The sequence below is a fragment of the Urocitellus parryii genome, unplaced genomic scaffold, assembly GCF_045843805.1.
Source record: "Urocitellus parryii isolate mUroPar1 unplaced genomic scaffold, mUroPar1.hap1 Scaffold_105, whole genome shotgun sequence".
NCBI classification, from domain to species: Eukaryota; Metazoa; Chordata; class Mammalia; order Rodentia; family Sciuridae; genus Urocitellus; species Urocitellus parryii.
In genome coordinates, this window is record NW_027551821.1 from 619,499 (window position 1) to 691,587 (window position 72,089).

The 72,089-nt window shown below is 37.0% G+C and overlaps 1 protein-coding gene across 1 annotated transcript; it reads left to right on the top strand.

Moving 5' to 3' along the window:
- Nucleotides 1-210: 210 nt before the first annotated feature.
- LOC144251547 (leucine-rich repeat protein SHOC-2-like) lies at nt 211-24,611 on the top strand. The gene is given in 9 exon segments (XM_077794402.1): nt 211-427; nt 430-912; nt 4,233-4,370; nt 11,849-11,979; nt 17,942-18,130; nt 21,077-21,199; nt 22,571-22,708; nt 23,020-23,137; nt 24,403-24,611. Coding segments are annotated over 9 exon segments (1,746 nt in total).
- The last annotated feature ends 47,478 nt before the right edge of the window (nt 24,612-72,089 follow it).

Sequence of the window (72,089 nt, forward strand, 5' to 3'; positions counted from 1 at the left end):
CAGCACCATTTTACCAGTTTGAACGAGTTTTCAGAAATGGACAGAGTACTTTTGGATCCAACATGTGACAGATGGGTGTAACTCCATGCTAATTACCTTTTCAAGCCAACACTTGTTTGATTGTGTAAGATGTTTTGAGGTTCAATGTTGAATTTTATTGCTAGAAAATAAAATAAAAGTTAATGTATTTTTTTTCAAGCTTGAGTCACAATGAGTGGTAATTTAGGGAAAGAAAAAGACTCTAAAGAGAAAGATCTGAATGTGCCATCAGTCAAAGAAAGAGAAAAGACGTCAAAGGCCTCTGGAGATTTGGGGACAGAAAGCCATGAAAAAGAACCTAAAACCAAAGGGAAGGATGCCAAAGATGGAAAAAGGGTCTCCAGTGCTGCCCAGCCAGGGGTGGCTTTTTTAGTTGACAATACGATCAAGCGCCAAGTCCTGCAGTTGGGACTGGGAAAAAATCCAGTAATGCAGAAGTAATTAAAGAGCTCAACAAATGCCTGGAAGAGAATGCAGTGCGTTTGGACCTATCCAAGAGGTCTATGCACACATTGCCATCATCAATCCAACACTTGACTCAATTAACCGAACTGTATTTATACAGTAACAAACTGCAGTCCCTCCCAGCAGAGGTGGGCTGTCTAGTAAATCTCATGATACTGGCTCTAAGTGAAAATTCACTTACCAGTTTGCCTGACTCTCTTGATAACATGAAGAAGCTGCAGTTGCTTGATTTACGGCATAATAAACTGAAAGACATTCCTTCAGTGGTGTATAGGTTAGATTCTCTCACCACTCTCTACCTTTGCTTTAATCGCATAACTACTGTGGAAAAGGACATAAAAAACCTGTCAAAACTCAGAACGCTTAGCATTCGGGAGAACAAAATCAAACAACTACCTGCTGAAATTGGTAAGAACATTTGGGTTATTACTATTGATTTTACTATTTGTTATGATTAATAATTCTGTTGAGTGCTTTTCCATATCAGAAAATTCCTAATATTTGTTTCTAAGCAATTAGACCTTTATTACAAACACAGTCAACTCTGATTTTGATTGGAAAAAATTTGAATTTGAAAGATGTTTGCTTAATTGTTAAGTTGTCATCTGTTTTCAAAGCATAGATATATTAAGGCTCTGCGTGCCCATTCCTAACTTTCCTTTTTTATCTGAAGGCTTTAAATTCACATCACTTTCTACTTAGTGTATTTCTAAAGATCTTCATATTATACGTTTGTGAAGCTGAAGTGCCATAGGAAAATAGAAAAACTTTTTTTTAAAATTTTGGTAGTACCTACATTTTTATTTAAAACTCTAATATTACTATACTAGAGTGAATCTCATCATCATGTATGTCCACAAGACATTAATTGAAAAAAAAAAACAACTAATGTACTTAAATAGCAGAAAGATCAATAAAGGAAAGGGAAGAGGATCTGAGGGGGGTGGATAAAGGCCATTATTTTATACTGAATTTGAGCAAATCATACTCTATGCATTTATAATTGCATCAAAACAGATCCTAATCTATCACTAATATGATGCAATTAAAAAATAGAAAAAAAATCGAACATAGTAGCTGTGCAGGGTGCCACATACCTATAATCCCAGCTACTTGGGTGGCTGTGGCATGGAAGGTGGCTTGAGCCCAAGATTTCCAGATATGCCTGGGCAACATATTGTATCAAAAATGAAATCAAAACACCAAACAAAAAAAAATCCAGGGCAGAAAAGTAGAAGAAGAGAGATCTGTTGTAAACCAACACTTAGCATTTCTATACCACTCATTCTTGTCTTTTATAGTAAACTGAATAGTAAGAAAATAAAGGAAATGTTTTAAGAGAATGGTAGTAGGAAAAAAGTAATGAATATATATGTGTAATGTCAGTAAAAAAAGAAATGAATTATCTTTATTTTTAATTATGGGAAAACTTCTGAACTATTTTGAATATAGAAATTTATTGGCATCAATTTTGTGAAATTAAAGTTACAGTTTTGTGGGTTTTTGTAAGAGTTTTAAAAAATCAAAATACAAAGTATATTTTTATTTTTAAAGGGAAGCTTTTATTTTGTAAAAGGTTTATTCAAAATACACAAAGATGAATTAAATATATTCTTGATTCAGTATAGATCTTGTTAGTGATAAAGAAAATTTTCTGATTTTAGGCTCTGGAGCTTTTCAGGGAGAAGATGTCCTGTGTTTTAAAATGCAGTTAAACTTTTAGATAACATGTTTTGTTAGATTTAAGACTAGACACTTAAATATTAATTTGAACTTCAGATTACTCAAGACTATCTGTTATAGACTTTCTCAAGTAATACATGGTATGTATGAAGTAAGTATAGTTTGCTCAAGAGGTATTAAAATATTCCCAGGAATTTCTATGTGGAAATGATTTATTATATATGGTCCCATAGAATTGAGATTGTAGAATGACTGCTGTTAGTATCATATTGTCAAAATTTGACCTGCATTTATGGCTTATTGTTGGATACAAGTATAGACTTGGAAAAACAAACACTGAATATTTTGTTATTGTACCGAGGAATTGAACTCAGGGACACATGACCAGTGAGATACACCCACCCCACATTTTGAATTTAATTTAGACACAGGTTCTCACTGAATTGCATTATGCCACACCCTTGCTGATGCTGGCTTTGAACTCATTGTTCTCTGGTCTCAGCCTCCTTGATACTGGTATTACAGGCATGTGCCATCATGCTCAGCCAACTGCTGAATTTTTGTATGGAAATGTGAGATATTATTGCTTTTCTTTGTTATTGTTGTTTTGTGTTTGTGATATACTCGGTCCTAAAAAAATTGACTTAAATTCACAAGTCACTCTGTAAGGGTTTCTTTCTATAGCATTGCTATCAAATTACCTAGACATTAATATACTATTGTTGAATGAGGAATTATTTAACAGGATTTTAAATTTAACTTCAGTTTGTTCTTGAGAGTATACATGCAGCAATTTTACTGAAAATTGAACATACTTTAAAATTTTTTTAAAATATTTCTTTTTTAAATGTGGATGGACACAACACAATACCTTTATTTTTATGTGGTGCTGAGGATAGAACCTGGACCTAGCCCGTGCTAGGCGAGAGCTCTACTGCTGAGCCACAATCCCAGCCCCTGAACCTAACTTTTTAAATTGGCATATTTTATGTCATTAAATGATTCATATTTGCAGCTACCTAACTTTTGTCTTTTATTCCTAAATTTCTAATTCTAAAAAAAATCATGGAATTGAAACAACTTAAGGTATTATGTCTTTGAAAAGATGATGACAGATCTTAAGTTTTATTCTGAAGTGAAGAGTAGAAGTATCCAAAATTTCCTTAATTATCTTTATTCTTTCAATTAATATAATGCTTTTTACTAAGCACCAAACAGACACAGTGAAGATGAGGAAGTACTTATGCTCTAAGGATTGTTATGTCTTAGGATTATTCTGTTCATTTATTATTATGTAATGTTTTTTTATATTCCAGATGATTTTCCTTGCTTTGAAGTTTGCTTTGTCTGAAATTATAGCCATACCAGCTTTGTCTTCATTGTCTATTGTTTTAAATTTCTATTAAATTGAGAAGTTATTTTTATTTATTAAAAAATGTATTTATGTAACATCAGATTATATGCCTGTATTAAGCATGTATAATAAGCATGTATATTTTGAGGTGTAAGGCATGTCTCCATCTGAACTCAACATGTATTTGATATAATTGTGCTAAATTTGTCAGCTTTTTAAATCTGGACTATGTCATCCAGCATTTGTGGTTAAATTTGCTACTTGAATATATGACATGGAGCCCTGGATGTAGCTAGTGGTAAAATATGTTCTTAGTAGGTGTGAGACCCTGAGTTCAATCATTAGGACAAAAGAAGAAAACCCCACATGACACAGATTAGTAAAGTAATCTTTTATAAGCAATATTTTCATGTTATTAGATGTCATTTTGAAATAATAGATTCAAATTTTGAGTTCAATTTTAATATTTTTCAGAAAGAATGTAAATATGTTGGGGAAAACCAGGTTTTTAACTTACAATTCAAGTATATTCTTTGATTTTTTTCCCATTTTCAAAAAAAAGTTGTCTATGTAATAATATTATATTTCTAGTTATGTTTCAAAATCATAAAAATTACTCCCTTGCATCCTAGTATCACCTGAGATATTATTTAATAATGCTTATTAAATCACTATGTTGGTCAATTTACAGGTGAATTATGTAACCTCATTATGCTGGATGTAGCTCATAATCAACTTGAACACCTTCCAAAGGAGATTGGAAACTGCATACAAATAACCAACCTTGACTTGCAACACAATGAACTGCTAGACCTCCCAGATACTATAGGTATGAAAGGAGAAAGAAGAGATTGATGATTATTTATAGCAACCTAGATATTTAAAGGGTTATTTTTGATCCATTTTGGTAACACAAATTAAAGAAATTATCAAAGTACTATATAAGTAATCAGAATTTTAAGACAGTGTTTGAAAACTTTTCCTATTTCAGGAAAATAAAATTAAATTTTAGGAAATTAACCCAGTTGGTTTAAAAGAATGTTAAGTTTCATGTATATACTCTATTATTTATAGCTGATTATAAAATGATGGATTTTTGGTATTGTTATTTCAGCATATTACATGGAGGAGGTCCATTTTTGCTAAAGTAGGCAATATTAAAAAATAAAGCCTTTGCTGTTTAGTTTTCTGAACATGGCCAGTATAGTTTAAAAGTTGCTCATTTGTAATGTTGAGGGAGTAGTAAGAAAAGACATGTGTTAAAGACTTCATACATCACACTGCAAAAAGTTTGAGCTTACCAAGATAATGTTCTATATTTATGTAGATTTTTTTCCCAAAGCCCAAACATTTCTACAAACACAAAAGGTAATTTTAAAAACATAATGCTTTTTAGTTATTAGTGCAATATAAGAATACTATAGTGCTTATTTGGCAAAATATTCATATAATTTCATTAAAAATATTTCAGAAATGCTGTTGTATTTTTTGAGATGTAGGTTTGTCTTATCTTTCTCTAGAAAGATTTTTGATTGCCTGTGGCAGGTACCTAATGGAATCACTATAATCAATCCATATTCATAGCTGGATATTTTTGTGGTCCATTAGGTAATACAAAGTTTGTTACAGATTATTTAGAGGACTGTTTTATCTCTAATTCACCTATATTATTGGTTGTAGTCATGATTGATCCCACTCTGCTCAGGCCCTAGATTTGACTCTTGCCAGAATGACAGTCTTGGAGCTGCAGGTTAGGAAAGTGCTCTCAAACTCTTCAGCCTTTTGTTTATTTATGGTCTATTATTTAGTTCTTTTTTTTATTTTGGAAGATGGTTTTTAGAGTTTTTTAAGGGTATGGTTTGAATTAACTCCCAAGGAAATTGTTAAAGAATTTTAAAATCCAGTTATTTGGCTCAACTCTATACAGAAAAGCTTACTGAGACTTAGTTATAGTTACTGTCCATTGAACACATGCTTTCCTGAATTCTTGTCATGGGTCTTTATATCATATTCTTATTTGAAGTGGTAATGGGTTAAAAGTATTTTCTAAATGTTTTTTTTTTCCTGAAAGGCAAAATCATCTGTAACACACAATGAATTGTTCTTATAGCCATAGTGAATATTTTATATAAATTTTCTATATGAGATTTATATTCATGGTTCAATATAGTAGGAAACAAGAACAACTATTTCCTAATTTTTCTTTCTTTAAAATCTATTGAAGGGGCTGGAGTTTGGGCTTAGTAGTAGAATGCTCATCTAGCATGTGTGAGGCACTGGGTTTGATCCTCAGCACCACATAAAACTAAATAAATAAAATAAAGGTATTGTGTCCAACTACAACTTAAAATTAAAAAAATAAAATCAACTGAAATGGCAATGATGATCAAAGAGAAATGATCCTGGAAGAAAAAAGCATAGAAAATATGTATTGTATAGAAAGCATAATCAGACTAACTAAAAAAGGAAACATGAATAAAATATGTCTTCCCAAATCAAACTCAGTAGAAAATGCTATATACTATAGTGAACACAAACACCAAAAATAGTGATCTATAGGATAATGTATAATTTCCTTCCATATCTAGAACAAAAAGAAGGGAATGTATGTAAATCCTGTGAAAAATTATATTATGAGAAATAAAGCTAGAAGTACTAGATAGAGCTGTAACCCAATCTCTTTTTTATTTTGAGGTGGGGTTTGAATAAATCAGTGAGGCTCACCAAGAACTTGTGAATTTCTTGTCTCAGCCTCTGGAGTCAGTTGGGTTACAAGCATTCTATTCTGTACCTGCCCATGACTGCCATGAGATCAAGTCTCAGTGTAGTTTTGTATTGCATTCCCTAGTTTTAAAAGGTGTTCAACATTTTTTGTTCATGCATGCACTTTGTTAGCCATTTGTACTTCTTCTTTTGAGAAGTATCTATTTACCTACTTATTAGTGGGGTTATTTGGGGTTATTTTGTTAAGTTTTTGGAGTTCTTATCTATTAACACTATTTCAGGAAAAGAGCAGTGATTCTCTCTCAGGTGTGTTCTTTCTCTCATTACATTCCTAATTGTTGCCTTTGCTGATCAGAAGCTTTTTAATTTGATGTTGTCCCATTTATTAACTCTTTGCACTATTTCCTAAGGCTGTTGGGTTCTATTGAGAAAGTTATTGACTATTCTAAAAGCTGGAGTGTTGACCCTGTATTTTCTTCCAGGAGTTGCAGTTTCTGGTCTAATTCTTAGGATTTTGATTCATTTTGAGTTTCTTTTTGGCAGGATGAGACATAAGAGTCTAGTTTCATTCTTCCCACCACCAAGTGTTAAAAAGGTTATTTTTTTTCTCTACTATATGTTTTAGCACCTTATTGAAGTATCAGATGACTGTGGGTTTGTCTCTGTGTCTTCTATTCTGTACCATTGATCTATGTTTCTTTTTATGCCACTACTATGTAGTTTTATTTATTTATTTATTGTTGGTTGTTCAAAACATTACATAGTTCTTGACATATCATATTTCACACTTTGATTCAAGTGGGTTATGAACTCCCATTTTTACCCCGTATACAGATTGCAGAATCACATCAGTTACACCTCCATTGATTTACATATTGCCATACTAGTGTCTGTTGTATTCTGTTGCCTTTCCTATCCTCTACTATCCCCCCTCCCCCCATCCCCTCTTCTCTCTCTACCCCCTCTGCTGTAATTCATTTCTCCCCCTTGAATTATTTTTCCCTTTCCCGTCACTTCCTCTTGTATGTAATTTTGTATAACCATGCGGGTCTCCTTCCATTTCCATGCAATTTCCCTTCTCTCTCGCTTTCCCTCCCACCTCTTATCCCTGTTTAATGTTACTCTTCTTCTCATGCTCTTCGTCCCTACTCTGTTCTTAGTTACTCTCCTTATATCAAAGAAGACATTTGGCATTTGTTTTTTAGGGATTGGCTGGCTTCACTTAGCATAATCTGCTCTAATGCCATCCATTTCCCTCCAAATTCTATGATTTTGTCATTTTTTAATGCAGAGTAATACTCCATTGTGTATAAATGCCACATTTTTTAATCCATTCATCTATTGAAGGGCATCTAGGTTGGTTCCACAGTCTTGCTATTGTGAATTGTGCTGCTATGAACATCAATGTGGCAGCATCCCTGTACCATGCTCTTTTTAGGTCTTTAGGGAATAGACCGAGAAGGGGGATATCTGGGTCAAATGGTGGTTCCATTCCCAGCTTTTCAAGAAATCTCCATACTGCTTTCCAAATTGGTTGCACCAATTTGCAGTCCCTCCAACAATGAACAAGTGTACCCTTTTCCCCACATCCTCACCAGCACTTGTTGTTGTTTGACTTCCTAATGGCTGCCAATCTTACTGGAGTGAGATGGTATCTTAGGGTGGTTTTGATTTGCATTTCTCTGACTGCTAGCAATGTTGAGCATTTTTTCATGTACTTGTTGATTGATTGTATGTCCTCCTCTGAGAAGTGTCTGTTCAGGTCCTTGGCCCATTTGTTGATTGGGTTATTTGTTGTCTTATTGTCTAATTTTTTGAGTTCTTTGTATACTCTGGATATTAGGGCTCTATCTGAAGTGTGAGGAGTAAAGATTTGTTCCCAGGATGTAGGCTCCCTATCTACCTCTCTTATTGTTTCTTTTGCTGAGAAAAAACTTTTTAGTTTGAGTAAGTCCCATTTGTTGATTCTAGTTATTAACTCTTGTGCTATGGGTGTCCTATTGTGGAATTTGGAGCCCGACCCCACAGTATGTAGATCGTAGCCAACTTTTTCTTCTATCAGACGCTGTGTCTCTGATTTGATATTAAGCTCCTTGATCCATTTTGAGTTAACTTTTGTGCATGGTGAGAGAAAGGGATTCAGTTTCATTTTGATGCATATGGATTTCTAGTTTTCCCAGCACTATTTGTTGAAGATGCTATCCTTCCTCCATTGCATGCTTTTAGCCCCTTTATCAAATATAAGATAGTTGTAGTTTTGTGGATTGGTTTCTGTGTCCTCTATTCTGTACCATTGGTCCACCCGCCTGTTTTGGTACCAGTACCATGCTGTTTTTGTTACTATTGCTCTATAGTATAGTTTGAAGTCTGGTATCGCTATACCGCCTGATTCACACTTCCTGCTTAGCATTGTTTTTGCTATTCTGGGTCTTTTATTTTTCCATATGAATTTCATGATTGCTTTATCTATTTCTACAAGAAATGCCGTTGGAATTTTGATTGGCATTGCATTAAACCTATAGAGAACTTTTGGTATTATCACCATTTTGATGATGTTAGTTCTGCCTATCCATGAACAGAGTATATTTTTCCATCTTCTAAGATCTTCTATTTCTCTCATTAGGGTTCTGTAGTTTTTTTGATACTGTCGTTCTGTAGTACAATTTGAAGTCATTTATTGCGATGCCTAAAGCATTGCTTTGTTGGCTAAGCATTGCTTTACCTATTCTTGGTCTTCTATTCTTCCAAATGAATTTTAGGAATTTTTTTTCTAGTTCTATGAGTAATGTTATTGGTATTTTGTTGGGCGTTGTATTGAACCTATATTCTGCTTGTTGGAGTAGGATCATTTTAATAATATTTTGTCTATCCATGAACATAGGAGGTCTTTCCATCTTCTGGGGTCTTCAATTTCTTCAATATTCTAAAATTTTCATTGTAGAGGTTAGATTTATTCCTAGGTTGGTCAGTTGGTGGTTTTTTGTTGTTTTTTGTTTTAAAGTCTATTGTGAGTGAGATTGTTTTTTTTCTCTGTGGATTCATTGTTGGTATATAGGAAAGACATTGATTTTTGTATGTTGGATTTGTATCCTACTAATTCGTCAAATTTGTTTGTTAGCTCTAGCAATCTTTTGGTGGAATTTTAGGATTTTCTAATTATTGACACTGTATAATTCTTGGAATATTGTGGATGCTATACACCATTGGTACTTGAGCTTATCAAACAAATTCTAGCCTCAGGGTCTTTATATTTATTGTATCTCTGCTTAGGCCTCCTTTCTCCTAAACATTGATATTATTTTCTTATTCATACAGTTCATCAAATGGATACATGGGGCTTGGTCAGCAATCGACCCTATCCATTCTAACATTTTAACTATATTTTCTTGTTTTGTATTTTTGAGCATGTATTTGTATACTTATTGACTAGTAATCCGTGGGTGATGCAATCAGAGCACTAAAAGAAAGGTTTTGGCCCACAGAGAGAGTGTAGATGGGGCTAGATGGTAAAATCTCCCAGAAAGTAGGACGAGGGTCCTTTGGGTTCACTTCCTTTGACACAAAGTAACTTCCTTATGTATCCTTCTGTGTCTTGGTTTCCTTAATCATTCTATGTTTCATTTTTTATTAGAAGTGATTCTTCTGATTTTAATTTATATTATGAATATGAAAACATTTATCTTCATTATAAATATCTTGTAATTCAGATGACATATCAAAAACACATGGTTTCATGTATAACATTTTCTTCAAGGTCAGGTAATATTTTAAAGATCAATAAAATCTAAGAATAATGTTGCCATTATTTTATATGATTTGCTAGTGGTCAGCAAATATAGTACCATTCCTATTTTGAGTAAAGGTAGTTAATAAGTACTATGTTTTCAAAATTTTATGAATCACAGTTATTTCTCATTTGCAGTAAAATAATTTTTCTCTTTTTTTTCATCATTCATATCTCCTGTATCATGTAGCAGAAGCCTGAGTTTTGGTGAAAATTTGAACATTTGAATCATGATCTGTTATACATATCAGCAGTCTTAATTGACTTTTGAGATTCTCCCTGTCATCTCTTGGAGAAGAATGATATACCTGTAACAGTATTCACAAACTTAACAGAAATGTATCTTTTGATTCTGTTCCTTTCCCCTTTCTGCTAGCTTAGCACTTCAAAAGTGTAACTTATTATGAAAATAATAAATACCCAACTGCTGTCTTGAAGTAAATATTTTGCTTGTATTACTAACCACTAAGTTCCCTGGAGCTTTGAAAAGTCACCCAAGCCCTCCATTCCCTTCTCCCCTTCAAAATGGATGCAGTTTACCAGAGTGTCATCAAAAGGATTCTAGTGGATTTCCTTAGTTAATTAAGAAGATACATTAAAGACAAAACACACTTAATATTTCCTAAATGGTAATTTTTAATCTTGATTTTTGTATACTATTTTATTCCTGTTGGAATATTACTTAATTGGAACCAGAATACTTTTGGGCTCAGTTTACCAACTCTGTTGAAGGAAAGTGATGTGCATGAGCCTAACAATAGTTATACTAGGAAGAACTGAGATGATTGCTGCTTTTCTGCATTACAGTTGACTAGATTTATAGTATAGACTCATGAGATTTTTTTATTACTGCCAGTGACTAATTTTTATAAATGTAGAAAGTAAAACTGTACCAATTAATCATTTTCATGTAACTTCCTTCAGCAAGAGGGAAAGAAACCAATGAATCAGTGAAAGAAGGTTATGAAGCATAATGACTGTCCTCTTAAGTTCCAACGCTTAATTTATGCCATCAACTTAATGTATGCTATCATCCATTTATGCAAGCATTATAAACATCAAAAAGAAGGTTTATCATACAACAATTTTTAAAAATGATCAAACCAAAAAGAAAGAAATGGACAGATACTAGAAGGTTCTGAAAATTGAAAGCCCACAAGTATTTGTCACTAAAGACATAAGTGTAACCTAGAGACCAGACAATCATTTCTATGTCTTCTAACATTGAAAAGGAAAATTTAAAAGTAAAGGCAACATCTGACATTTTAACCTACACTATGTAATAATGTCACAGCAACAGTTATATCAAAGAAACTTTTTTTCTTATATATGTTATTTGGTAAGTTTAATTTGATTTGAATCTTTTATGATAGTAGATGTCATTATATCCCTCTTTGTAGCTCATGTGTATTCTCATACTGACAATAAAACTAGAAAATGCCTGGAAAATAAAATGCTATTTTTAATGTACTCATTAGTGGCTAATATGTTCTTAAGCAGGATTTGCTTAGATTTCATTAATGTAGATGTATTTTTGTGTGGTGCTCAGAAAGTTATTGATCTTGGAGCACTTTAGATTTTCACACTAGAGATGCCCAGTCTGTGTAACTTCTTGTCACAAGTTGGTTCTAAAGATTAAGTTGTTAAAAGATGACAATAATTTTCAGTAGGACACTTAACAAAGTATAGCTGCATATTTGATTATTTTTCTTATACAAGTTCCTTGGTTCTAGAAGATAAGAATCTTGTAATCCAGTGGATAGCCTGTGACAGTAAAGAGGTTCATTTTATATTTCCAGGCAACCTGTCGCATTTATATCGTCTTGGTCTGAGATACAATAGACTGTCAGCAATACCCAGATCACTAGCAAACTGCAGTGCACTTGAAGACTTAAATTTGGAGAACAATAACATTTCTGCTTTACCAGAGGTAAGAATTGTATGAGAGAAAACATGACTGGATTGAAATAAGCCTTCAAGATAATTTAGGGAAAACTAACCAATCTTTATAGCTGGGGACATAATTTGGTGACTGAAATTGTTTAAATAACAAGCATCCTATATAGCTACCACTAAAATAGAATTCAAAAGAGGAAAGAAAGGATACAGGGAAGCTTTTTTAATATAAATAAGGTAAAAATCAGAAGGAAAATTAGTGTGCTATAGTTCCCTTAGCACTGTGTAAATCATTCTTATGTCATTTTGGGCAATGGCAGTAAAAATATTAAGAAAAAGCTGTATGGCTGGTTTTAAATCTCATCTATCCTGCTCAGTTCCTTATAAAAATGTACTGTAGAAAGATGATAAATGGCAAGAACTACCTTGATAGAACATACTACTTGTTATTAAAATTAATGTTAGCTGCAACTCTAATGTGACACAGATTATTACCCTTATCAATGCAGTAATATTAAAAGTATTTAGTACATTAGAGTCACCAAAATCTTTCATTTTTAAACATTACTTTTTAATTTTTGAAAAAAAATTAAATTAGTTTTCCATAACAGTAGAATGCATTTGTGCACTTTTATATACATAGGTAGGTATAATTTATCATTTTACTGATTTTTCCATGTGACTGACACAGTACTTTCATATTTATTTATTTATTTTCTGTAGTGCTGAGGATTGAACCCAGTGCCTCACATGTGCCAGGCAAGTGCTCTACCACTGAGCTACAGCCAAAGTCCTGATTTTACATGTTATAGAATCACATCAGTAATACAGACATATATGTGCATAAGGCAATAATGTTGGTGTCATCCTTCCTATCTCCCTAACCCCTCCCCTCCTCTCTCTTTACTCCCATCTACCTAATCTAAGGTAAACTAAAGTACTTTTCCTAGTGCCCCCTCCTTATTTTGAATTACCATCAGCATATCAGAGAAAACATTTGGCCTTTGGTGTTTGGGGATTGGCTTATTTTGCTTATCATGATGTTCTAAAGCTCCATTCATTTATTGGAAAATGCCATAATTTAATTTTTTCTTTAGGGCTGAGTAATATTCCATTGTACATTTGATTTAGCCATTCATCTATTGAAAGACACCTAGATTGGTTCCAAAGTTTAGCTATTGTGAATTGAACTGCTATAAGCATTGACATGGCTATGTCACTGTAGTATGCTAATATTAAATCCTTTTTAGTATAAACCAAAGAGTTTGATAGCTGGGTCAAATGGTGGTTCTATTTCAAGTTTTCTTAGGAATCTCCATCTGCTTTCCATAGTAGTTGCACCAATTTACAGTCCCTCCAGCAATGTGTGAGTGTTCATTTTTCACTATCTCTTTGCCATATCTTCTTGCCTTTATTCTTGATCATTGTCAATCTGACTGGAGTGAAATGAAATCTTAAAGTAGTTTTGATTTGCCTTTCTATAATTGTTAGAGATGTTGAACATTTTGTCATATTTTTTTTATTGTATTTCTTTTGAGAAGTGTCTGTTCAGTACCTTAGTCCTTTTATTGATTGGGTTATTTTTGTGTGTGTAAGTTTTTTGACATTAATGATTTTTTGTACATGCATGCAGTAAAGATATTCTCCCAATCGCTAGGGTCTCTCTTTATATTATTAATTGTTTCTTTTGCTGAGAAGACATGTTTTAGTTTGAGTCTATCTCATTCATTGATTCTTGGTTTTACTGCTTGCACTTTAGGGGTCTTGTTAAGGAAGTCAGATCCTTGGTCAACATGGTGAAGACTAGGGCCTTGTTTTTCTTCTAGTAAGATGAGGGTCTCTATTCTAATGCCTAAGTTTTTGATCCACTTTGATTTGAGTTTTGTACAGAGGGGGAGAGAGAGGTTTAATTTCATTTTGTACAGAGGGAGACAGGTTTAATTTCGTTTTGTTACATAAATGTTACTTTTAACTTGGCTTGTTTGTATATATTAAATCATTTTTTATTTATTTTGTGTTGGTAGTAATTGGGTATAATATAACACTCTTTTAAACTGTGTTTCTCAACAATAAAAGGGAATTTTACTCATAAATGTTTGCTTATGTTTATTCAAGCATAATATTCTAAGAAAAGAATGTAGACTTAAGAATTGATAGATCTTTTGCAAATTTTTTTCTTCCCTAATGATTAAAAATGTAGATACACAAACACACACACACACACACACACACACACACACACAGAGTAAATTTGTGTATCTGAATTTTCATGAAACAGCTTGGCCAGGGTTGAAAGATGAATTTCAACCAGGCAAAGTGGTGCTTGTTTTTAACTACTCCCGAGACTGAGGCAGGAAGATTGCATGCCTAAGGCCAGCATGGGCAATTTAATGATACCTTATCTCAAAATTAAAAAAATAAAAGGGCTGAGATTTTAGCTCAGTGGTAAGTGTGCCCCTGGATTCAATCTGTAGTATTGGTGGGTGGAGAGGAAATGAGTTTCCCACACTTGCAGTTTCTAGACTGCATCAGTTCATTAAGACTACTAGGACAGTATCTTACCTATGACAAAAGAGTACTTCTGCTGGCAGCAGGTTGAATGGGATAAGGAGTAAATCCACAGATACAAGATACAGTTCTGAGAACCAGAATATCTGGATTTTTGTCTTTGATCATAGTAATTTACACATGATCAAAATGTATGAGGTTCTTTTTTTTAATGTCACCCCTCGTGCTAATGAATGACTTGTATCCATAAGAGGGTAAGTAATTAGCACATTGACTACTTCTTTTTGAGATTATATTTGGACATGGTTTGTGAGCTTAATTAAGAGTGACTGGTTTTAATATATATCCACATACATAAGTATAAATACTGGGTCTATATCAAAATTCAAAAAGTGGAAATTCAATTTAAATGTGTGTGTATATATTGCCCCATTTTTATTGTCAGTGAGGGGAAGCTTATATGTGTGTGTGTGTGTGTGTGTGTGTGTGTGTGTGTACGCGCGCGCATTGCCCCATTACAATTAAATGCTGTACTTGGGTTACTTTTGACAAACTCATACATGCATGTAATTCAATTTTAGTTCAGGCTCCTCCCCTTTACTTCCCATGCCCCTTCCCCCATTTTCCTTCCTGTTTGCTAGTGATTTTCTTTTGCTCATGTACTTGTTCACTTTTGAGTGGTTCTTTCTACTTATACATAAAATTGAAATAGCTTATGTTATGTTTATATATGTATATAGCATGACTTTAAAATTGCTTTGCATACCCCTATCCCTTCCCTCCATTCACCCTCTCAATCTCCTTCTAGTCTACTGATCTTTCCTTTATTTTATGAAACTAATCTTCTCTTCCTTCATTTCCTTATTTTGCTTTAGCTTCCTCATATGAGAGAGAAAACATTAGACCCTTTAATTTTTGAGACTGGCATATTTCACTTAGCAAGATTAAATACACATAAGGAAATGAAACTATAACTTTAAGCACATATGCTCAAGACATGAAGCTAGGGGCTCTACATGTATTATTTTATATTCAGTATCTTCCTAGGATTTGTTGGGAATATTCTTATTGAATAGATAGGGGGAAAAGACAAATAGTTTTATTTTAGTCAGATTTGTTACCGTAAACATTTTTTTGAAAATATGGGAGAGATATTATCTAATCAGTTTACCAAAGTTGGCAAAATTGATGAGTAGAAGACCTAAGATAGGAATCCAGATATATGAGACTATAAAGGAAAGATAAACACCTATGTTTCACAGTGTGATCTAAGTAATGCATGGAAGAGGGTTGGGGCTGTAGCTCAGTGGAAGAGCACTTGCCTCCTATCATGTGTGAGACATTGGGTTCAATCCTAAGTACTATATAAAAATAAAATAATTAAAATAAAGGCATTCTATCCATCTACAACTACAAAATTTTTTAAAAAAATATGTTGAAGAGAAGTCTTCTTGTACTCTTAGTGTAATAAAATATCAATATTTTGTCATAGAAGAATATCAGTTCAGCAGTTTGTCAGTTTTAAGAATAACATTTTTGCAATGAGTCTCAATAAAACTTGTTTGTGATAAAGCAGATAAAAGACATTTTTCTTGAATTGTCATATAAGGTTTTCTTAAGCACTGTTCTTGTGCTCACATTTTGTCTGTGTGCAAAAATAGATGCTAAGGATAGATTTTTAATGTTTAGTGTGAAAATCAAATATTTATTAAATAGAGAATTCACTTTCAATTCTATAGTTATTTTCTCCCTTCCTTTTATATTGCCATAACTGACATCTCAGGTACCAAGCCTTCATGGAGGACCAACAGCTGCATTTTGAATGCTATTTTAAACCCACATACTCTCAGTGGGCTTTGTTTCTTTTTGCTTATATTTTTATTTAATCTAGATTGTTTTTTTCCTGTTCTGAATTCTGATTTCTTTTTTGATCTTTCAAAATTTCATTGCAGTCTATTTTCTGCATTTCTAAGTATTCTAGTATTTCTTCTTTACTTTGGAATTAAATAGGGGTTCTAAAATTCTAGCAGTTATTATATGTTAGGTAAGGTAAAACTGTTGCCTTACTACAACCCATAAAGTAAGGCATTATCATTTCAAAAGTGAATAAACCAAGTATTAATACAACAGTTTACCCAAACAGGAATAGTGGTGCACACATGCAATCCCAGCTACTCGGAAGGCTGAAGTAGGATCACAAGTTCAAGGCTAGCCTGGGCAACTTAGTGAAACTCTAAGATAATTTCAAAGAAAAATGCCACGGATATAGTTCATAGGTGGAGGAACCCTGTGTTCAATCCCCAGTACCAGTAAATAAAGAAAGAGAGAAAAGAAGAAAGAAAAATAGTTTGTTCCAAATCACAAGCTATTAAATGATAAAGCAAGACTGATTCAAAACTATTTGAATAACCAATAACAAACAGTATTTCTTAAATATTGGTATGCAAATCAACAGAGAAGTTTGTTGTAATGCATATTAATTCTGTGGGAGTCAGCCTAGAATCTCCATTTCTAACACACTTCCAGGGGCTACTAATGTTGCTCTTCCTTGATCCAGCCTAAATAATGAGTACCTATTCTGTGTAATTTATTATTGATGATATACCAATTGTGCATTATTTTCTAAGTGCTTGCTATCTGTGCTTTATATTTCTAAAAATGTTTAATGTTCTTAAAGGCAGAGATTTCTTTATATTTACACACTTAGCAGTTTCTTTATATAGTGGGAAACTCAAGTAGGAACATATGAGTTTATGTGTTTAGTAAGTATTTGCTTAATAGGTACTTGTATTCCTTCAAATTTTACCATATAAAAAGGAATGTGTTATAGTACATCAAGAAGTATAATCAGCTTCTGAATTTAGTATTCCTAAAGAACCATTAAATTATTGAATAATGATTTATACTGTGACAGGAATTATGTTAATTTTTTACTATTTATTTTTATTTATTTTTACGTGCTGCTGAGGATCAAACTCAAGGTCTTACGTGTGCAAGGCAAGTATTCTACTACTGAGCTAAAACTCCAGCTTACTCTTAATATTAATGTTAATCTTAATACTAATTTAGATAATTATATAACTAAAACCTATATAGGGTTTGTTACAGTAAGTGGCATAGCACTCTCAAACTAGCCACCTTGAGATACTTCTCAGTCATAATGTGTACTTTATATTATAGAGTGATTTAAATAAACTAAAGCCAAATAATTCAAAAAAAGGGGAAAAATTCCTGATTTCTTGTGAAATCTGAAAAATCTGAGTGCACTGATTTCACTATTTCCATGAGGCAAGACAACAGCTTGCTGGAATTGAGTATTAACTATCTGGAGGAAGTGTCACAGAACCAGCCTAACCTGTTTCTGTAGATCCTTTCCTGCAAGGCCTTGAGGCATTTGTGTTTAGAATTTGCTGTTCTATTCAAATGAAGTTTTTTTCAGTTCTAATTTAGATTTATGCGCATGTTTTTTTGTTTTTTTTTTTTAACAGAGCCTTTTATGCAGTCTTGTGAAACTGAACAGTTTGAACTTGGCTAGAAATTACTTCCAGTCATATCCAGTGGGTGGTCCAGCTCAGTTTTTCACCATCTGTTCCCTCAACATGGAACACAATCAAATCAATAAAATCCCATATGGAATTTTCTCTAGAGCAAAAGCATTAAGAAAACTAAATATGAAGGTAAACTTTTTGTATCAGGAGTAATGGAGGAATTTCTAATGCATTGATATTCTATTGTCTCTAATGATGTGGGTTATGTGTCATTTTACTTTGTTGACGAAGTCTACTTAGGGGATACACACACACACACACACACACACACACACAGAGTAGGGGGAGATATTTAGTTGTCAGTGGGCCTTTATTTTATATATTTATATGTGGTGCTGATAATCAATCTCAGTGACTCACATATGCTAGGCAAACACTCTACAACTGAGCCACAACCCCAGCCCCTTGCGGGCAGTGTTTATCAGATAAAAAGTATTTTAGATTTGTGTATAATACCCTAGGAATTTGTCCTTAAGAATTAATCATGAGGGCTGGGGATGTGGCTCAAGCTGTAGTGCGCTCGCCTGGCATGCGTGCGGCCTGGGTTCGATCCTCAGCACCACATACAAAACAAAGATGTTGTGTCTGACGATAACTAAAAAATAAATGTTAAAATTCTCTCTCTCTCTCTCCCTCTCCCTCTCTCACTCTCTCTTTAAAAAAAAAGAATTAATCATAAGGTTTTATTAAAGTATATTTGTAGGTATATTTATTGCAGAACAGTTTTAAAGGTACTAAATTATTATTACTCTTAGGGATTTAAATTTTTATAGTGGAATACTGAAGAGCCACCAAAATTGATGCTCAGATATAGAATATTAAATACCAGTTACAATATTCTTAGTTTATTAAGAATTAGGAAGTCACAGCATATAAAAAATTCTTTGTATACATACAGTTTAAAGCTGTTTGGAGTATGATTAAATACAGTAAATACTTAGGTATTTATGTGTACATATATAGTCAGTGTTTTCTAAAATGTATCTCTTTAAAGACCACCCATAAGTAATTCTGATCTGCAGTTCTTTTTATTTCTTATCTCTATACTGTCAGTGAAAGGATCTCACGTTTGTAACAGTTTATTGTGAAAGAGGTGAAGACATGGTGATTTATCTAGCCCAGTGATTTAATGTTTAGTAAACTTTCTACACAGAGAAAACAGTCTATTTGGCCATACAGCTGTGTCATGGCTGAGACAGGAACTCAGCTTCCTAGATTTTTTAAATCTAGGTAGAGGGTTCTTTATATTATATCATTCAATATCTTTTTGTCTTTGATGAACCAGTCACACAATTGTTGTTCTTTATAATTTAAATTTACAATTTCTTGACTCTGTCTATACTTTGTCATAAATATAGTATATATCTTTTATGGTAATTTGGAAGAACATAATTACTGAAGTAGTATAAATACAAAATCCTATTACAAATAAAATCTTTAATATAGTTACATAATTAATATATGCAGTAACAGTAATGTAGTGGTAAATAACATTAATTCTGTGTTTTCATTTTGTAATAATAGATTTAGAACATAGTGGTCCCAATATTAATTAGTTTTTATATTTGATTATACACTTTTATGAATTTGACATTATTACAGTATGTTAGCTTGGAAAGGATTGTTGTTTTTAGTAAAACAACAAAACACTTTATAGCACTTTTCCTAAATTTCTATTCAAACTTGATAAAGGTTACACAAAACTTTCTCTTGAAAAAAATCAAAATGAAACTTGTTGTATTCTTCCTCATATAAGCACCTATAGTAAGTATTTCTTAATAAAAATACTTTATCATACTGTACCTATTGGTAGTCTGGGCATGGATAGATAATATTAAATATTTTTAATAAATAATAAATTTCAATTTAGAAATAAACTGGATTTTTAAATATATATTCACTGATTGGGATTTCTTATATTGATGATTTTGTGTAAAAAGACACAAGGATCCATGAATGTTGCAGAAAAAAATTAGAAATATACACCTACAAAAGAACATAAAAGATGGGACTGAGTTTGTGGCCCAATGTTAGAGTGCTTGCCTAATGTGGGAGGCACTGGGTTTGGTTCTCAGCACCACATATAAACAAATTAAATAACAAAGGTCCATTAACAACTAAAATATTTATTAAAAAATGTAAAAGAAATCCACGACCAATTGGTTAACATATTGGCACATTGATACCCAACTGAGACAAAGGTGATATCACCCTCTTCCATTACCATTGTAATAGTTTATTTAGGGTTGAATTTGATGGGCATGGTAGCACACACCTGTAATTCTAGCAGGTTAGGGGGCTGATATAGGAAGATTGACCAACTTACTGAGGCCCTAAGCAATGCAGTGAGACCTGTCTCTAAAATTAAAAAAAAAGAAAATAGCTGGGGATGTGGATTAGTAGTTAAGTGCCCCTGGATTCAATCCAAAATATAAAAAAGTGAACATGTAAAAGCAGGAAAAAGGTAATTTCAAATGCTTAATTAATATCATAGCACTCCATCATGTTTTTATTATTTAGTGATGAATGTATTATGTCTTCCTCTTTTGTGAGGGTGTGTGTGTGCTAGGGATCACACCCAGGGGCTTGTGCATGGCAGGCAAGCAATCTACCAACTGAGTTATATCCCCATCCCTTCCCTCATTTTTCTGCTCAGCATCTCTTCCATTCCTGAGCTCACCTGGGTTTCCTTTTTGGCCTTGTATCTTCTTTCATGGTGTTCATATCTCAATTTGAATAGTCACATTTTCTCCAATGGTTTCTAAACATTATTGTGAAATAAAACATCAAATTTATGACTATTATCTTTGAACTTTGAAGTGGTTTCTCATTGTAGTACTTTTATATTTCCATTACTCATATTCACATAGGAAATAAACTTCCTTTTTAACTTCAAAGCAAAAGCTCAGTACTATGCAACAATCTTGGAAAATTGATGCTTTAGTTGCTGGTTGTAAATCCCTGATTTAGATATCAAGAAGGGGAATAAGGTTTAAAATTTTTTTCCAAAAGACTGTACACATGGAGCTTTGTTTTAATGGTTCCACATGAAATGCTGCATTTTGTCTTTGCCAGGACAATCAGTTGACATTACTTCCATTGGACTTTGGAACTTGGACCATCATGATAGAATTGAATTTAGCCAATAATCAGCTAAGAATGATCCCTGAGGATTTATCTGGTCTTGTTTCTCTTCAGGTGAGTGTATTAGTGAGCATTTTAAATTTCTCAGTCTCTTTCTCAATTATCTACTTATATAAAATAAGTGATTTCTCTTTGAAGATCTTAATTAAAAGTGATGATAATAAGAACTCTTTTAAACATATGACCTTGTTAGGATGATGCAGGATTGGATCAATTAGTCTAGACTCAATACTTCTGAATACTAATCATTAATATTTAATACTACTGAATATGAGTTAGTCTAGGTTCAATATTACCATTGCCCACGAAAAGGTGGTAGGTTTGAATGCTCTAATATAACTTTGAAGGAAGGGGTATTAAAATTTAGCATCTTAAGGCCATTTTTCTGAATTCTTTTTAAAAACCATATCTTGTTTACCATAATAATTATGGATAACTGAGACAGGCATTTAGAACCTTTTACTGTATGATATTGACCTAATTTCCATCCTAAATCACTCACCTGCTATTTGTTGGAAATCTAGCATGTTTTCAGGTCTGTATGTTTATTCCAGTTGTTTCCAGCATCTAACTCTTCTCATCCTCTTTTTTCTTTAAAAATTCATCCACATGAATAAAGATCCATCTTATTTTCACCTTCTTAGTCAGGGATAATCACTTTTACCTGAGTCCCTAAAGTTTTCATCTTTATGATGAGTAAAGCTTACCAATAGTACTTCAACTTTTAAAAAATTTTACTATATCATGTTTTTAAAAATCTTGTTTATTTAATTTGGTAAGATGAAATAGTATTGTGTGATTGAAAGCATGGGTGAAATAAGAAGATATAAAATTAGCTAGAAGTCTCTGAACACCTTTCTTCTTAGTGCTTGTTTCAAAACCCCATTGCATTACTGACTCCTACTCCTCTGGTAGTTTATAATTTATTAGAAAACAAGGACATCTTCCTCCCTCCCCCAATTTTATTTTTTTTAGAATGCCTGAAATGTAGTAAATACCACAAATTATAAATACTGTGGATTGTCAGTTGTGACCTTCCTTAAGTGATTGTTTACAACAGGTGGTTTCATAGACATTTGCAACTTTTCAGTTACAGATAGATTAACTATATGATATTCATGAAAAATTCAATGTCTTTAAATTTTTTATCATTTAGTTATAGTCAAATTTTTAGTTTAATTTTGACATTAGAAATTATTTCCAATAACTCTACTGGGTTTGAAAGATTTAGAGTGGTAAATTAAATATTTTATGTAATTTAATCAAATGTTACCTATCCTAATACTTACTATTTGGAAAATTATCATTGCTTATAAATTTTTAAGCCACACAGTTGTCATATATATGTCTGATATAAAAATGAAATACATATATATATAAAATTCCATATCATGTTTTATCAAACTGTCAATTATTTCTCTGTAGGTTCTAATATTATCAAACAATCTTCTAAAGAAGCTTCCCCAAGGTCTTGGAAACCTTAAGAAGTTAAGAGAGTTGGATATAGAGGAGAACAAATTAGAATCCTTGCCAAATGAAATTGGTTATCTTCAAGATTTACAGGTAAATCACGTCAGGGGCTTTATAAGTATATGATTGGAGTTTTTGGAATTCATCTTTCTAACTCTTCACCATTTTTTAATTCTTGGACCAGGTAGATTTTTTCTATTATAGGATTAGGGTGAGTTTTAAGTTCACATAATCTCCTTTTATATTTCTAGCAAATGATAATTTTTGAAAGAAGATCCTGTAACTTACTAAGTCTCATCTGATTTAATTTCCCTGTTATTTTATTTTTGTGGAAGTATTATTTTAAATTTATATAGTTGTAGGAAATGTGTATATAACTTTTTAATTGTTATTTTTTTTTTTAGAATTTAGTCTTGACAAACAACCAGTTGACCATTCTCCCCAAAAGCATTGGTTACCTTACCAATCTCACACATCTAAGCCTTGGAGATAACCTGCTGAATCATCTTCCTAAGGAAATTGGTAAGAACCCTATGTATCATTAACTCTACTAGTAACTACCTGTTGTAATTTCATACAGTATTTCAGATAAATCTGTTTTTGTAAGCTGAGGTTATATTAGCCTTGTGAGTTTTATTATGGAGTACAGATACTTAATGTTACTGGGTGCTTTGATTATTTCCCCATGGAGTATTGTGATTAATATTGTATTTTTGAATATAGTATGGTATATTTATATTTCCAATAAGGTATGTTTTATGAAATCTTAATTTAAAAGAATTATTTTCTGTTTTTGCTAAATTTGAAAAATCACACAGACTTGAAACAAATTATTATTATTGGGATTTAGGCTCAATAATAATATTTGATTAATATTAATATTTGGGTGCATTTTAGAATTTTGCCAAATCTTTTTATATCCATTATCTCATATAATTATGACCACCTTTAATTTTATAAGTAAAGGTTGTAATACTATTTTACACAGATTTAGTTAAGGTCACATAGTAAATAACTGTGAGTTCTTAAGTTAATAATTCTATGAATACTGTTCTTTCATCTATAATATGCTTAAAACAATATTGGATTAATAATTAAGAATATTTTGGGGGAGCTGGGATTGTGGCTCAGTGGCAGAGCACTTGCCTAGCATGTGTCAGGCACTGGGTTTGATCCTCAGAACCACATATAAATATATAAAAAACAAAGGTTCAACAACAAAAAAACAATGGTTTTGGAGATTGTTAGCAATTTAAAATCTGAATCTCTCACTTTTTAGTTTTATGTCTTTGAATAATCTACACAAACTCTTGCTGGAAAACTGGAACTTCTTATATGTAAAATAAGCATAATCATGTAAGGAAACTTTTTGTAAGACTACATGAATTTATTTTCGTTTACCTACCAAATATGTGGTAACTTTCTTCATGAAAGATCTATATCAAACACACACACACACACACACACACACACACACACACACACCAACACACATATGAATGCCAAACTGTCTCAAAAAGATCTCTAGAGTTGGAGCATTTTCTAAAAACCAAGCATAAAAGAAGAGGTTCTGAATAAATTGTTATGGAGTGTGACCTGGTCATCAGGGTTTTAGAAAATCTCCCCAGATAAGTTGTATATGTAGTGAAGTTTGAGATTGATGGTTCTGAGTGTTTTAACATGGAGAGAAGAGTGGGAAATATGTATTATATATTAATTCCCACTTGCACCTTTGTATAGTAACTAATGGGGTTTTTTTGAATTATTGATTTTAAAAAATAAAACAGGTACACTGGAAAACCTTGAAGAACTGTATTTGAATGACAACCCTAACCTACATAGCCTTCCTTTTGAGCTGGCTCTCTGCAGCAAGCTTACAATCATGAGTATTGAGAACTGTCCACTCAGTCACCTTCCACCTCAGATTGTTGCTAGGGGACCTTCTTTCATCATTCAGTTCTTAAAAACGCAGGGTACATATAATGCCATGGTCTGATAAAGCTCTGCTGGTCCCACACTGTTCAAATCATTTGCCATTAATGTGTCATATCTATATCTGTATATATTTATGTAGATATTGATACACATGGCAGATTTATAAAGATTCCATTATGTGTTTCTGCAAATAGAGGAATTATAGCCATTTAGATCTTTATAAGTCTTTTGTAGAAAAGACTTATAATTTTTCTTTGCTGAAATTGATTGATATTTTTCTGTTTTGTATTCTGATGTGTCAGTTTGCTTAAAAAATTGCCAAAAAATTATGAAGTTATTAAATTTAAGTAACAGAATAGTTATATATGATTCTCTTAGGAAAAATAATGGGTAAACTATTTTTTGTGAATTATTAATACATTTTCCTATGACTAATTGTTATATCAGGTAGAATTTTTCTTTAACTTCTTTTGCAATTTGAGATTTAATTTTTTATATATTGTTTACAGTGCTGAAATAGCAATAGGACTCATGTGCATGTATACAAACTCTATTGAAGAAATTATGTTTAGTCTCTGATGCTTAGTAAATGAGAGGGTCAGAGAATTGTAAAACTGTTGATCTCATGTTGCTCATTGTTAATCTGTAGCAGTAAAACAGAAATAGTGATATCAAATAGCCCTCCTTTGTGTGAAGTTAGTACTTTTTAAATCCCAGATTTTTATTTCATGCATAAAGAAGGGGGAGATATTAAATAATTTATGGACTTCAAGGATTCTCATGAAAACATTAGATGATAGAAAGTGCCAGAGGTGGGGCTGGGGATGTGGCGCAAGCTGTAGCTCACTCGCCTGGTGTGCGTGGGGCACTGGGTTCAATCCTCAGCACCACATAAAAATAAATAATAAAGATGCTGTGTCCACCGAAAACTAAAAAATAAATGTTAAATCTCTCTCTCTCTCTCTCTCTCTCTCTCTCTCTCTCTCTCTCTCTCTCTCTTTCTCTCTCTCTCAAAAAAAAAAAGAAAAGAAACTTCCAGAGGTGAAAAATGCACCAGATGTTAATTTGTTACATATATTAAAAGGTGCTCTAAAATTAATATTGCACATTTTTTATTTATCTTATAGAATGTATCATTTAAAAAAGTGAATTCTTCTGTGTCCATTAATCTTGTTCTTCTGTGACAATTTTTGTTCTGATCTTTTGTTTTACATCTAAGTTATTTCTAAGCCATTAGACCTGTCTCAGCAAAGTCATGATATATGGTTACTCTTATATTAGATGAAACAATTTATCGTAATTCAAAGGAAATATAATTAATTCCTAATATCTACCAATATTAAATATAATGAATAACACTTGAGCAAAGGTCTCCTTCTGCCTGCACCACAAGAAAGATAGCATACTAAATATATTAAATAAACCTTTATTGTGATTTAATTTTATTGACTTGTTTAGCTTCACAAATCATTCAGACAGTTGGAAAAAGAATGACAATCTAATTTGTGAGAATTTAAATATGTTAGAGTATTTATATTAAAGTGGGTACCATAAATGTTGATTAGAAAATATGAGAATGTTTTATAAAGTAGATATCAGTACTGTTATTAAATAAAATGCCTTCTGGTAACACTAATTCTCAGGAAACATTTCTGGGTTTATTCTTAACTTTGAAAATAACATTAAAAAAGGGTCATTTTAGCTTTAATTTTATAAATTGGAATTGGTTTTATGACCTTAAATATTTCCTTTTTGTATACACTTGGTAAATGTTCCACTGACATTTATACATTGTAGATATAAACTGCCTTGAGTGTAAATACTTATCTGTGATCAAGACTTTAGTTAGATAGTAGTTTACTTCAGACTAGGACCATTCTCAAGTTTGGTGGGAAAAAGTATCCACAGTTTCAGTAGTTGGGACTGAGCAGTCATGTCAGAGGTTCTGTAGTTTTTGCATTGTATACGAACATGATATATTGGGGAAAATGTTCATTCTTAGATTTGTATATTATGATAGTATGTAAGTAGATATTAGTAAAATTCCTTGTTCTAACAAAATCAGTGTGTAACATCAAATTTCTGACTGAGGGAAGGAGTGAGTCTTGAGAACCAAGCCAACACCACACACACACACACACACACACACACACACACACAGTCTTACACAATGGTGCTGTTTTCACAAGAGTAGAGACTCAGTCTTTGTGCAAATTAAAAACTCTGGTAGCTGTTTGAATAAGCCTATCTACAAATTCAGCGTAAGGTTCATTAGCTCCCTGTATTACCTTAGATAATTGACCTTGTAAATCTCCATGTCCTTGTAAAGTCTTCCATGCCCTAACTGCATCTGCAGAAATTTGTGCATATATAGCAGGATCATATTCAATTTGTTGCCATTGACCCTCATAAGGTCCTTTTCCTAACAACATATTTAGATTTCTTTGAGGGTAACCAGCTGCTGCATTTTGCCTAGCTGTCCCCGTGCAAAATTCCTCATTGGTAACTTTCCATAACAAATATTGTCCTCCATTTAGCACAGATTTACACATGCTAGCCCAATCTGCTGGCGTCATGTCCAAGTTGGTAATGGATTCGACCATGTTTACAGTGAAGGGTGCTTGAGGACCATAGGTTGTTACAGCCTCCTTTAACTGCTTCACTATTTTGAAATCTAAAGCACGGTGAATTTGCTGCCCTCCTGCCTGCTCAAGTACAGGGCATGCTAATCTTTCAGGTCCTGTCTCAGGATCCCATCTATCAACTATGGGGGTTGAGGGCCACTCAGCTGTCTCTATAGGTGGAGCTGTTGGTTGAATTATGCCCTCTGGTGATAGAACAGTGTCAGTAGCAGTCTCCTGTTGTAGCTTTTTCCCTCCTGATGGCCCTTCTTCCTTTAAATTTTTTTCTTCTGTCTGACTAGCTCGAGAGACCTTGTCTTTTGCTTGATCTAACATGTTTTCTACCATAGTTTGAACCTCTAACAATTTATTTAACACTCTTTCAGTTTGTTTTTTACTAATTTCTAATCTACTATAAAGATAATGCAACCCAACAAAATAACACAGAACAAAACCGAAACAGAATGAAACAAAAATGGAACAAAAAATCGTTGTATGAATTTTCCTATTTTCTTGACATGTGCATTTGTGGTCTATTTCTATCTCTTCCTCAGGGTCGAAAAACTTCAAACCTTGAGCCAACCATTTTTCCCAGTTTGCCTGAGGAAGTTCTAGGGATAGGCAGCTTGAAACAAAAACAAAACAAAACAAGAACACATTGTGTTTTGAAATGGTCACCCATTCTCTCGCCTTCCCTCAGGGGCGAGCAATTTCACTTACCTCCAAGCTTCAGGCGTTCCCCGTACGGGCCACTGAATGCCACAGTCTGGCTGGACACAAACTTTATTTCTGAATTCCACCAGCACGCTCCACACACGCTCCCCGGGAATTCTCCCAAACGTCCAGGAACCAGCAACCAGAAATATCCCACCTCCGGCACTTCCCCACCCAATGGGAACTCTCTGGGAATCCCCGCGAGAGCTCAACTGGAACTCAACAGGAACTCTGTGAAAACTCGCTGGCGTTACCTCTCAACCAGTACTTCTGGCAAAAATACCATGTGTCATCCCGACTCAGCTGTGGCCGTCAAAAGTGTTGCTTATTTACTTGTTTTGTCTTTATTGTTATTATGAGGACCTTAAGTTCCATGACCTGCAGAATAGTATTTGGCCTAGAACTACTCACTTCTTGGATGAGCACCTAAGCATGAGTTGAATGCTTGCTTGAGAAAGTGAGCAAAAGACATCAAAGTGGTGCCTTGATTTCAGGGAAGGTGGATGATTTATTGAAGAACAGAACTTACCTATGAAAACAAATATATCCACTAGATATAACGATGTGCCAACAATTATGGCTCCAGGTGTGCTGGTCAGAACCTGCCGGGAGAAGGGACAGGTGAGAATGGGTTTCACCACAAATCCTCCAAACACTGAAGGTCACATAGATTTGAACTTGAAAACAAAAAACATAGCACTGAGAATGTCATTCTTAACCCTCTTTCAAAACTTTCTACATGAAATTGTATAGCCTGGGCAGGGGGCACAATTGCTATTTTAACAACTACTGAATCTTCTGGTAATTTGATGATGTAAATGCAGCAATTTTGCATGATTTTGTTTCTTTAAAAGAAAAAAGAACAAAATCCCATATCCCTACAGCGACTAGAAGGCAGAGGTGAAGCAGGCAAAGGGGAGGCCAGGCCACTTGATTTTCTTAGCCACCTGTTCTTAAATCCCATTTTTTTTTAAATAAACACCCCAGTCAGGTTGTATTTTAATGATTGCAACTACACATTCACGAGGTGACAAGACTGCTCTAAGCTTATATGTTTATTTCTGGACATGTGGCCTGAGGAAGGCTCCTAATCCAGAGTTCTCCTCCTGATTGTTCTGCAATTGGGGGTTCAGAGCCTCACCTGCAGTCACCTGATTCTGTGTGTACCAGTCTTCTTGCATTATTTCATGTGGCAAAGTCAATTTAAGAGTTAATAACTTCCCAATATACAAATAAAAGTATGTCACCTTAAATTTTTGGCAGTGAGCTGGCATTTTATCATTTAGTCATTTCACGTCATTACACTGCAATATGGAATGTAATGACATGACACACATAAATGACACACACGTGGTCTCTCTTGTATGAAAAGAAATAAAGTAATAGAAAACAATTATATCTTAAAGGTTGCCCGTTGTACTTCCACAACTTGAGGTTAGGACGCTGATCAAATGCAAGGTGTAGAAAAGGATATTTTCCCCTACAGATGTCCTGTGTGGGACCCAGTATGGTAAGTGGATTGTCTCCATCCACAAGAAGATATTCCTGATGTCATGAATGTCCTCTCTTTCCAGGGATCCATGAGATTGAGTGAGGAGGGAGATTGTGGCAGACAATTTCTTCTTTTTTTTAAACATAATTTTCTGCTGTCATATGTTAAAATATCAAGCCCCTGCCTAATTATTGCCTAATTATTCAAGTTCCACATTTGGTACTAATGGAAGTTCTGTGCAATGACCCTCACTCACCAATTCTAGTCTTGGGAAAGCATCTCCCTACTGAAAACCAGGTCTTTTTTCCTGTAAAATCTTAAATGCATTTTGGATTCAGCAGGCTGACAATAGAGCTGACAGCTCTTTAGCATGACCTTGTTTTGTTCTCAGAATTTATCCCCTGAATGAATAAAAGAAATTAATAATTAGTATGAAAAAAATATCATTTACTTGTTTGAGAATAAACAAACAAATCAAAAGCAAAATTATCAGAAAAGCGTAAAGGACAAAAATATAAAAGCTAAATAGCACAGGTAGAAATATACTTCATGTAAACTTGATTAATTTCTAATTTCCAACTGGTCAAATGTTGACAATTTCATCTGGTTCAATATAATTTGAAATAAATTATAGAAATAGCATCTGGTGAATTTTTTTCCATTGTAGGGTGCCTTGCTCAATTTTCCAATGGCAGTACCATTCAAAGGGGCTGTGGATAGTGCCTCAGTTTTTGCCTGATAAATAGGAAGAGCAAGAAAGAGAGAGAAAAGCATGGGCAGAGATGCCAAACCTCTTGCCTGGGGAAGGAATCAGCTCCTATATCTCAACCAAGTGTGTGGTCAGGTAAGCTGGGATCAAAGTCAATGCATAAATGAGTTTCCAAGAGTCCATTCTTTGGATCTGAGTAAGGCAACAACCAGAACAGTGAGCACTAAAAGCTTAACACAGACAATCCAATAATTGAACTTCACAGAATTGATTTTACAGCTGCTATTGTGTTGCTTTGTCATGTCTCCAGTGACCCCTAAGCAAGGAAATAATATTCCAAATATTCAACAGGAGTCACCCAGGTAATAATCAGGTTACTAAGTCATACCCTGCACACATGGTGAGAGAGCATGGGGTCCTTTAATAAACGTGAGTTTCATTACTCCTTCCAGAATGAGCTCTCTTGCAGACCAGGGCAATGAGCCAGGGATTTTAGAATGAACAGGCCTACATAATAATGGATGCAAAAACATCTAGGCAGCACAATCTTGCAATCAGTTACTCAGATCTTTTGGTATCTGTTACCTGAGAAGTCATCAAGTTGGGTGTCCACCAGGGTAGTCTTGTCAATCTCAAGAAAAGAGAAAGCATGAACAATCAAATAGTCAGAATGTTACCCTGTGTCCTTGCTTTCAGAAGGAGTTCGCAGTGATACCTTAGAGCCAAAAGCCAGGGTCCTACAGACTGAAATTTCAGTGTCAGGAGGTTAAAAAATCCCCAATGCAGAAGTGACCTCCCTCAGTCTATTTGCATCTAAGCAGCCCAAAGAAGTCAGGAGGTCTGAATGCAAGGACCCTTCACATCCACCTGCCTTGGCCCCCACCCTCAGCATGAGTGACACTGCCTGAGTCCTCTTCAACTGCTAACAGAATGAGAGAATCTGCCACCACAACAGGTCCAGCCCATAAGACAGACTCACTGAAAGAATGACTCCTGTAGCCTTTCCTCTCCCCCACCTCAAATTTCCTGAGCACGTGGGTCTCTTCTAGAAACCAGTCAAGTCAATTATTTTTGACTAGAGGGAGAGGCAACAAAACCTCTGCTGTGAGTAGGGGCAGTGTTCAGATGTATTGCACCAGTGATGGTGTGCCCCACCTCTAAATATTCAAAATATTTGGAAAGGTGAGATGGACACAAGCCTCATCTGACAAGAGAAAAGGTTGGGAGCAACATGCTATGGCTGTTTTCAGCTGTCTGCAGAGCACCAATTCACAGGAGTTTGAGCTTCCAAAAGACCTAAAATACTGATGGTTCTGGTCTCCTGAACAATAAATCAAAACTTATTAGGACTAAAATGTTTTGTGTATGTGGCTTTCAAAATTGTCATTTGGAGATTCTTTGAAAGTGTATCCATACCTGGGCCCATTGCATGCCAATCTCCAGCATGGGGGCCCAGACCTCTGTGTTTTGTGGCACAGGGCAGATTGAGAAGCTCTGCTCTTGTAATGTAATTCCAACACTTCAGGTTCATTATCACTTCCTTCTTTGCTCAGAGCCCTTGCCCCATTGGTCTCTTTTTGGTTCCTGGAATATTTCAGGCTCATCTCAAAATCATGGCATTTGCTCTTCCTGGTTCTATGCTTCCAGAGTCTTTTTTTCTGACTGCAATTGGCTCATTAGCCAATATGTTCCGGTTTTGTTTCTTTTATTTTAGCAAGAGAATTGCATAGAGATAATATGTTGTAAGCGGAGGTTCAGTCATTACCATGTATGCATTATACTGTAATAGGAAATGTTCTGCCCCTCTTAGCTTGATGACAACTTGTGCAAGAGCCCTAGACTTCTTCAGGTAGTAGCCACCTCCTTGATTTATAATCCAATGGTGGTGGAAGAGATTAGCTGTGTAATTTAAATAACTAGCTTTCACTAATGAACTGGGGCCAGGGAGAAAGCACTTTACATTGAAAAGGCTCCATTTCATATTCTGTGAGTCTCACATACTTTGTCTCTTAATGTTTACATTATATATATGGAAAATGGTTTTCTGCCAGAAAACTGAGTGATCAAAGAGTCTTCGAAGATACAGTTTCTTCTACAAGTGGCTACAAATCAGACTGCCACTCTCTGGTTAACAAGAATAGGGTTACCAGAGATAGCCAGAAAAAATACAGGATGCCAGCTAAAACTGGATATCAGAAAAACAGCAAATAATGCAATATTTGTGGCATAGTTATAGTAAATACTTTTGTTTCTTATCAAACATTTAAATATAACTGGGCATCTGGAATCCTAAGCTAAGAGGAAGGTGGAAAAGTGGCATTCTTAACCCAGGGAGGGCCTTTGTGTACACTCTGGAAAGCTTGGCGTAACCTTGCAGTAAAATGTCTGGCCTCTCTGATTCTCACTGGAGCAGTTTAACTCAGAAGATTGCTACAGGCTTCACTGAGTTTGGAAATAAATTGTTGGTCACTTTTTTCCCACGTGGATATTCAAGTTTTAAGTGATGTTTTCTTCATATTAACCCCAAAACATTTTTCTACTGTTATACTTTTTATAAAGAAAATATTCAGTGGTTCAAACCTGAGAATTCTTAGAACCACCTACCATCACCACAACAAATACCAAATCTCTCCCTGGGTCTCCACAGATGTAGTTTTACAAACACAGACCATGAATATACCCACGTCACTGAAGACAGCTGCACAGGCAAGTACTTGCAGATGCGAATCCAGAGTAGCACCATTGGAAATAACCAAAAGGCTGCAAGACAACCCTGAGGGCCATGGTAGAGACAGTCTAGTGGATGAATAGATAATTAAGTTGCTGTCTATACCTGGGATGGAGTTTCTTCCCCCACAAAAAAGAAGAAAATACTGATACACGCTACAATGTGCATGAACTTGAAAACTGCTGAGGGAAAGAAGCAAGACACAAAAAGTAAAAAGTTGTGTGGTTTTCTTTGCACAAGACATATCCAAATAAGTCCATCTATAGAAATTTGGAATAGATGAGTGGTGGTCAGGAAGCTGGCTGGGAGGAGTAGGTGGGGAGGTGACTACTAAAGAGAACAGCTTCTCTTTGGGTGAGGAATTTTCTGGAAGTAGACAAAGGTGGTAATGGCATAGCAGTGTCGGTGTATAAATGTCACTGAACTCTTCACTTAAAAATGGCTTATTTTATATTCTGTGAATGTCAACTCTATAAAAATTAACCAGTCAATCAATTGTTGATTTTTATTTGACCATTGGATCCATTAGTCTATCTTGATCTGGTTTTGAACTCTGTACCAGCTGCATACACACAGTTGACAGCTGCTTGTCAACTGACAGCATCTCAAGTTAAGATACTACCTCAAGCAGTACAGGTGGAGCATCTGGAAGTCCTGGGGAGCAATGCAATTAGAACATACCCCCAGTCCCTGTCTCCGAGGGACAGCTCCTTGCAGACTGTTCACAGCTAGTGCTTATTTGTATTAAATTCTCTCTCCCTTCTTTCTCAATTAGGCTGGAAGAGTGCATTTAATTATATTGAAAACCACTTGTATCAGCCCCTGCTTGCAAAACAAATAGGGTTACCAGATAGAGCCAGCAAAAATACACAATGTATTTTTGGCCTAGGAGGTGATGAGTCCTGAAGGGTTCACAAGGTACTTCAATGGAGTGGCTCGATGTGCACTGTGACAGACCACAAGGACCCTCAGTGGCAGTGTGACACAGGAAATTCCTTAAATCTTGGGAACCAGTTTTCTTATCTCTAATACAAGGATATGGGTTGAAAATCCCTTATTTCAAATGCTTGGGACCAGTTGTTTCTGATTTCCAGTATTTTAGAATTTTGGATCTTTTGTTATCTGTTACTTGAGAAGTAATCAACCTGCGGTGTGTTGGGAATTAAATCTGAGTCTAAACAAGAAATTTATTTAAGTTTTCCAAGTACCTCCTCTGCACAGCTGGAAGGTAAGCATTTACATACTTAAAATAATTTTTTGCATGAGACAAAGTTTTATAGTATTAGATTCTCTACTGTGGCAGTATCAATGCTCAATGCTCAAAAGTTTTGAAGTTTGGAGCCTTTTGAATTTCAGATATTTGGATTAAGGCTCCTTAGTTTGTGATTACACTTACCTCCAAGGGTCATTAGGGGATTGAGTCGGTTCTTTTAAAGCATTGAGAACAGTATTAACGATTGGCAAAACTGAGCCCTATTGGCACTGAAGAACCACTGGATCTTTTCCATGTTTCTCTCTGTTGGGAATGTACACACCAGAGTGTCTCTACCATGGAAATTTGTGTAGCAGCTTTTTGTTATTTTTGTTTTGTTTTGTTTTTTGGTTCTGGGGATTGAACTGAGGGTTCTCTTACCATTGATCTATATTCCCAGCCCTATTTATTCATTTATTTTTTATATTTTGAGACAGGTTTTCACTAAGTTGTTGATACTTTTCTTGACCTTGTGGTCCTCCTGCCTCGTGGTCCTCCTAAATCACTGGAATTACAGGTGTGTACCACTGCACCCTGCTTAGCAGTTCCTTAGAGTTAAAATCTGTCTACCTTACCAGTTAGTACTTTCATTCTCAAATCTTTAACTCTAAGAAATAAAAATCTGTGTTTATAAAAAGACTTCTGTAAGAGTGTTCACAATAGCTTTATTCCTACTAGAAGAAAATCAATGGAAAGAACCTAAGTGCCTGTCACCACTAGCATGGATACACTGTTCACAGAATGGAATAATACTCAGCCATAAAGAATGAATCACCAATACACACAGAGATTTCTCAAACTCTATGCTTCATGCAACAGTGCAGCCCCTGAAGAACACAAGCTGCATGAGTCCATTTTTATGAACTTCAAGACAGGTAAACTAATCAATGGAAATAGAAATCAGATTCCCAGGTGCCTCTGGCAGGCAGAACATGAGGAAACATTCTAGGGTGGTGGCTGCGTCCAATAGTGCTTGGAACAGTTTTCCTGTAAAATTCCAGAGAGCAAATGTTTTAGACTCTGAGGGAAGCATTGGTTTTTCTTCAATATTCTTTATGGCTTCATTTAAAATAACCCTGTAAGAAAAGCCTCCTTCTCCTACAGACTACACAGAAATACTCCCCAGCTAGATGTAGGCACAGTTAGCAGTCACCAGCTTCTGCTCTGCTCCACCATCCAGCATCAGGTACCTGGACACACACACCTTTGTCAGAACTCATTGAACAATATTCTTAGGACCCATGACTTTTACATGATATTTTTTAGTAAAATGTGGGATAGTTCATAGTAGTTGATTTAGTTCTAAATAAACATTAGCTAGATAATGTTATTTTGATTTGACATGAATAATATACCTATTTATTTTTAATTATAACAAAGAAATTATCATTCTTCCACATTGTAAAACAAATTCAATCAATATGTTTTCAGTTTCCATTATAATTACCTCATTTCCCTCCCACTATCTACATGATATTTTCAGTCCTTTTCCACAAGAGAAATCTGATTTATTAGGGCAGTATCTCCAACTCGGGAACACTCTTGTCTAAAGAAAACATTCTTAGACCTCTAGGAAGCCATGAGCCATAGTCAGAGGAAATGCTCATCTTCAGTGGGTCAAGCTTACCTGAGGGCTGTGTAAGAACCTGGCCCCTTTACACAAGGCCCTCATGCCTTTGGTTAGTGAGCCTGAGACCTTTCTTGGGAATTGGAATTCCTTCTTATGTTAACACTGATGGGAGAATGTTCTTGGAGGAAAGTGCACTTAAGATCAAGCCAGACAACAATCAGAAACAATTCCAAAGGCTAAGACACTGCTTTGAGTAAACGTCCATACCTACCTCTTCTGATGTTCACACCAGCCTCACTTTCCACTTAAGCCCAGGAGCCCTGTCTAGGAAACCAGCATTTCACAACTGCACAGCAAAGCAGGGTGAGGCAGTACCAGGAGAAGGGTCCATGTGGAGGGGAGAAGTTCTCATCTCTCTACAGCTATGGGAGCCCTCCCTGTGATGGAGATAGGAAATAAAATGCACTCTGATGATTAAAGCACAGAAGCCACTGGAGCAAGCCTATACACACCCAGGTTTCCTTAAAATTTCCACCTGAATCTTGAAGTGGAGAGACTGGGGTGAGTAGACTTTTCACAGCTAGGGATTATTTGCATTAAATTCTCTCTCCCTCCTTTCTCGATTGGGATGGAAGAGTGCATTTAATTATATTGGAAAACACTTCTATCAGTTTGTATGCTTACTGTTGCCACATACTATCTGGAAAGCAGGGACATAACAGAGAGGGACTAGCTACTGTTCTTGGTAGGGGGGCTACAATCCTACTGGGCACCTCCACCCCATTGTGGTAACAGGCATGATACCTGGCTTGAGCTAAATGCTGATTCTGACCCTGACTCAACCATCACCTGGGGAACAGATACTGGGTTTTGTGCACATTTAACAATCTAACTACTGAAGCTATTTGAGTAACCTAGCCAAGATCCCACCACAAACAGAAAGCAGCTGTATTAGAATGCAGCTCCACCCAGTCTTCTTTACTGTGTTCCCAAACACAGTTGAAAATATCAGGAATGGTAAGCAAAGCAGGACACCCAGGTTAACCTCCAATATGAATGAGGACCAGAATGGAAAAATTACAAATGAAATAAGACTTTAGCTGAAACTCAAAACCAGGAGCAATTTCTGAGTATAAAATGATGGGAGAGGATGGCACTTCATAAGGAAATCTCAAGTTATCTGGGATGGATTCCTGGAATTGTCAATTCAAAACAATTTGACTTGAGGAGGGGGGCGCTGGGGTTGTGGCTCAGTGGTAGAATGCTCACCTAGCATGTGTGAGGCCCTGGGTTCCATCCTCAGCACCATATAAAAATAAATAAATAAAGGTATTGTGTCCAACTACAACTTAAAAAAAAAACACATTGATTTCTCACAAGAAGACTTCATTCCAAATAAAACAGCTTCAATATATTTGCTCTCAATCATTTTCTTTTCACAGATACCCTGATCTGTTAAAATTGATTGGAACATGATGAATATTTCAAAAAATCTCTCCTCCCAACAAAGGGAAGAACGATCAGTTATAGAATTTGGGCCACTACTCCTATTAGTGGTACTGTGTAGCAAGCTAGAAATTTGCCTAGTAAATAGAGTTAGGTACCATAACTCAAGCCACTGTATATTTTATTTTTTAATTAATTTATTTATTCTAATTTGTTATATATGACAGCAGAATGTATTTCAACTCATAGTAAACATATAGATCACGATTATTTATGTCTCTAGTTGTACACAAAGTAGAATCACACCATTCGTGTCTACACACATGTACTTGAGGAAATGATGTCCATCTCATTCCATCATCTTTCCTAACCTCCTGCATCCTCTCTTCTCCTCTCTCCCCATGTGCTATCTAAAATTTCTCCATTCCTCCCACACTCCTCTCTCAATCCCCATTATGGATCAATATCCTCATATCATAGAAAACATTTCATCTTTGGCTTTTTGGGATTGACTTACTTCATTTAGCATTATATTCTCCAACTCCATCCATTTACTTGCAAATGTCATGATATTATTCTCTTTAAATGCTGAGTAATATTCTATTGTGTGTACGTATGTGTGTGGGGGTGTGTGTATATATATATATATATATATATATATATATATATATATATATATATAAAATACCCTGCATTATTATAGTATGCTATTTTTAAGTCCTTTGGGTATAAACTGAGGAGTGGGATAGCTGGGTCAAATGGTGGTTTTATTCCAAGTTTTCCAAGGAACCTCCATACTGCTTTCCATATTGGTTGCACCAATTTGCAGTCCCACCAGCAATGTATGAGTTTATCTTTCTCCCCACATCCTGGCCAACACTTATTATTGCTTGTCTTCTTAATAGCAGTAATTCTGACTGGAGATAGCAGCCATTCTGACAGTAGATGAATGGATAATGAAACCGTGTATATATACACAATGGAATATTACTCAGTATTAAAATAGAATAACATCATGTAATTTGTAGGTAAAAGAATGGAGTTGAAGAATATAATGCTAAATGAAGTAAGACAATCCCAAAAAATCAAATTTCAAATGTTTTCTATGTTATGAGGATGCTGATCCATAATTGGGATTGGGAGAGAAGCATGGGAGGAATGGAGGAACTTTAGATAGGGTAATGGGAAAGGAGTGGGGAGAGGGGACAGAGGGTTATGAAAGACAGTGGAATGAGATGGATATCATTGTCCAAAGTGCATGTAAGAAGACATGAATTGTGTGACTCTACTTTGTGTACAACCAGAGACATAAAAATCATGCTCTATATGTGTACTATGAATTAAAATTTATTCTACTATCATTCATAAAAAATTATAGTAAATGAATAATTTTTTTAAAAAAAGGATATGTGAAAAGTAATTAAATAGTAGACATGTTGAATATAAGATAAACTGATCTCCAATATTTTTAAATCTGGACATTACCAGAGGTAGAAAATAACTGATAATCAAATGACAGAAGTTTTAAAACTAAATAAAATGCCTTCCCTGTTCAATCAATAAATGTGTTAGAATAAAAAATAATTCTACAAAATCTGTTTATTGATCATTCTTTCCATGTGTTTTTATAAGTGGTGATGCTCTCATTCAAGTAATTCAATAATTCAGAGGTAAGATGATTAGATCATGAGAGTTGGAACCTCATTGTGGATCAATGCATTTGATGAATGAAGAATTTAAAAGGACTCCTGGGTTGGGTGCAACTATAGGCAAGTAGGGTGTGGCTAGAAGAGGTGGGTCACTGAACACGTGGGGAATACATCTTGTGCCCCTGGCTCCTAGCTCTCCTGCCATCTGCTTCCTGGCTGCTATAATCTTAGCAGTATTCCTTCATCACACCCTTCTGCCATAATATTCTACCTCACCTCTGGCCCAGAGCAATGGAATCAACCAACCAGGACTGAACCAATCAATCTGTGAGCCAAATAAACCTTGCCTCCTATAAGTTGTTCTAACCAGGTGTTTTGATCACAGTGATGAAAAGCTATCACAATGTGCCTTGAACCACCAGATGGCTGTGGCTACTTTCACGCCCAGGCACAACTTGAAATGTATATAGACATGGCTCCGGATCCCTGATCTGGGCAAGTGAAGAGCAAAGTTATCTTCAGTTAAAAACCATGGCGCTCCAATCAGGTAGACCTCACTTTAATTTATACATTCTCTATTAAACTGTAAAGTTGGGATGAACATCAGCCACCTCACAGAGCTTTGGGAAATGTTTACTGGATAAGCAGTGTAAACCATGAGCATTTGTTTGGATATAGTAATGACTCTGAACCCTCCCCATCCTTGTTATTATGGTTTACTGATCATGGCCAAGGCATATAATTCCATACTCCAAATATTAATTTTAAAACAGTTTAGAAAAGGCAATATTTCTCCAGATGCTCTGTTGAGGAAAGCATTTATTTCTTTACAAGTGGGCTCAGGGTCCCTGGATTCTCTTAACCTCACACTACAGATAACTTGGGTGTTCCAGAAAGCTTCTGATATCCCACCACTTTTTATTTTTTTTTTAAGGACAGCTCATTTTCCCTCATCTTCAAGTCAGTTTTCAAATGAAGCAGAAGAATGTCATGCATACCAATTATCTCATTGTGAAACTGATATTCACTTATGACATCCATGTTTTTGACACAAATAGCCATTAAGTGCTGAATTTTTAGTATGAAGGTTACACTGATGGCAAACTGTCAGATACCAAATGCTAAATGCTAAAGAGGTTTTAGCCTAAGAGAATTACACACGCATCTTTAGTGGAGGGAAAACCATTTCTGGTCAATTAAAAAAAAAAAGCCTGTCCTCAGTGTTGGCCATTGGCACTACATAATCTTTAACCTGTGTGTTAGAATCAGTGATCTCATGGAAGACATGAAAGGGGTACAGCAAAGAATTATTTACTTTCTTCTATGGCTCATATATTCCATTCAGACTTGGTTTGTTTTCAAATTGATAAAAATGTGAATAAAAGAGTATCAATGGGTCTTTAGCTTCTGAACAACCTTTTCTCTTCTTTCTGAACTTGCAGCTAAATTTCCCTTAACAACAAATGGAAACATAGGCAGGTAAACAGCATTTTCACTTGAACAGTTAGGCATATGGAGATCCTAATATGTACACCAAAGCACTGCATTCTTTTGTTAAGGTGGAAGAATATTAGACTTTTTCCTAGAAAGGGCAAAATAGTAACTACTTTAGATATTTGGGCTGTGTGGATGCTCTGTTGCAACTACTCAGCTTGGTGGCCATAGCATACAGGAGCCACAAATAACAGTAGGCATCACTGAGTTCCAATAAAACTTTATTTACAAAAAGAGATAGCTGACTGTACTTGGTTCAAAGGCCCTAGCTTTCTAAATCCCATTTGAGGTAATATCCCAAGTAACGGCTTATTCTCAGCATCACTTATCTGGGTTGCATGCACCAGTCCTTTCAGGGCATCTATGACCCTTCTTCTTCAAACATCCACAAGGAAATGATAAATACACAGAGGCCTTTTCATTTTCCTGTCTCGATAGAATGATTGAGAAAGTTACTCACTTTAACAAAATTATTTCTATGTTTTTGCAGGCAAAATAAGCCTAGTATGGAGCAGCACATTTAATTTTTCTCTCTCAAAAGTAAAAAGCAGTCCTATTAAGAAATCCCATCACTCAACACCAATAGAAAGATCCTTCAAGTCTTTAGTACTGTCGTAATTATTGACAAAGAACCCTTGAAGAGGGGCTTGGATTGTGGCTCAGTGGTAGAGTGCTCGCCCACCATGCAGGAGGCACTGGGTTTGATCCTCAGCACGTGTGTGTGTGTGTGTGTGTGAGTGGTCCTTGAGAAGTGGAAAATGCACCCAAGGAACTAATGAAATCAGTTGGTGTTGGGTGGATATCTCTAACTGTAAAGCAGGGAAGAGAGGACATAGTTGGCTGCAGCCTGCACCCAGCTCACAAGCAAAGTCAGAGGGATGATTCCAGGGGGTTCTTGGGAATGAGGGGCCTTGGCAGCACAAGGGGACTGACTTTTTTTATTATGATATTATAACTCCTCTGAGGACATTCATCTCTCTGAGTGAGAAGAGCAGGGTTTTCCAATGACTTGATGATGCCCTTAGTTTCAAGGCCACACTTAGACTGTCAGATCAAAGGTGTTGCATTTCAAGAGCAATGCCCATTTATCCTTTAATACCCCTGTTCATCCTAACATATCAACTGATTTTCAAAATCCAGATTTTATGAAACTACTAGTTTGATTTGAGATAGCAAAGAGTAGTTTAGAACACAGGCTGCAATTCAGAGATGTTTCTTCATCTTAGTTCTACACTCACCCATCTCTGTCTGTGATATTGAGTGTTTTACCCAAACTCTCAGACTCCTAGCTTCCTAGCAGAATGGGGATGACTAGGCTGATTGTGCGGGGCTGTTGTAGGGATAGATAGCACACAGACACAGAGTAGGCACTCAGTAAGAATTAGCTCTTCTCCTATGTGGGGACAAATGCATGGAGTACTGCATACATGGCATACATTAAGGGAGTCTGAGTGGCAAACCACTCCCTGTGCTAGGCATGTAAGCAGCAAACCGCTTACCCCTTAGGCAAAGCCCTTGGCATGAGGCTGCATGTTACAGTTCCTGCCCTTGTTCCATGGCCTGCTCCTCAATTGGTCACTGCAAGTACAGTTGGCCAAAAATTGTATTGGTGTCTGCCTATAATCTGCTTAGCTATTGCCTAAGTATATATACATGGTAACTGGGCAATACAGTCAGACCTGCTTCCTGCTTGGTTTCCAGAGGTAACTTTTAAAAAATATATATTTAGTTTTTATTTATTTTTATGTGGTGCTGAACATTGAGCCCAAGGCTTCACATGTGTGAGGCAACCGCTCTACCACTGAGCCACAACCCCAGCCTCTCCAGAGGTCTTGATCAGTGACTCCAAAGCCATGCTCTCCTCTACTTTGTTCCAAAGACCTCCTCACTGGACAAGAGAGAGCCCACGTAGCTGGTGCCCAAACAGGGACCTGAGGTAAGTCTAAAGACAGGGTGGTCCCTCAAAGAGCAATGAGGAAGGTGAAAAGGGGAACCTACCAAGTTTCACCAAAGACACAGCTGCAAGTGTTGTGCACTCTCTTAGATACTAGAGGTTTAACTCTGAATAAAAGAGAAGCCCAGACGTTCTGGAATGTTGTGATTGATATCAGTCCATGGATAAATGTTGCTGATTTTTTTTTATTCTAGAATATAGGACAACATAATAGAAAATGTGTGGCAAGCTAAAGTGAGACTTTACCACCATATGTTTTTTCCCATGTGACACGCATTCAGCAAAGTTTAGGGGGTCCTAAAACATACCCTTATCATATAATGATGACCCTGAGGGAAGACAAGGCTGTGAAAGACAGACAAGGGAAAAAAGGCATGGATGACAATCTATCTATCTCGAAGCCAGTAACTGCAGCAGGTGCAGGAGGGAGAGACAGAAAAAGTACCACTAGCCATCATGGCGCAGGAAGAGGTGACCACAAATGGTGCAAGTGTACCTTCTACTAAGAGGCAAAGATTATATCCTTCCTTTGCCTATCAGGAAGTCAATGGCAACTGCCTTCTTATGAGGCAACACCAAAGTCAGCAAGGGACTATGACAGCTTAGAAATGACCAGACCGCCAGACATCCCCAAGACATGGTCTCCCAGGAACCCATTCAAGGAGGCCATAGATCCTTTTGAAGATCTATGTAAGATAAGAGATGGAAAGTGGGGTAAGGAAGTACAAGCCTTTCCAGTCAATATGCCCCATCACCACCACAGTGCCCTGCCACTTGGTATCCACATGCATTGGGTATCCTGAAGAAGTTAAATAAAGTATGAAACAGGATGTGCCCAGGGAGCCATTTGCAGAGCAAATGCTTGAATCACTCAATCTGGAACTTAATTGCCCTCAAGATTGGAAAGACCTAGCCAAAGTGGCTCTTGAGCCTGCAACATTTTGAAGTGGAAGACATTCTCCTATGATAAATGGGAACATCAGGGGGATCATAACCACACCACAAATGTTAATGTCTATTACAGATAAACCCAGTAGAAGTTCCACTGACTTTACAACAGAGCTTTATCCCAACCCATTCTTATTTTTTATTTTGAGACAGGGTCCAACAAAGTTGGCCTCAAACTTGAGATCCTCCTGCTTCTCAAATCACACAGTGCATTTCTGGGGATCTCCACATTCCCTAGAATCTACACACCCTGTATCATCCCACCTCTTCATCACCCTGTATCATCCCCACCCTGAGAAACCCTCATAGCAACATGTCTCACTCTAGTTTCCCTTTTCTCTGCCACCCTCCTGGCACCTATGTCCCCCACAACCACTCTCCCTCCTTAGACACCCTGGATTCCCCTCTAATGTGGATTTTCTTATATTGGGCCTTTCTACTATGTATCAGAGATTCTTGCAGAACAAAATAGGCAGATATCTAATCAGACCTTTAACCAGCCTCGCCCCAGGGATTTCCAGCTACCTGCCCCCTTGGAGGACACCTGTCCCTTATGTGAAGGCCTCAACAATGGCTGACGGAACTTCGCCATCGTGGATATGGAGCTACAAAATGGAAACACTACTGGGAACATCACTAGCCTGTTACCCAGGTTTCTAGGCCCACTCGCTCTCCTGTGCCTCCTCCTTACTGCTGGTCTGTTCTCAGCCAGCCCCTTTCACTGGACCTCTGGCCAAAAGCTAATGTGGTGTCTCCTCTTCCTTCTGCTCCTTGCCTTTGGGTTATCTTTGGTGTTCTTAGGCTCATTATGTGGCACACCGGGTTCATGGAGCTCGTGGAGGCCCTCCAACAGGACAGCTGGCTGAATGCTCCTTTTTGCAAGGACAAGTATTGGACAGAAACTAGTCATGACCCAGGGCTTCCAGGAACATTCATCAACTTCAGCCCCAAGGAAATTCACATCTTCAGCGCCCTGGCCTTTATAGCCATGCTTCTCTTATCCCTGCATCCTGCCATCCCTCCCTTCCTTCACACTTGTTGTTTCTCTCCAGCAGGAAGGAGCCAGAGGATTTTGTCACCCTGCTCCCAACACAAAAACAAAAAAGGAGAAACATTGGGTGTGAGGGAGACTCACTGCTGAAGTTCAGGTTCTCTCTCTTTTCGGGAGAACACAGAATCCCTTACTCTCCTGCTCTTCTCAAAAGGGTGCCAAGCCAAATAGCACTAAATCCAAAAATTTTTTTGACTAATTCCCACAGGACACAGTGTCTGATCGCTGTTCCTGAATCACCCTGCCAATCAGCACCTGCCACATCACCTCTGCAACTCTTCTTAGGCCCAAGCTTGCAAGCTCACACCCTCTCTGTCCTCTTCCTCCTCTCTCTGCCCTCCTCCCCTCTTCGTCTCTCCCTTCTTCCTCTTCTTTCTCTGCTCTCTTTCTCTTTCTCTCTGCTCTCTTCCTCTCTCTCTCTGGCTTTCTCCTCTTCTCCTCTCAGGTAACTCTGAGCATGGAAGCAGGAAACACCACAGATTGAAATTGAATAAACATATTATAAGACATGAGATTAAAGTTTTATGAGCCTTAGATAGTTTGTGAATTTTTTTTTTACTTTACAGTACTAGGGATTGAAAACAGAGGCAGGCTACCACTGAGCTACATCCCTCAGCCCCTGCCTTTTGGGGGCAGGGAGTGTCAAGATCCTGCTAATTTGCTGATGGGGGCATCCAACTTGCAATTCTCCTGCTTCAGCCTCTGGAGTAGCTGGAATCACAGGTATGCACCTCAGTGCTCACTTAATTCATCTTGTGCTTCATACAGTCCTCTGATAGAACAGAAATCTCCATTTCACCAAGAAACTGCATGCCTTTGAATTTTCTTCCCATATCTGGGACCTTTGACTCTCCAAATAGTGTGAGAGAAGGTAATAATACTTGGAAGGTTTTTTTAACCTTCATGTGAAGAAAATGCAACCAATGCTTAATAGTTTCTCTCCTTCCTGAATCAGAGAATCTGCATGTTCTTCTTTCTATTGGTTTTTGTTGTTGTTACTGGGGGTTAAAACTACAAATGTATGAAGGCTAATTCTGCAGCTGTAACAGATTTTTTCCTTCATTATCTCCTTGTTGCACTATGGGGATATACATTATTATACAAATAGAGTCCTGAAGCTCAGAGAGATTAGCTAAACTCTGAGAAGACTGAATACAATGATGTAAAGCAGGTGAAATTGAGGTTTGGGGTGGGGTTGTGTAATCCCAGAGGTTTGGGAGGCTGAGGCAAGAGGATCAGGAGTTGAAAGCTAACCACAATAACTCAGTGAGGCCCTAAGCAACTCAGCAAGACTCTGTCTCTAAATAAATTATTAAAAAGGGGCTGGGGATGTGGTAGAGTGGTTTAGTGGCCTGAATTCAATCCCCAGTACCAAAACATAAACATAAGGTTTTAATTGGGCAACTTCATGGCAGCCAGCAGTGTAGAAGTTAAATTAACATAAAAAAAAACCTAGATGGACATGGTGGAACACAGCTGTAATCCCAGCTGCTCTAGAAGTTGAGACAGGGGAATCATGAGTTCAAAGCCTTAGCAAAGTGAAGCACAAAGCAACTCAGTGAGACACTGTCTCTAAAATATAAATTAGGAATGGGGATGGAACTCAGTGATCTAGTGCCCCTGAGTTCAATCCCTAGTGGAAGAAGAAGAAGGAGGAGGAGGAGGAGGAGGAGGAGGAGGAGGAGGAGGAGGAGGAGGAGGAATCCAGTTTTCTAACTTGATTCCAGGATATATAGTTCCTCTGTAACCAAAAATATAGAAAGCAGAAGGAACACATTGATGGGCAGTTAAATTCACGGAGGCTTGTTTATGGGCTGGTAGCAGATGGGTCTTATGTTGTGTGCTGAGGACAACCTGTCAGTGGAAGCAGTCATTTGTGTGCTTTGGAGTACATGGGGGAATATTTGGGGTCTCAGAAGTGTTGGAGGACATTGGAACTGAGAATGTAGAGCAAACCAAAATTGGGTGGAGCCTCCAGCTGCTTCCAAAGCCATTTGCTTTGTTCCAGGATCCTACCCGCCCCTAGCCACAGCCCCATCTGCTGATGCTTTCTTTACCCCATGACTCTGGCAGGTCTGGTTCCAAAGTCCAGATCTCAAGCCTCATTTTGGAACACTCTGCATGGGATCTCAACTTATCTACCATGTGATAGGTGGCATGTATACCAGCTCTCAGGTCCCCAACAAGGGCATCATGAGAAAAGGGAAATTGTGGAGAGTCAGATTAGAAGAGCCCCTGCTAAATAAAATGCTAAAGAGGATGATGGTTTTAGAAGGTCAAGCAGACACATATGGAGATAAACAAGGGTAAGGTGATGGTGAGGAAGGGGATGGAAATGAAAGGAAGATGCTGGGGTAGCTATGGCAAAGGGCAACAAAAATGATATGGCAACGTTGGTACCAATGAGGATGCCAAGACAGCAAGGAAAGGAAAAATAAGCCAAGCATGGCCTGTAATCCCAGAGACATGGGAGTCTGAGGCAGGAGGAACATAATTTGGAGACTCAGCCTCAGCATTTTAGTAAGACCTAGCAATATATTGAGACCATGTCTCAAAATTAAAAATGAAAAGGAACAGGAATGTAGCTCAGTGGTAAAACACCACTGAGTCAGCTCCCCAGCACTGAGAGAGAGAGAGAGAGAGAGAGAGAGAGAGAGAGAGAGATATTAAGAAAAGTTTTTAAAAATCTTAAAAGTCACATATACGTGGTCATCCTTCACATGCTGTCTTAATCTAAAGGTGGTCACTTCCTTGAAGAGAGACCCACCCACCCACATTAGTCAGCACCACAACCAGATGTAATGTGCTCTGCCACTGCTCAACCAAAACCAAAATGTGAATTTGCAATACAGAGCGGTCTTACTTTTTTTTTCAAATTAACTTAAAAAGGAAATTTTGCATTTTGTATTTACATTTTATATTTTTTACACTTCCATAGGGTCAGGCATTGTTAATGATCACAGATAACCAAGCCAGCCTTCAAAGAGTTCTGATTTTATTGTGGTGACACCATGCTCATTATAATCTCAAAGGAGGGGAAAAATGAAAAGAGTGGCTGCAGTGGCCAAAACCTATAACCCCAGCAATTCCCATGGCTGAGGAAGAGCATCCAAAGTACTCCTGGGCCATATGGTCTGACCTTGTCTCAGAGTAAAAATAAAAATCAAATCTTAGAACGTTATTCAGAGTTAGTGTCCCCTGGTCCACTCCTCAGGAGCAGAGGGACAGGGAGTAACTTATTCCCAGCATTTCATTAACTATAGTGTCTCTGTACTGAGCTGGACTATAATTAGATGGTTTATATAAGGTATTCTTAAATGTCAAATATAAAAGGTTTTTCCCCTTTTATTGTTTATAAAATTGCTATTTTTTTAAAATTTGTTGGTGAATTGGTGTGGAAACATGTTGTTCAATATTATACCAGAATTTTATTTTGATGAGGTGTTCTAAAAGTCAAATAAAAAGTTGACCTTAGATTGATTTCTCTGTCTTTTACTTTTTCCCCAATAATTCAACATTCCCATCAGCTTTGTTTTCTTCTTTTCTCAATAGCCTGAATTCACGCCAAGAAATAACTTTTGTCCCCCTCTCCATCAAGCTGCTTCCAAAAACTACCTGGACACACAACCCCACACCCCACCCTACTCCACCCCACCACACTGCCTTGTTCTCATTTGTTTCTCCCCTCCAGTCAGGCTCTCCTCAGAGCCCACTCCATGATTTACACCAAGGAATCAGCTCCAAGTGGCCCAATCTCATGGGTAATTTTCCTAAGTCATCAAACATATTGGCCAATCTCTTTTTTGTTTTCCTAGTTCACATTCTTTATATGAAGCTTGACTTCAGAGCATGTGATCTGAGTCCTTCATCCTTGCTACAGATGCCCATGTTTGTAAGAGCCCAGCACACACCAGGTCCTGCAGATGGAGCCATGTGATGATGGAGCTGTGAACAGCCAAGCACAGGCCCAGAAACATCAACAAGCAGGTGAACTTTCAAAAATACATAATCCCTGCATGGCATGGTAGTGCAAATCTGGAATCACAGCTACTCAGGAGGCTGAAGATGGAGAACTGCAAAGTTCAAAGCCAGTCTGGAACTTAGACCCTAAGCAACTAAGCAAGACCTGTATCAAAATTCAAAAATAAAATTAAAAGAACTGGGGATGTGGCTCAATGGTAAAGTGTCCTTGGTTTTTATATTAAAAAAATGTAAAATTTCTTTTCTCCATGACAAAAAGTAAACATGTTCAATAAGAATATTTAACATTCCTGTTGAAGTCTCAAAACCACATCCCATAAATTGGGTGAATTTGGCAAACTGATGACTCAGCAAATTGGCTTTTGGGATTTGGGTTTTGTGGAGATGAATTGATATCAATTGCCCATTCACTGAGTTTTTTCTTATTTATTTATTTAGTTCTTGGGCTTGAAGCCAGGGTGCTTTGCCATTAAGCTACATTCCCAGTCCTTCTTGTTTTTATTATCATTATTATTATTCTGAGGCAGGGTCTCACTAAACTGCTGTGACTGGCCTAGGGCTCGCAATCCTGTGGCAGCCTCCCAAGTCCCTGGGATTTGGGGTGAAATTTGAAGATTGTTGATCAGGAAAATATCCTCTGGTGCCCCCTTTGCACCACAAAGTCTCCACACCTTACTGATTATCCCTACCTCCTTTGTTCTTTACTTAATCCAATGTCCTGAGGACATTTCTGGTCACAATCCCTGAATACAGGATCAATGCAACATAGACACTTGTCTCTAGTAAATCCCTATTACAGATTTTCCTGTCAGCTGACCTACATTGTACCCAACCTGAGAGCCCCCAGGCTGCATATGTCTTTTTCACTGTTGTATCTCTGGGATGAAACATTACCCTTGCACGAAATGGACCTCCAGAAATATTTGAGGTAATGATGAAATCTCCTCCATTCCCATCATGTAGAGCTTTGTTAATCTTTCTTTTTTCCTGCTTCCAACTTTACTTGCATCCACTGTACAACAGACATTTTCAATTCCCTGATGTAAAACTATCAAACAAAAACCCTTCCTAACTTGCCTTGGCTGTAGGATCATAACAGGCTGATACCCAGTGCCATTCATGATCAGAACCCTTCCTGCTTTCCCATGCTCATCTTCCTTCACTGAATTTCACATTTATTTCCACAAGAAAAAAAAATATCAAAACATACTTCTCCTGATTGTCTGGAAATATAATGTTTTTTATTTTTTAAAAAAATATTTACATTGCCCCCCAATTATGATCCTGAATAACTGTGGAGGAAAAAGTTTGCTACATCTTGACATATGCCCATTCTACTCTCTAGCCATCTTATCAGAACACCCCTGCAGGGACTATATATCTGAATACCCAGTGATACTGCACTGAGAATTTGTGTTTGAGGATGGGAGTGAAATTTAAAATATTTTTTCCCTAAAAATTAACTAGGTTAGACATGGTGGGTGCATGCCTATAATCACTGACCTCAGGGAGCTGAGGCAGAAGGATCACAAATTCAAGGTCCACTTCAGCAAATTAGTGAGACCCAAATAGTAAACTGATTGCCCCACAATAATTTAGCTGATTGCCTATTTTTCTCCTTAATTTGAAGGGTTACCATTATCATAAAATAAGTGCTTGGATATATGAGCTTTATTAGTGGGTATTATTTCCCATTGATCTATTTATTGGTTTTAGCCTGTCAAATACCAAATATTTTTATTATTACAGTCAGTAATAATGTGTCTTCATACCTCATAGGACTATATTATGGGGAAAATAAAACAATTCTTGTTTTCAATGTTTAGGTCATCAAACCATCCTGAAAGGAGAAGTGTCCAGGTGTAAGAAAGTCCTCTGCCAGCCCAGAGGGGACAACAATGTAGGATGCCTTGAGGTTACCCAATTCAAGTTCCCTGTTCCTTCTGAAAGCCAAGTTGAGATGAAATCTACAAATATAATCTACATAATTCTTGAACAAGGCAAATAGAAAAAAAAGCCTGGTGTAATCAGTTATGGTAGCTCATCTTGGATGCCTCCAAAAAGTAACTTTATTTTGGTTAACTTAGCTGGAGTTGCATTCAGTCACACTGGATATGAGACAAAATCATGTTTGCCATACACTTCTAATCAGAATGCTGGCAAGAACTGCAAAACACTCCCCTCAAAACACACACACACAAACACACACACACACACACACACACACACACACACACACACACACCTACCTTATTTTCCACTGGGAGAAACTAAGGAAAATAAACACCAATATCTCACAGTCAATTGGGTGACAGACCTGAGTCCCTAATGTTTTGCTGTTCTGCAAAAGTACCTATCAGCAGTACTGGATAAAGCATTCAAAGTAACATTCAGCAGCATGCCTCTTCTCCCAAATATTTTGTAAATCTCATCCAAGAATGATGCCTTAAGGGAAAATAGTCTCTGTCACTCTTAGCTGTTTTAAAGCACTGAGTCCCATTTACATTATTTGTGGTTGACATTGATACTGTATCCATGGTAATGCTCAAATAAATCAAACACCTTGCTGACCTGGAGAACTTCTTGCCCTCAGTTAAAGGCAGCAATAATGTTTGGCACATGTACAAAGGATGGGGGTATTTATAACATTTGTGAAGTTTTGTCATCTGCACAACCAGAGTTTATGGGTTTATGTTCTAGGTATTAGAGTATTTGCTAGAAAACTGAAAATAAATGCATTATAAAATTCCAAAGCTCACTGTGTCACTACTGTTATCCTGGATCCTGTAATGCCTATAGCAAACACAGTTTGATCAGAGGAGGGATTTTTTTTTCTTTTGAAGAGGAAGGATTCTTTACGTCATCCCATGGTTTCCTTTGCATCTGCAGGAAACCCACAGAACAGTTTTAATGTTAATAATAATAGGGAAAAACATCAACTGAATTCTCATTGTGGGCAGGCATTGTTCGAAGAGCCTAGATTGCATTCTTTAATCTAATCCTCAGTAAATGGACATTGACATCCAGGGGTTGTGAACCAGAGATGGAGCTTCTTCAAGCAGATCCAAGGTGGATGTTAAGAGGCTTTTGAAATTGGAGGGGGTAGGGCAATCAAAGGGATGTGGCCAAGATTGAGGGCAGGGTTGCCTTGCAGAACCTAGCCTTCATCAGTGAACTTGACCTTCACCATTTATAAGTCTTCAAACAGAGGATTTAATCCTGGGGTCCATAAATGGTCATCAAACATTTATTTTGGTTTGTCTGTTGAAATGCTTTACACTCTTCAAACATATTGAGGATATGAAGGAGATTTTATATATTATTGATAGTTATGTTTACTATATTAGAAATAGAAACAGAATTTTTTGAATGATTTTTCTGATGGTTCACTTAAAAATAGCAACAATGAGTGAATTGCAATGAATACACTCCACATAAATTAGTTTCAACCTCAGGAGCCCTTGAAATTAGTCCTAGGGCTGGGTGTGGTAGGACCCACCTATAATCCCTGTGGCTCTGGAGGCTGAGGAAGGAGGATCATGAATTCAAAGCCAGCTTCAGCAACCTAGAAGAATAAGAAAGCAAAATGGCCTGACCTTTGCAGTGTGCCATGATACCCCATGATTGTGCCTGAGCATCATCGAATTGTTTGTGGTTCACTCCCAGAGGCTGACTGTGCAATCTTCTATCAAAGACTTGTTGAAAGTGATGTGTTGTTTTCAAAGATCTGCATGCAGAAAAGACCAGGTGCTGCACAATGGCTCTACTTCCAGTTCAGTGAAGCCTCTTTAATGAGCACGGGCTGACACTCCTCTCATGGCTTGTGTGCAAGAGCAGTCTAGTTCATAATGTTGTCTTGTGGATTATGAGTTCCTGCTCTCCTTTTCCGCATCAAGAAAAATTTTATCTAGTGATTTGGTACAAAAACATGGCATTCCCCATTCCCTAAATGAATGTGTGAATGAGTTGGGAACATATTACTCTTTAATATGGTCCATGGTCTTTCTTTTATGAAGATCAGCCTATGTTTTGGTCCTCTAAAAGGTGAAACATTAGACAAGGTTAATTTGAAATGAGTTTATTTAAGAAACAAACAAAAATGATTTGCAAATCATGCTGCCCTCAGAATCAGAACAAGTTCTGAGAACTGTGGGCAATAACATACTTAGGCATCATTTATAGGACATTGAAATTAGGTATAGAGTAAATTTAATTGGTTAGAGCTTAAGTGGTTTAGAAGTTTCCCACATCAACTAAAACTTACTCTTAGGTTTCCATTGTTTGAGAAAACACCAGAGTTAAGCAAATTCAAAGAGTTTCTGAGGTTTCAGTCCATAATCTCTTGATCTCATCAATTTGGCCCTGTAGAAAGACTGAAAATCACAGTGGAGAGCATGGGGTGGAACAAAACTTTTATATCCTGTTAGCCATTAATCAAAAAGAGACCAGAGAAGAAAGGTCAGGATCCCAACATTGCCTTCAAGAACATGATCCGAAAGACCTAATGTCCTCCACTGAGTTTCTACTTCAAGTTCCACCTAACATTACCTCCTAAAGTTTCTTCCACCTTCCAGTAGTACCACAGGCTGTCAACCCAACCTGCAACACATGATCTGTAGGGCCATTTGAGATCCATAGCACTTAGCTACTTTGATGCAACTCCATGTTGATTTGGTCTGTTGAATCTATTCCAGAGCTGAAGAAAAAATCAATGGCTTCCCACATGTTTTATTTAACAATCAGTTTGTGTACATGATGTAAGCACCCGAGCAAATGCCTATTCATGATACAGGATGTGGTGTGGATCTTGGGTTCTATCTCTTCATTTTTGAGCCAGTGAGGAGAACAAGCCTCTTGGAACCTTTCAGTTAGAAAATTATAATAAATGTATTTCTGGAATTTCAAGAAATACTTGCAAAGACTCAATTGTATGATACAGCTTTATAATGTTACACAAGTTTTGTAGATCTGAATTTTTGTCTAAATAATGTCATGGTAATAAATAACTGCAAACATTACATTAGATTCATAAATGCAATTTGATTGTTATTTGTAAATTAAAAAAGAAAAGAAATATCCCTAACAGAAGATAACTTTTTCTCATTATGATACACAATATAATCTACTTATATTTCATTGGTTGATGAAAGTCACAAGACAATACTTGAATTCAAAGCTCTAAAATTTACTATTATTAGAAGACAAATCCTGACCAGGCTGGTCATCTGACCATAAGACTGAAACATGTTGCCCTTAGTAAAGAGACCATGGTCCATCTCTTTAGTCAGGATTATTAGTTTCATCCCTGTGTCTGTCAGCTTTCTGTTACTATAACAAATACCTGTGATAATCAAGCCATAAAGAGAAAGGGTTCTTTGGCTCTCAGTTTTGGAGATTTCACTCCACAGTCAGTTTGGCCCACTGCTTTTGGGCCTGGAGAAAGGCAGCACTTCATGGTGAGAGCATGTGTGGAAAGAAAATCACTCACCTGAGGCCTGGGGTTGTGGATCTGTAGATTGCTTGCCTAATGTGTTCATGAAGCACTGGTTTTACTCACAGCACCTCATGTAAATAAATGAATAAAATTAAAACAAAATCACTCTCCTTTAAGAGCACACCCCCAATGACATAATGGTTTCTCTCTAGACCCCACCTCTGAGTTTTTTATCCTCTCCCAATGGCACCACACAGGGGACCAATCCTTGAACACCTGGGCTTATGGGGGACTTTGAAGATCCAAACTATGGCATTCCTTTAATTTCAAAGGATAATCTTCTACTTCTTTGTACAAAAAAAGTAAAAAAGGCTTTCTAAATAGTTGGGGCTCTAATATACATAACATTTTCAAGCTTCTGACAGATTCACATAAATCTTCTTTTCTAGTAGACATCTAGGAACAAAATTATCAGTTATACACACTAGCATTATATAGAAGGAACAGGAAATGGATGACCAAAATAAAAATTATCATTTATGATATAAAAGGAAGGGAAAGATATAGCAAATATAATATGAAACTGTTTCTGGGGAGAAGCTTTGGTATCCTTTTTGTTTGAGAGGTGTTTCCCCTTATTAGGTTAATTTATGCTCCCTGAATGAGTAACCCAGTCTACATCATTGTTTTCCTGTTTCCTTTCATGGTCTTATTTGTAGGGGTATTGGAGCTCATGTTTCTTTTGATATTGTGTCATCTAGATAGTGTCAGGAGCCTTCCATGGGCTGTGTGTGTGAGCTATGCACATTGGAGCTATATGAGGGGACAGATCTGGCATTGCAGGCTGATTAGGCTATGAAATTCACATGCACCTCTTCCCACCCTGAGCCTGTGATCCCACACAGCACCTGAGTTGGGTGACTTGCCAAGATTTCAATCAATCTGCTGACCACAAGATAGCAAGAAGCAAGACTCCACGTTTGAAATCTTATTCCCTGCCTTAGTTGGTGAAGAACATTCCATTGAATCTCCATTGTGGGTTCCCCTATAAAACTAAAGAGATTCCAGATGCCTGGTCTCTTTCTCATCTGACTCTGAAGGTCACAGAGCCATTTTATCCTAGATCTGAGAAACCCCTGTCCATGTGTTGAATGATTTATTCAACATTTTCTTATCTTAAGGTTGCATCAGGTCTTATGAACCCGGTTAATCTTGTCAGCATGGGCAGCTGGCAAAAGTGTATAATTCTGTTAGTCCAGACAGTGTTGTTTTTCTATCCAAAAATATGTTTTCTTTTAGTTCAATCCTGTTCCCCACCCTCCCTGGTACTAACACACCTGGACCATACACAGACATATGTAACATAGTCAATAAAGGCTAATTAATGTAGCTAATTATGTTTAGCTGAAGATCACATTAGTCATCCCTCAAAAAACAATCTAATTTTCTCTGTCATCTTAAAGGTCTAAAACTTATCATTTGTATAAAAACTTTATACTGTTTCCCTTGTAGCATTATAGACAATTGAAATCATTTTTCAGTAGATGTTTCAGAATAATAATTGATTTAAACCTAAGGTGTGACAGGCATGTCAACCTGGCATCCATACAAATCTTCTAAAGCCATCCTGAAAATGACCACAAGTTCTTCAAATAAGAAAAATAACAAAGTGATAACTCTACCTAAATTTGTATAACTACTAGGCCTATATGTTCATGTTTGGTGTGGTCATATTTGTCTTGTTTTGATTTTGTTCCCTGTAGTTTTAGTGTCAATCCCGGAGACCATAAATAAATCCAATGTCATTAAGTGATCATTTCTTACAGGATTTTTAGATTTGTGCCTTCATTTAAGTCTTTCCTCCTGGTGTTTAATCCAGAGGGCAGGTAAATAGAGTTGTAGACATACTTGTTTCTTGGTATTGAAGGAGAGAGTCTCTTGTTCATGTCTGTCTGTCTTTTGTGGGTTCATGTCTGCCTCTGACTGTTCCTGACACTGTCATCTGACTATTCAGCCAGCAACTACTTTCCTTTAATTTGGCAGATTGGACTCATCAGGGACCCAATGAACCACCATCCTCTAACGTGAGTCATGCTCAGCATCTTACCAAATTTTTTATTTTCTTCTTACTTTTCTTTCTTTGTATTGTTTTAATTGTAAGCTTTGTCATGGGAAACCTTAATCCTAACCTGGCCTGATTACCATCACTAGCGGTGGAGGGATGGTCAAAAATCCCTAGGAGCCTTACTAAAGCTTGCACAGGAATATACATGACTGCCAACAGCCTCGCAGGGGACTAATTTGAAACTATAGGCTTAAAATATGTTCATTTAACTTCTGCCAGGTTGAGACTGAAAAAAATCAAAATGATTCCAGGGCCCTCTGACTCTTTTTCTAGCTCTCTCATGTTGCTTTACACTAAAATTTGCAGGCATAAGTACCTCCAGGCCAGTGGAGGTTGCCCAGAACATTTTTACCAACCATGACAGCCCAGGTGATAATGTTGCAAACTCCCAGGCTCCAATATTGGTGTCCACTATCCAAGAGACCAGAAAAACTGCTTTAGAAACAGATTTAAAAAAAAATAACAGAGATGCTTCTCAGCCCCCGTGAGCCTATGGTAATAACCAAGATAGGGGGCCAAGGTGTCAATCTTGTAGTAGATACCAGAGCAGAATATTCTGTCCTCACCTTTCCATTGTGTCCCACAGTCCTCAGGGAAAATGTGCCATACAGGATGCAATGGGAATCCAAACTAACAGAGACCACTCTCCCCAAAGTTAAACAGTTTAACTGATGGAAGCAGGCTCCCTTGCTACCTCTTTTGGAAGTTCTTTCAGGAAGGGATATGGCTATGGTGTTTGTCTATATTCCTTACAATTAAATCAAAGTCCTTCTTTGTCTGAGTGCCCACAGGCTCTCATTTCTTTTCTTGAACTCTCTTTATATTTGAGGATTCATTAGGCCAGAGGCCAGGAAGACTTTTAAATTGCATTTTTTTGAGCTCATAATTTTGATCTGTACTGCCTACATTCATGTGTTTTTCTGATCAATTCTATTTTATTCAACTATAGAATTTTTGTTTTTACACTTATTGCTTGGTTCAGAGGCCAATTTACAAGGGTTAGCTCTCAATCTAATTGGTTTTTAAAAGCTACAAGACCTTTGTTTGTTTGTTTGTTTTGTGTATACATGCACACCAGTGTATCTTTATGTCTACATGTGTTAATAAGTAAAAAGGTTTTAAAATTGCTTTCTTTCATCACTGAAAAAAAGTGTACTGAGTTAAAAGTCCCAACAGGTATATGTAAATTTCAAAAAGGGGACACCAAAGTGCTTTCCCCAGCCATATCATTTCATTGCCCATTTTCTTACAGCAGTAAGGAATATCTAAAATAAGAGGGGGAACATAAAACAAAAATTAAAGACCATTAGAGTAGATTGGTAATTGGGTTGCTTCACAAAAATGGAGACCAGTTTGGATGCATAAATTGGGAGGACACCTCTGGTGGATTAGAATGTTAATGCTTCCAGGGCCCTTCATCCTCCCTTAACAGATAAACTGCTTTTACTCCAACCTTTTGCTAAGTTTCTCCAACAGGCTCAAATTAAAGCTCATAATTTTTTTTTGAGAAAATGCTGACTTCCAACCCATTCCAGCCCAGAGACTAGGACTGTGTTCCCAAAAGAAAAACTAAAAGCACTAAGAAGGGACCTATTTTATTATGTCTCAATCAAAACAGTAAATGTGTCCTCTAAAAAAGAATGGACAGCCTTCAAAGTCCAAAACCTTCTCTAAAGAAAAAACTGAAACAAAGTTAATCACGTTTTGTTTTTTCCTCTTGCTAGGAGTATAGGGTCCAGGATTCAAATAAATAAATAAACAAATGAAAGGAAATAAAATAAAAATCTTATCAGTCAAGTTAATGTATATGCATGGCCATGAGAAACCCTTGTAACATTCAAGAGATGTCACAGGTTTGATTATTTCCATAAAAGCTGGGAATGTTATGGGCCAAACTATATTTGCCTTGACCACACAAACTTCATTTTACCCTAGCCCTCCATTTCATCTAAAAAAAATAGTTCTCCCAACAGAAGTTCCTGCTTCTGTCATTCTGCTTAGCACTCCCTGTTTAGCAACACATAGCCATTGAAAATGTTTCTCTTGGGTGTGTAATTGTCCCTCAATTGAGGCATTCAGACCCATTTCCTACATTATTATGGTTTTGAGCTACTGGTAGTTTGGAGTTTTCAGCTATAAAAATGTAGCCTACCTTCTACAAAGAGTTGAAGGTTGTGAAGGGGACTTGCTTGCTGCCCTCTAACCCAGAGAAGTGAATAAAGTTTCATGTCCTGCTTCAAGACTGACCGGTGATTTATTTCAAATGTGACACACCAATCATTGCCTAAAACATGGCAGAAATTTTTCTAAGGCTTGTTTAATACCAGGGCTGATCCTTCATCCCAGAGTTATAATTGTGAAGAAGAAAAATTCAGTCTGAGGGCTCTCAGGATGGTACAGTGTAGTTCAGCTGACAGGAAAATCAATAATAGGAATTTACTAGAGACACATGTCTATTTTGCATTGATCCTGTGAGATTCTTCATTCAGGGATTCTGACTAGGAATGTCTTCAGGACATTGACTAACTAATGAAGAAAGTACACAGGGATCATCAGTAGGCTGTGGAGACTTTGTGGGTGAAGAGGGCACCGGAGGATGTTTTTCCCAGTAAAAGTTTTCAAATTTCACCTAGAGTCCCAGGGACATGGGAGGCTGTGACAAGGTTGCTAGCTCTAGGTAATGACAATAATTTAGGGACACCCTGTCACAAAAGAGAGTAGCAATGACTGAAAATCTGGTTTAGTAGCAAAATATCCCTGGGTTCATGCCCAAGTAAGAAAGAAAGACAGAAAGAAAAAAATCTTCAAATAATGATGATGTGCAGAATTTTGACTTAAAGAATACTGAGATATATATCTATATATCTATATAGATATATATCCCTGAAAAGAAATTAGAGGTGGATAAAAGTATCAACCAATAAATATTAGGTAGTTTTCTTAACATTATTACAGTTAACTGAACTAAATGCTGTGATGTGGGAGAATGAAGCAAGCAGCTAAAATTTAGGTGAAGAAATACAAATTCAGTAATTGGGCAGTTGATATCAAATCATCTCAACAAAACTCGATGTCCTAGAAGCCAATTTACTGAGTTGTCAGTTTGCCTAATTCACCCAATTTATAGGGTGGGGTTTTAACTTTGGTTATGAATATTAAATAACCTTATTGAACATGTTCACTTTTGGTCATGGAGAAAAGAAATGATACTTTTTTCTTTTCTTCTTTTTGTATTGAGTATAGAACCCAGAGTCACTTTACCACTGAGCCACATCCCAGTTCTTTTTAGTTTATTTATAAATTTTGAGACAGCATCCTTCTTAGTTGCTGAGGGTCTTTCTAACTTGCCAGACTGGCCTTGAACATTCAGTCCTACTGCTTCAGCCTCCTGAGTAGTTGTGATTCCAGGTGTGCACCACCATGCCCAAGAGGGAATGTCTATTTTTAAAAGTTCAGCTAAATGTTGATGTTTCTGAGCCTGCACTGGGCTGTTCACACTCCATCATCACATGGCTCCATGTGTGTGCTGGGCTCTTACTGTTAGCAACATTTTCTCTTTTTTCAGGGAGGGGTACCAAGAATTGAACTGAGGGCTACCTAACCACTAAGCCATATCCCCAGCTTTTTAAGAAATATTTTATTAAGAATCTGAGGCTGAAATGACCTTCGTGAATTTATCTGCCCATCAATGTTTCTTGTGTTTTTTCTTTATTTTTTGTTGTTGAGACACCATCTATCCTGGAATCCAGTTAGAAAATGAGATTCCTTGAGTTATTATTATTATTATTATTATTATTATTATTATTTCTATTTAATTTCTGTACTACTGCCATTTACTTGCCCAGTTGAAACTTTATTTTTATTTTTACTTGTAAATGTTTTGGAACCAGAGATTGAACCCAGAGGCACTCAACCACTGAACTGCATACTGAGCCTTTTATTATATTTAATTTAGAGACAGAATATGGATGAGCTGTTAAAGGCCTTGCTGGATTACTGAGGTTAACTTTGAAATGGTGATCCTCCTGCCTCAGCCTCTCAAGCTACTGGGATTACAGATTTGCATCACCACACTCACCTCACCTTATTTTCATCTATTTATGTTGTTGTAGTCAGTCTCCTCAGAGTTTGACTTCAGGCAAATTAGTTAATTTCTCTGTGCTTGAGTAATCATCTGCAAATAATGTATATCCCTATAGGGCTGCTAGGGGATAATATTGAATAAAATCTGTTCCAGCTTCAGAATTGGCCTTCAAAAATTTGTAGGTTCAATACCCAGTACCAAAAAACAACCAAACAAACAAAAACAAATAATAACAACAAAAAACAAAGAAACAATTGTTTCAATAGAAAGAGAGATGGGTGGATTTCTCTGATTCAGAGGAATCAAAGACAACTATCAAGAATTGGCTGCATTTTCTATAGCTGAAGTACAAAAAAAAAAAATCCAAATATTACCTACTCCCCCACATGTGGCAAAGTACAAAGTCCTAGAGTCAAAGAAAAATAAAACAAAAGCCTGCATTTTTTTCTGTGAAATAAAGATTTTTGCCCAATCACAGAATGATAAGAATAACAAGATGAATTAAGTGTGCTGCACAGAGCATAACTATAATTCCAATTTCTCCTGAGGCTGAAGTAGGAGATTTCCTCTGGGTTCAATCCCTAGTACCGAGAAAAAAAAAAATATATATATATATATATTTTTTTTTCAAATGATCTCAAGTTCATAAAACATTACTATTATGTCTTATAATGTCCTCATTCAATTTCAGTCTGTGGTCTCTCCTATTTCAAATCTCAGTACTCCTCAATCAATACTATATTGAGTTATGTGCCTCTTTTTTCTTTTTTTTTTTTTTTTTTTTAGTCAAGACAATCATCCTCATAGAGTCTGTGTCCAGTGATAGTGTGATAGAGAGGAGTACAAGGTCCGGGTTCAAGTTCAGGGTCTTATTATGGCTTTAATATTTCTGTTCCCTATGTCCTCAACTCCAGGTGGGGATAAAATACTACAGACATTATCTGGGTGTTGTAGGGATTAAGTAAGATTAGTTTCAGTGGGTGTTCAATGAAGGGAAGCTATGACTGAAATATATAGGTTAGGTTAACCATCGTTAGGGGAGTCTAGAGTGGGATTCGAGCTTGGACCAGCAGAGTCCACTGCCCCTTGGACCCTGTTCCAGGCTGCTGTATTAGTTCCTCAAGGGCATATCTAGGGTCAGCTGTATTAATAGATGCTGCTCCACAGTTTCTCGCTTTACCCCTGAGCATGCCTGAGGAGTAGAGTTCCACATAGCTTCCAAAGATGAGTTTCTTTGGTGGAGGACTGAGATGTTTTTCTGTGGAGCCTGTGGACTAGGTGCACTAGGTTTGGTAGTGAGGCTATTGGAGCTTTCATCTCTTGCAGGCTCAGGTTTGGGGGCCAGCAACAGCCCCTGTCACCAATGGAACTTTTTATGGCTGCTACACAATGCAATTGGGGACCAGTGTCTATATATTCATGCCACCTTAGTGAAAACAAGAATAAAAGGTGTTTTTTTTAAAACAATGATCTAAGTTGCATAAAATATTAGTCTATGTCTTATAATATTTTTATTCAATTCTAGTGCATGGTCTCCCTAGTTCTAAGCTCAATACTGCTTAAGCAATACTATATCAAGTGAGGTGTCTCCTCTTTGAGTCAGACTGTCAGAACTCATAGAATGTGTGGGCTGTGACAGTGTGATGAGAGGAGGTTTGAGGTCAGTGGCTCAGGAAGGCCTAAACAGCTCTGTTCCTGGTACCCTCAAGTCCAAGTGGGCATAAAGATGTACCGACATTATATGGGTGTTGTAGAGATTAAATAAGCTTATTTTCAGTGGGTGCTCAATGAAGGGAAGCTAGGATTGGAAGAAGTAGGTTATGTTAAAAGTCATCAGAGGAGTCTAGGCTGTGCTGTGGGCTAGGGCGGGGCTGAGTTGGCTGCCCCAGGGACCTTGTCTGGGCCTGGGGCAGGGGGCATGGTATGGATATTGGTGTCATCACTCGGGGGCAGAGCCATCTGTGGGCATGTCTAGGTTGGGTATATTATAGGATGCTGCTCCAGAGTTCCTTAGTTTATCATGGAGAATGCCTGAGGAGTAGAAGTGCAACATGGCTTCTTCCAAAGGTGAGGTTCTTTGGTGGAGGACTGAGATATGATATTTTGTGGCAGGGTGTGGTCTGCGTGCAAGAGATTTCTTATAATATTTAGAGATATTTGGAAATATTTCCAAGCCAAACCATATATCTGGTAGTCCCACTTAAAAAACAAAAATGAAGTGGCATGCCTAGAAGATGTGCAGCATGGTTGAGTGGATCAAATAAGATTGGCCAGGTACTGCTCTGGGTTGAAGTCCAGGGATAAGTTCTTTGGGTTCTTGTTGTCTTTTTCTTTTCTTGTAAGATGAAGAGATAGCCAGGCATGGTGTGTGTGCCTATCATCCCAGCTATGTGGGTAGCTGAGGTGGGAGGATCCTGACTTCATGGCCAGTCTAGGACTTTTAGATATTAATGGGGATAGAGGTGGTAAAGGGCCCAGAGCAAGGAGAAAACTAAATACAAATCAACAGGATAGGCTGGGGTGTGGCTCAGTAGCAGAGTGCTTGTCTCGCAGGCAGGAGCCTACATGCATGAGGCCCTAGACTAATATTCTTCTCTACCATGCAGATCATAGTCTCATGTTTTCCTCATATTTTAAGGATCAGCAGTTAATCCATTTTTGGTGTTATTAATATGAATAAGTTGTGAGGCAGAGCTCTGCATTGTAAAAATCTTGGAGAACAAATAGTACTATTTTCGTCTGGAAGTTACTGGCAACCCTCAATCTTTTTCTTTCTGTTTTTGTACTTTCAGAATCTTCAGTTGAAGGTAGTTCAATGGAAGTAGGAGAAACAAAACAGGAAAGAGGAATAGGAAAGCCGCAGCACACATTTACAAAACATGATGTGGAGATTCTTAGTCAATCATTTGAACAGAATTCCTATCCAGATTTTGGGATTTGGGAAGAGATGGCCAAACAAATAAATTGCCCCATAAGTGCAATCAATGTAAGTCAAAATTTGGAAAACTTGCATGAACATATCTTTTAGTATGTGATACAGGAAATACAAAAATTGTTTGAAAATATTTTATCTCAGGTCTTCATATAGGATATTGTTGATCCTTGTCACATATTCATTTCAGTGTGGGTGTGAATTTATTATATTAATTTTATGAAAAAATTAACAACTGTGAAGCAACTTTGGGAGTAGGCACCCATTAACATGCTCAATGAGTATTTAGAATAGAAACTGTGCCAGTTTTTGATCATGGTGCTGGCTATGGAATGATGGAGAACTGGGAAGATTGGATATTTTAAAGGTGGGGCAAGGAGTTTGCAGAGATTTTGAATATTCAGTGAGAGGAGTTAAGGATGGCACTTCAATTTGTCCTGATTTGTTTCATTGCAGAGATATTAGAGGTTTTTACTTGAGATCTGTTAAGTATGGTATGCCAATCTAACTGCCAAGAGGTGATCACCCAAGGTGCAGGATAAAGGACTTGGTTCAATTATGTCCCACATGAGGTACCTCACAGCATTAGTAGGTACGTTGTAGCCATTTGGTACATGAGCTAATATTTTGTTTTGGGAATTTCTGACATGATATTTTTTTGAATTATTGTTTAAGCTGCACAAAGTTTTGCTGTATTGGGATTGCCCTATTACACAGTAAATCGGGTTTGCATATATATCTCTTCCATCGTTATCCATTGGTTATTGAAAATATTTGTTGCTTGAGACAAGGAGAACATGTTCTTAGAGAAAATAAGAAAGGGAATGTAATAACAGTGTTGCAAAATAAAAGAATAGCAAATTCTCTGTAAGCTATGAAGGTATTGTATTACAAAAGTTCCGTGAACTGGAAACATTTCAAACATGCTGTAAATCAATGATGCTATACAAATAAGTAGAGAATCTTAACAAGATAATGACAGGGAGGGGAATTTGTTTGAAAAGCAGTGCAACTGTTTAGAATTGGCCCATTTGTTCTCTAAGAAACTATGGTCAGGGAGAGGATCCTAGGAGGTCTGGATATGAGAAAGAGAGCACCTGCCTTTTGGTCTCATCATTTTTACCAATTCACTAACTGTTGACAAATTATGGATGCTCACATCTTATTTTCTTTGTGTTTATTTATATTTGAAGAGAAAATGAGACCATGTGTTTTGAGATACCAGTTTTGTTATGTAGAATTACAATTGTAAACAGCCAAAGTGTGGATCAAAGATTCTTCTAGATGTTAATCTAAACTCATGTTGATTTGGAGATAGGTTTCAGGAGTGACAAATCCAAAAGGCTTCTAGACACTATTGACTGTGACTCCCTACAACCCTAGACAATTAAGTTATGTAGTCTGAAAAGCATTTTGTCATTGTTAAACACATACCTCAAAGCTTTGTGGACATGTCTGGCATTGCAATTATCCTCAATTGGTGCAGAAAGAAAAACATAGACTAGTGTTGTTCTATTCAATTCTTATTATCACATCTGTAATGCACTGTCCAGCTTTGAGAAACTTTTGTTTGTTCTGTTTATGGCTTTTAAATACAACAAATTTATGAATAACCTTACAGTACATGGAGTCATGAATGGGTGTTGATGGGGCAGGTTGAGAAAAATTAAGAGGCTGTGGGAAAGTGTGTAGGACACCTGGGGGTCTCCTATGTTGTAAAGAGATTGCTGGGAGACTTTGAAAATCCTGTGTTAATATGGACAGAAGTGTGTGTGCAGATTCTGGGAAGAGTTGGGAGTTTGGAATTGTGTACTCTTTATAACCTGCACAATAACCTCCATGATTCAGCCCAGAATGGATTTTTTTGGGGGGTGTACTCCAGATCAAGAAGCAAATCAGTGATAATGCTGAATCTAAGCTTTAGTATGAAATATTTGTCTGAAAATATGTATATTTTTTTTTAGATTTGGTATCAAAATAAAAGATCCAGATTATGACTTAGAGAGAAACAAAGAGTGTTTGTCAGGAGGAGACAACATCAGTTCCAGGTCCAAGGGCATCATCCTGTTTTAGAAAACCAGGAGGCCGAGATGCAGTATGACAGCAACTCCACTGCACAGTCTTCTTGCCTCCAACAGGCTCCTCAGGGAAAAGCTGGCTTCTTTCCTGTGGAGACATGGTGACATCCCAGTGAAGAGAATGGCTCATGTGATGCTGTGTTCACAGGGATTAGAATAGAACCAAATTGTCCTTCAGTGGTTCAAGGGGCCAGAGGAAGTGGACCTTCTCCCAGCTTCAGTCAAACCATCTATAGTCATTCTGCTTCATCTGTGCAGAATTTTGAAAAGGCCATGATCACGACAGAAAAAAGCCATCAGAGCATGCACTTGCCTTTGCCCTATGTCAATAGTGTGCAGGGAAAGATGCACCAGCAGGAACAGCAGCCCTCTGGTCTGTGTGAAGTACAGGGGCAGAGTGACTGGGTTTATGATAATCCACAGCTGCAACAGAAACAGAGTTACCAACAGAAGCTGCCAGTTCAGGGCCCACTTCAAATGTATCAGAAGCATGAGGACTTAGGGAAGCATTTGCCATCCCTTCAACAAGAGCAGGATACCAGTTGGCAAAAGAATGAAGACTCCAGTTCTCAGATTCAGTGCACATCTCCTCCACAAAAGGAGATGTGTTTTGTTCCAGAGTCTTTTTATTAGATGAACAGCAAGTTGCTAGAGAGCAGGCCAGATCTCCAACCCAACAGGCCTGGGGTGAGGGGTATGAAGAATTTGATGAATGGGCGGAAATGATAAATGCAGTACTTGGCTTTTAGTTAGAGAGCTATCGGCATAAGTCATCCTATAATCTGACTCAGGGTCAGAGTGAGGACTCTCTTGAATCTTCACATAAAGTTCCTCAGTTCAGAAAACTTCCATGAAAAATATATAGGAACAAAAAAACCCCACAAATGCCCACAAAAATTTTAAAAAATTAAAAAACAAATAAATAATAAATAACAACTCCCCCAATCTTTCATACAGCCTTCTTTATCCCAACTAACAGCCCGCTCCTCACAGCTTCCTGAACTCTCAGTGTCTTCTGGAGGGGTAGCAGTATCCACCAGTGGTAGATCCCTGACTGTGCCTCTTGTAGTGGTCTGGAGAAAGTTGGACTCATGCAGCCACTACCACAGCAACAGGCACAAAGAAAGCACTTTCCAAATTCAAACCAATGTGTGCTTTAGGTAGATCCATCTTGCACAGCCCTGTCTCACAAATGATCTCCACCTTGGAGATAAGATCCTCTAAATTGCCTTTGTATGGATGGGTCTGCAGGTTCCTGCTCTCTTCTCTGAACCAGAACAACATCTTCAAGATGTTGTAGCCTGCCAGGACAGCCTGTCCCCTCAGAAATTTGACAGTGTCATTGGAATCACAATGGATTTTCATGTGTGTCCACCCTCACAAACAAACAAACAAAAACCAAGCCTGGATATTATGAAGAAAACATCTCAGCCAGAATGGCTTGACAAGAACTCACAAGAGTCTGATGAAATTTCACCTTTTAGAAAAGACTTCTGCTGGTATGTGTGTCTAGAAACTGTCTGTTTAAGTTTGGACTCACATCTCCCTGGTTCTTTACCACAGTTGCCAAGACTTATTGTTGGGAAATGTGTTGTGGTTCTTTTTACTTTTGCCTTTAAAATTTTCCCCAGCTTTCAACTCTCCCATTGTGCTCACAGTGAATGTACCTGGGGTGTTCTGTGGAAGGCATGTGCCTACTGCTGTGTCATTCCATTTCCAATTCACATTCCTGCCAGAATCTTTCTCTGAACATAATTTATTTGGATACCGCCATCCTCCTAAATGGGCTCCCCGAGTTTTGGCACTGAAAGCAGAACTTGTACTGAAGCCACAGCTTCAGCTATTGCAACTTCCAGGACTCCTTGAGGCTCCAGCACTGAGATGAGAGCCCCTGTTCATGAATCTATAGTGTTCTGACAGTCACCTGGGCATGCAGGTAAATGATATGTGAAGGTGCCCAGGGGAGCCTTTGGATATTGTTGATCTGAGTTTTTGAGACAAACCTCGAAGACAGCTGTATCATGGAACTTTCCACTTGGAACGAGTTTCACAATTTGGGATTCTAGGACATGGAACACCTTGAAGTCTTGCACCAGAGAGTTTCCTGTCTCTCCAACAGCTCCTGTGGACAGAGCTCTGCAGTTACATCCCTCAGATCACTATGGGGCACCATTCACACAGTGCACCTGGAGATGCTCTTCCTGAATATCCTGTTGACCCCTGAGGTGTTTTGTGTGGAAGCAGGCCAAGGCTAGAGAATTTTTTGTCAGTCCTTTTCACTTTGCTATCATAATGTTTTATTATAAAACCGTGTATACTCATTATTGTCATTTTACCAACACCAAGAGTAGTGAAGAAATCTTACATTTATGGTTGTTGTCCTTTGCCCACCCTCTTGGAACCATTGTGAAGAGTTTCAGATGCTATGTTTGTTGTGTGTCTCACATTCATTTAAGTGAGAAATTCTGAAATGATATTAAATGAATTAATAAAACGTGTTTTGCATGCATTTACAAGACGTGTAACATACAAATCTTTATTTTGTAAACATTTTCCTCCATATAGTGAAGGAAGATGTTTGGATTAGAAATAAAGTGCAGGTGTACTTTAAGCTTAAAGGTTAATGATAGGTTAAGAGACTTAGAGTATGATTAGGTAGTTTGGCATTAGTTAATAAGAAAATAATATATCTTGGGAAAAATAGTACATCTTTGGAAAATCTGAATAATGCAAATTAGTGATGCATTTTATTAATGATTCTGTACCCTTAATAATTGAAAACTAAAGATCAAATCCTGAAAAAATGTAAATTGATCTTACATTTTTCTATACCCCTAATTATCATTAAGGAAATGTCATGTTTTGACAAAGTTTTGAAATTTTATAATTAATGACATATTCTGAATCCATATGATGAGAAAATGTGCAATAAAAGACAACCCAGAGAAACCTGCATTTGAGCTCTCCCTCTGGAGATCGCTCCAATGGAAAGACTCCTGTCTCCTCCTTTTCACTGATGCCACTCATCCCTCAGGACTCTCTGGACCCCACTAGGGCAGGACCCCAGCAGGTTAGCTAGCCTTGGGGTTAAAAAATACTAAGTTAGAATGTAGTCACAGTGGGGCTGGGGATGTGGCTCAAGTGGTAGCGCGCTCGCCTGGCATGTGTGCAGCCCGGGTTCGATCCTCAGCACCACATACAAAGATGTTGTGTCCGCCGATAAAAATAAATATTAAAAAATCTCTCTCTCTCTCTCTCTCTCTCTCTCTCTCTCTCTCTCTCCCTCTCTCTCTCTCCCTCTCTCTTAAAAAGAAAAAAAAAGAATGTAGTCACAGTAATGGGGGCTATGTAATTTTGGGAATAATAAATGCAGCTATGGAGAGATGTGGCCACATTTTCTTCTTTCCTCTGTGCTGTGTGTGTGTGTCTCTCTCTCTCTCTTCTGTTTGCATTTTTAGAGTTTTCTTTCAAGCATATTTCTTACATGAGATGAAGCCTTCGCAGGAAGGAGCTGGCACCTTATGGTTTCTGGAGACCAAATCAGGCTTTAGCAAAGTGAGGTGCAATGAGGCATCATTTGCCAGCTCTCAGGGGGTATTTTCTGCACTGAAGAGCAAGGTCAGAGTGAAGTTTCTGGCTGGAGTGGGGGCCTGAATCCTCAGGGGTGCAGTTGAAAATGGTCAGAGGCCCATAGTCAGGTGTTTGTGTCTGGTCATAAACAAATGATGCTGACCTTGCCAGGTGTATCTGAAGGACTGTTTCCAGCTCCAGCAGTACTAAGATCCCCAGGAAATAGTAGGATCCGGCATATGCAATACATAGGTAGCCTGACAAGGTAGCTCAGCTATTTCTAGTAACAAAATGATATCTACTTAAAGTACTCTGAGTACTCCAGGTGAGCAGGAATTATTCTAAAACCTCTCATGTTTATTGGGACCTACATATGCATAAGTTTTAGGTGAATGAAGGATTCAGTCATTTGAAAATTGTGTCATTATTTGGCTCATATAAGATGTGTTTCAAACAAATTCCCATATGAAATTTCACAGGTATTCCCATCAATTTAGAGTTGCTCCAAGTAGTTGTTGTATTATTTTATTCAGGTATTTGTGATAAATGGGGTTCTTTACCACTAAGCCACATCTCTAGTAAATTGTTTTTTTTACTGGTTTGGTTCCCCTCACTCCCCAACCCAGACAGGATCTTGCTATGTTGCTGAGAGCCTTGCTAAGTTGCTGAAGAGGATTTGTATTTGGCAATTCTCCTGCTGCAGCCTCTGGAGCTGCTGGGATTACATTCAGGCCCCACTCTGCCCAGCTTCATGTAGCTTTTTCATCTTAATTCACTTCATGTTTGGTAGATGATCACAGCACTGGTTCAAATGCACCCATATTTTAGACACATGTGAGTTACATCTATCCATCCTTCTACCATCTATGATTTTTATCCCTTCACCTGAAAATGAATACTTGAATGGTAGATAGGCCTACCCCTCAGGACCACACTGACATCCTTGGATTGTTGTCTTTTTATGGAAAATGGACTCATTTGTAAAAGAACACATTTACTCTCAATAGAAAGTGCTATAAAGAAATATGACATGGGGCACGTGTGTGTATATATACATACACACACACACACACACACACACACACATACATACACATCTGGGAATGTAATTAAGCACCACTGGGCTAAATCCCAGTAGCAAAAAAAAAAAAAAAAAGAAAAAGAAAAAGAAATTGTAAAAAGAAAGAAATTAATCCTAAGGAAAGAATCATTTTGTTATAGAATATGAAAAAGCCTAATGAAGAATTTAAAATGAGTTTTAGGGCCACAAATATTGCTCAGGAGGAGAGCACTTACCCAGCATGAGCAAAGCTCAGGATTAAATCACCAGCACAGGAAAAAAATTAATTAAATACAACAAATTTTATTTGCTTTGCTTATAATACCTGAGACTGAATTGTGTTAAATATGATGAAAAATATTAAAAATCTTATGAAAGTTTGCTTTTATCACACTACAAAATTTATCATACAAAATTAACACAGTATATAAGAATATTTATAACATATAACATGCAATGCTTATAAAATGCATCATAGGCAAAACCACTCCAGGTAGTACATGCCTATAGTCCCTACTACAGGAGAGGCTGAGGCAAGAAGTTCACAAGTTAGAGGCCAGCTTCAGAAATTTAGTGAGGCTTTGTCTCAAAATTAAATTTTTTAAAAGAATGGGGTTTAGCTCAATGGTAAAGTGCCCCTGAGATCAATACCTACTACCAAATAAATGAATAAAATGTATCATCCACTTTTTTACATTACAAAATACTTTAGAAATCTTAGCAAAGTTTGTGTAATTTTGATGGCCTCATTTCCTTGATTTGCTATTTGCCATCTTTAGCTATGATACAAAGGGTTTTTCTTTTTTCTATGTAACTTATCTATGTTGAAAGATTCTGGATTTGTTTCACCAGAATAATTTTCTAACTTTTGCATTGATTTCATTATGTCCTTGATTATTTAATAAAATAAAATTCCTCACTGAGGAGAGAACTAAACTTCTTTACAGTTCCTGTAACTTTCTAGGTTTATTCTTAAAAGTCCCCTTCAAAAAGGAAACAAGTATTATCTCTGAGCACCCATGGCTCTAAATTAAGGGTTCACATTGAACATTTTTGGATTTTCACCTTCCTCAAATCAGTCCTAAATGTGGAATAAAAGGCTTGGCATGTTGGTGCAGGCCTGTGATCCTAGCAGCTCCAGAGACTAAGGCAGGAGGATAGCAAATTCAAAGCCAATCTCAGCAATTTAGAGAGGATGTACGCAATTTAGTGAGACCCTGCCTCTAAGTAAAGTGTAAAAAAGGGCTGAGGATGTTGATTAGTTGGTTAAGTGTCCCTGGTTTCAATCCCCAGTACCAACAAACAAACCAAGGATATGGAATAAAACTAATGATAGCTGAGCTCATCAAGAATGCCCATTGAAAATCACAAAAACTTTTGCAATGCAAAATAACCCTCACCTTGACATAGAAATATTCTGCTTTAGCAGACAGGTTCAACTAACATTCCTTTCCATTTTTTGAAGAAGCTTATTTGAGCTCTATCTGTGCTTCTGCTTTATCTTTCCTTTGTTTGATATGTCTGTGCTTTTTGACTTCTCCTTTGAGGCAGTTACAATCTGCCTCATTGAATCAGTAAAAATCTCTAGCACGTGTTCATTTTATATTCGTTTGAAGGTCATGATTTGACCTTTCAAAAATATATGTTTTCAAACAATGCACAGGGTAAATGTTAATTACAAACAAGGCAATTCTTAGGCTTTAAAGTTTAATTCTCACCCTTAACCTTGGTGGGAAATCTCTAGAAGGCATTAGCTAGGTGGAGAATTCTAGAAAAAAAGATGGCTAGCTGAATTAACCTCCAACAGCTCTGCATTTGTACTCTCTCTCTCTCTGCAGGGGGTAACCTTTGGGTAGGTCACTTTCCTCCCTTCCACTGTGCTCCAAGGTAGGTGGGATGAAAATAATCCTTCATTTCCTGGATTAGAGATGGTATCAGTCATGAAAGTGTTATCATCCTGCTTATGCAATATGGTCTGGAAGAAGAAGCAGGGTGAGCTTGTTCAGAATCATTCTATTTTTTTAATGAGGCTTTTGTAGCACCTGAGTTGAAATGAAGGTTACATGAGATTTAGACCAAGAGATGAAGATTTTTCAAAAATTTTATATTGAAGTAACAAGGACATTTTCAGAATTAAACACACTTGCCAGGGTTGGTGGCACATGCCTTCAATCCCAGAAGTTTGGGAGGCTGAGACAGGAGAATATTAGTTCAAAGCCAGCCTCAACAACTGTGAGGCCCCAAGCAACTCAGGGAGATCCTGTCTCTAAATAAAATACAAAATAACACTGGAAATATAACTCAGTGGCCAGGTGCCTCTTAGTTCAATCTTGGATACAAAAAATAAAAGAATTGAACACACTGTGTAACCAGCATCAGGTCAAAGGACAGAACCATATCAGGGACTCCCTTGCTTTTCTCACAATCACTACCTTCCCCCAGCCCACAAAAGAACTTGACACTGAGTTCTCAAAGCTTGAATTAATCGTGCCTATTTTTGAATTTCATTTAAATTGAATCACAGCATTTTTTGTGAAAGTTCCTCTCATTGATTATGTTTTCATCCACAATTCTGCATAGAGTGTTAGAATATTCACTATCACATCTGATATTAATTGAAATTTGGGTAGTTCCATTTAGGACTATT